Source organism: Coptis chinensis, chromosome 6 (assembly GCF_015680905.1).
Source record: "Coptis chinensis isolate HL-2020 chromosome 6, ASM1568090v1, whole genome shotgun sequence".
NCBI classification, from domain to species: Eukaryota; Viridiplantae; Streptophyta; class Magnoliopsida; order Ranunculales; family Ranunculaceae; genus Coptis; species Coptis chinensis.
Window position 1 is genome coordinate 20,125,827 of NC_141461.1, and position 72,089 is coordinate 20,197,915.

The 72,089-nt window shown below is 37.6% G+C and overlaps 1 protein-coding gene, 2 long non-coding RNA genes and 2 pseudogenes across 4 annotated transcripts in view; 1 reads left to right on the forward strand and 4 right to left on the reverse strand.

The window, feature by feature from the left end:
• Positions 1 to 22,652: 22,652 nt before the first annotated feature.
• On the reverse strand, positions 22,653 to 23,291 carry LOC147492007 (uncharacterized). Its single transcript, XM_086567376.1, has one exon. It carries the CDS (start codon positions 23,289 to 23,291, stop codon positions 22,653 to 22,655), a length of 639 nt encoding a protein of 212 aa, XP_086423502.1.
• Positions 23,292 to 27,036: 3,745 nt separating this feature from the next.
• LOC147492008 (uncharacterized) lies at positions 27,037 to 29,748 on the reverse strand. Its single transcript, XR_015198864.1, has 3 exons — positions 29,365 to 29,748; positions 28,304 to 28,361; positions 27,037 to 27,530 (listed from the first exon to the last, which is right to left on the reverse strand). It is a non-coding gene; the product is annotated as an uncharacterized LOC147492008 (long non-coding RNA).
• Positions 29,749 to 36,371: 6,623 nt separating this feature from the next.
• On the reverse strand, positions 36,372 to 60,431 carry LOC147492009 (20 kDa chaperonin, chloroplastic-like; annotated as a pseudogene).
• On the reverse strand, positions 51,989 to 52,665 carry LOC147492010 (uncharacterized). Its single transcript, XR_015199901.1, has 2 exons — positions 52,530 to 52,665; positions 51,989 to 52,301 (listed from the first exon to the last, which is right to left on the reverse strand). It is a non-coding gene; the product is annotated as an uncharacterized LOC147492010 (long non-coding RNA).
• Positions 60,432 to 70,772: 10,341 nt separating the features above from the next.
• LOC147492011 (cytochrome P450 71B10-like) overlaps positions 70,773 to 72,089 on the forward strand; it is a 2,219-nt pseudogene continuing 902 nt past the window's right edge. The window contains exon 1 of the transcript XR_015198576.1: positions 70,773 to 71,958. The product of XR_015198576.1 is annotated as a cytochrome P450 71B10-like (transcript). The remainder of the gene's footprint in view (positions 71,959 to 72,089) is intronic.

Sequence of the window (72,089 nt, forward strand, 5' to 3'; positions counted from 1 at the left end):
TCATATAATTTTAGTGTCTATGATAAAGCACCGATTTATTTCGAATATATCCTTAACACGGCCTCAAAACATAGTTAAAAACCATTATACAAAAAATAACATCACAAAATATATAATAGAAAATGAAAAAAAAAAAACGGCGAAGCAATAATGACGAATATTTTAAAAAAAAATATACTATACTGAATGAAACTAATGTCAAAAAACAATTAATGGGAACCGAAAACTAGATGCAAATGCATCGAACTAAAGTAGAGACCTCTAATGGAAGATTTTCTCTCCTATGTGCCATTCTAATATGAGAGTTAGTTTTTTCTCTCTCCTATGTGGCACTCTAATATGAAATATAGTCTTTTCTAATAGCCTACAATCCCACGTACATGGAATCTCTTTGGAGAATTTGAGTGTATTTCTAATTCTTATATTTGGAGAGTTTGAGTGTATAGTATTTCCAATTTTTATATATTTGATAAAATAAAAAAAATTACTAAAAAATAAGTGATTTGTAGAAACTAATTCCCTATTACAAATAATACAATTTTAGTGTCTATGATAAAGCACCGACTTATTTCGAATATATCCTTAACACGGCCTCAAAACATAGTTAAAAATAATTATACAAAAAATAATATCACAAAATATATAATAGAAAATGAAAAAAAAAAATAACGGCAAAGCAATAATGACAAATATTTTAAAAAATATATAATACTGAATGAAACTAACATCAAAAAATAATTAATGGGTAACCGAAAACTGGATGCAAATGCATCGAACTAATCTCAAATAATATTTAACAGGAAATCGGAAACTGGATGCAAATGCAAGCATTAAACTAATCTTAAAAAATAATTAATAGAAAATCGGAATATGGATTTAACTGCATTAAACTAACCTTAAAGAATAATTAACGGAAAATCAAAACTTGGATGAAAATACATCAAACTAACATAAAAAAAATAATTGTTGGAAAATCAAAACTGGATGCAAATGCATTGAGCTAACCTTCAAAGATTAAATTAATGGAAAATCGGAAACTGGATACAACTGCTGTAGTGGCAGTATTTATCTACGGAATAGGAGTAGTGAGTTGGGTGGGCAAGCAGAAACTCAAGTCCGCGATCCACCGATCGGGCCGACAAAGATGGGGTCGCTGGAAATAAACCCTACATGGAGCTAAGAGAACCGCGAGATGGGGGAACAGGTGTAGGGCCATGAGGAATGGAAAGAAAGATATAAAGGGGAATAGTGGGTGAGAGAAAAGGAGGAGGCGGACTCGTTAACCTAAAGAGGGAGAGAGAGACCTAAGAGAAGAAAGAGGGAGAAAGCTGACGGAGGGAATATTGGGTAAGGGTTAGAGAATAGTCTTTTAAGTGAATAGGTTGTAACATTTGGCGCCGTCTGTGGGGATAGTAGAAATGGCACCAAAGAAGGCAGCGGGTAGGCCACGAAAGATAAGGGTCCCAGAACAGATGCCAGAAGCGGAGGTAGAAGAAGGAGAAGGACGAGAGGAGGGAAGAGCAGAAGAGGAGACGCGGGCTTATGGGGAAGAGATTGAAAGGCTGAGGGAGGAAACGAGGAGCTGAGAAGAGAGAAGGAGAGGGTGGAGGAGGGGACTGAGGAAGAAACAGGGGAAGAAACAGAGAATGAAAAGGTGGAGGACGAAGGGGAACAAGGACCAACCTTGGTGGATAATCCGGTGACCGGGTTAACGGCTGAACAAGTACAACAAATGATCAATAGTGACCGGGTGGCGAATCTTCATCAGACAAGGGTCCAAACAGGCGCGGCCAGCCAAGTGGTGGCGGGGCTGAACCGCAACCCACTTGCAGATGCGATATGGACTTCAGAGGTACCAAAACGCTTTAACCAGTCGAGATTCGAGAGATATGATGGAACGGGGGACCCGGCGGATCACATCCATCATTTCAGACAGCAGATGCCTCTTTGGCAAGAGGCGAGGTATGATGGTCTGTGGTGCATGATGTTCCCGGCCAGTCTTAAGGGTGGAGCTTCCGATTGGTACTACCGGTTGCCTTCGAAGAGCATAACTAATTTCCAAGAGTTAGAGCAGGCGTTTGTTGACCACTTTATACATCAGAAAAGGAGGGTTGTGGATATCGCGGCCCTATTCAACGTCAGACAAAGATCCGCGGAATCGGTCAGAGAATACCTGTGTCGTTCAAAGCGCAGACCCCAAAAGGTAGAGAATCTGGATGAGAGGACGGCGGTAATAGCATTCGAAAGGGGGCTGCGACCTGGAACGGCAGTTCACCAATCCCTGGCAAAGAACGAGATAGCGACACTGCACGAGTTGTATCCTAGGGTAGAGAAGTATATAAGATATGAAGACACCATGCAGAAGGAGTCGAAGAAAGGAGCCAAGACCGTGTCGGCGGTAGAGAAAGGGGGTGAACGCAGAAAGGCCGAGGGAAATAACCGAGGCGGGGAGAGATACCGCGACGGATCCTTGAGGCCGAAAAGGAAGGAGGAGATAGCGGAAAGAAAGCAAAGGAGCGGAAGCCATACCATACCGAGAGGTGGAGCATGTCCCGTTTTGTGAAACCGTTGAGTGAGATAATCGCCGATTATTAAGAATATGCGAGGGATATGAAGGGCGCGAACTATTCCAAATGAAATGCCCAACAAGCCTTACGTGAATATCACCAAGTCGCGCAATCACGAAAACCAATGATTGTTATGCCTTGAAATGGTTAGTCCGAGGTTAATAGAGAAGGGATCTTTGAGGGAATTCGTGGGGAAAACCCAAACCGGAGCTCGGGCCTGCCACGCGGGGACGGATACTGGGGACCATAAATGTTATCTTTAGCGGGGAAGCGCTGAGTCACAATGCCCACCGAGATAAGGTTAGAAGGACGGCGAGTATCCAGCAGGTCAATGAGACCCACAACGGACAGAGATACAGAGCAGATTCAATGAGCGGGGAGGAGAAAATCACGTTCTCCAAGGCAGACCTCCGAGGCGTGGATACGCCACACGAGGATGCATTGGTCATTACAGTGGCGATGGGCAATTACGTGGTCAAAATGGTCCTGATAGACGGCGGTAGCGCCGTGGACCTGCTATTCAGAGGAGCTCTTGAGGAGATGGGGATCAACCCGGGGCAACTTAGGCCTCTGCGGACAAATTTATATGGATTCAATGGGAGTGTGACGGAGCTTATGGGAGAAATTCTGCTGCCGGTAACAATGGGGCCCATGACAGTATTCTCAAGGTTCATGGTGGTCGACTCCAATTCTCAATACAACGCAATCTTGGGAAGGAGATGGATACACGAGATGAGGGCGGTGCCATTGACTTACTATCAAGTTATCCGATTCCCCACCCCAACGGGAACATATGAGGTCCGCGGAGATCAGGTGGCATCCAAGAACAGTTATCAGAATACAATCAAGAGGATGGCCCGCAGACTAGAAGAGGAGTCGACGGGCTCTAGAAAGAGGCCAAAGATAGCAATTCTGATCTTGGGGGGGGAGGAGGGAGGGGAGGCCGAGGGGGACCCCAAGACTTTAGATGAGATAGAGATAGTAAACTTGGGAGAGGGCGAGGAGGAAAATTTCACATCGATAGGGTCGAGTCTTACAGGAGAATGGAAGGATAAGTTGGTTCAATGCTTGAGGAAGAACGAGACGCGTCTTTGCATGGGGAATAGAGGATATCACCGGGTTAGATCCGAGTTTGCGTGTCATTGCTTGCACATGAGGGAGGATCTTGGCCCATGAAGACGCGAAGATGAGAAGCATGAGGCCCAAATATGCGGAAGGAATCCGAGAAGAGGTGGTGAGGCTAAAGGGTGCGGGGATAATAAGGGAGGTAGAGTTTACAGACTGGTTGTCCAATGTGGTCGCGGTGCCGAAGAAAAATGGAAAGGTACGGATGTGTGTGGACTTTACGGACGTAAATTCAGAATGTCCGAAGGACAGTTATCCAATGCCACGAGTGGATGAGTTGGTAGACAGGACGGCGGGGTTTAGTTTCTTCTCCTTTATGGATGCATCCATGGGGTACAACCAGGTGGCGATGTATGGGCCTGATCAGGAAAAAACGGCCTTCGTAGTGGATGCATCCATGGGGCACATACTGTTATACCAGAATGCCATTTGGATTAAAAAATGCGGGGGCCACCTTCCAGCGCTTGGGGGAGAAGATGTTTGAGGGCAAGATCCGAAAGGGCATTGAGGTATACATTGATGATATGGTGGAGAAGAGTATGTCCGAACAGGAGCACTTGGAAGGGTTGGAGGAGACATTTCGATACTACTTAACGCATGAATTTGAAACTCAACCCCGAAGTGTACGTTTGGAGTCACCACAGGAAATTTCTGGGGTATATTGTGACACAAATGAGGTATAGAGGCCAACCCGAGGCGGATAAGATTGTTGGTGGAGATGCCATCACCCAAGACGATTAAGGAGGTCGCGGTTGGCTGGAAGGGTCGCTGCTCTCAATAGGTTCATATCAAAATCATCCGACAAATGTAGGCGGCATTGCATCGTTGAGAAAACACCACAGATTTCGGATGGGCGGACGGAGTGTGAGCGAGCATTTCAAGATCTTAAACGGTATTTAGAAGATATGCCGTTGTCGCGTCCAAGAGGGAGAAAAATTGTATTTATACTTGGGGGTCTCGTGATTATGCAATCAGCCGGGTCCTCGCTCGAGTAGTGGATGAGATAGAAAGGCCGATATATTTCCGTAGTAAGACGTTGTTGGGCGAAAACCGTGATACGTCGGGTGGAGAAGTATGCCATCGCCTTTGATATTTTCAGCTCGTTTGAAGCCTTACTTTGAAGCCCACGCGAGCGATCGTGGTCCGCGAACTTGCCTCCTCACGGGCTTTGAGAGCTTTGAGAAGTCGGGAGAATGCTGAAATGGGCCGTGGATGCTAAGTTAAGTATGACATCCAATATCGGTGAGAACAAATGAAAAGGCTCAGCGGTGGCGGAGTTCTTGGCGAGTTTCCATGAAGGATCCTACATGGGGAGGAGATGGTTTTGGAACCGAGAGGGAAGAGGGAGCCGATAGCTTTAACCCATGGGACGAACGAAAACGGTTGGAGAGTGTTTATGGATGGGTCCGCGACGGATCGCGAACAACGGAATTGGGGTAGTATTGGTCACGCTAGAGAACAACAGGCTAAAGCTGACAATGAAATTGGGTTTCAGCGACATCCAACAATGAAGCGGAGTATGAGGCGGTGATCGCCGCATGAGAAATGGCAGGGGCCTGGGGTGAAGGAACTTCATTTGTATAATTCCGACTCCAATTTGGTAGTATGCCAGCGGCCGATGGAGGGTTCATACCGAGGTGCCCTGTGATGGCGAGATATTTGGGAGTCTTGGGAAGGTTGGCGCCGAGGTTCACAAAAATCTGCTTTGCACATTTAAATCGAGGGAGAATCGCCATCTGCACGCCTTCGGCGCGTGACGTAACGCGGCGCCATGCCGGATCCGAGGAAAGGACCCTCCAAGTGAAGAGGTTGGACAGGCCGAGTGTCAAGGAGGCATGGGGAGTGATGAACACCGCGGAGTGTGACGATGGATGGATAATGCCAATCAAGCGGTTTTTGATAGGGGATGAGGGTATTTTCCCCAGAGAAAGACGAAAGCTGGAACAGACATCATGTAGATAATGCATGGTGGGAGGGGACTTATATCGGAGGAATTTCAATGGACCTTTGTTAAGATGCTTGGGGCCGGAACGGGCTCGAGGGTGCTCGATGAGTTTGCGAAGGGGCCTGGGGAGCCACTTTCGGCCCGAGCGGGACAACGGTACACGGTCGCTAACATTAAGGCTACTTCTGGCCTCATATGAAAAGAGACGCCGTAGAATTTGCCAAAAAATGTGAGAAATGCCAAAGGTTTTCTCAGTTGATATTGGCCCCAGCAGAGCCATTGCACAGCGTGTCTAGCCCGTGGCCGTTCGCGATGTGGGCCCTTGACATAGTGGGACCGCTGCCCATGGCTCGTGGTAAAAGGAGATTCTTGTTGGCCGCGACGGACTATTTTACGAAGTGGATCGAGGCGGTGCCATTGTAGCAGGTAAAAGAGGTGCAAGTGATCAAGTTCTTGTGGGAAAACATCATATGCCGTTTGCGCCCTACACTATCATTGCGGATAATGGAACTTCAGTTCACGGATCAAGGGTTAAGAATTTTCTGCAAACATATCACATCAAACAGGGGTTCTCGGCCCCCTACAACCCCGAGGGGAACGGGCAAGCGGAGTCCTCTAACAAAACCATACTCAACAATCTTAAGAGGAAACCGGAAGGCAAGAAGGGGGCCGGGCGGCGATTAAATCAGGTGCTTTGGGCGATCGACAACCCCGCGGACCTCGACCAAAGGAGACCCCTTTGCGTTGGCGTATGGAGTAGAGGCGTGATACCGACGGAAATGGTGGCAGCAACCACTAGGACCGCGGTAAAATGATGGATCAAACCGGGAATCCCGGCGAGACATGAATCTAGCGGAAGAGAGGAGAGACACTCGCCGTCAAACTGAAGAGTACCAGCGCCGTTTGCAAAGGCATTACAACAAGAAATTGAGAGTGAGAAAATTTGTGGTGGGAGACAAGGTGTGCTTAGTGGCGCTTGACACCAAGAAGGCCAGCGAAGGAAAATTGGGTCCGACCTGGGAAGGGCCATACGTGGTGGTCGAGGTGGGGGGAACAAGCACTTACAAGTTACAAACTGTGGAGGGCACATATGTGGATAGGCCGTGGAATGTAAGGTTGCTGAAAAAATTTCACGAGTAGATGTAATGGGGGAAAGGGGGAATGGTTTGAGCTATCTGTATATATATAAAACCGTAGCACTTTTGAGTTAAATATTATTGCTTGAGTTTTCTTTGCCCCTCAGAGTGAAGGGAAGGGAGGGGTAGAGCCCTCCAAGGACTAGAGGTCCAAACTTTAGTGAGGCACAATTAGGTGCCTCGCGAAGATGAGTTCCCCGCAATGCTGGGGTGAGAGGAGTTGCCCCGGACCTATATGGGATAAAGGCGAACGGAAGCAAAGAGGCTTCCACACGCCGTAGGCAGAGTGCCTGCCAGAGTTAGAGAGAGTGGCGGAGGCCCAATCTGGGCGTGGGGCAAGCAAATCAAACATTCCCTACCAATGGGGGCGAATACACTAATAGGGTCTTGCTATTGTTCATACATGAGTAAGAGTATCAGCAGAAACACGCCAGACAATCAAACATAACATAATATAAACATCCCAACAAGAGGGGGTGGAAAGACAAAGAAAAATTGTAGCAAAAATAGTGTTACAAAGTAGCGTCAAGGGAAGCCTAGTCAGGGCAAAAAACAAGCTAATTTCCATCTGCAGTGCTTTCACGGACCACGGACTCGGCGGCCTCGACTATGATTCCATCCGCCGCCTCATTTATCGCCGCAGAGACCAGCTCAGCGGCATCTTGTATGGCAGGAGGGGAGTCCGGGATGGGCACGGAGACCTCGGGTAGTGTAGCCGCGGCAGGGGCTTCAGGAAGGAGACGACCCTCTTTAGTTAGCCGGTCAAATTCCTCCTTGACCTTCTTGGCCACCCTCTTTTCGGCCTGGGCCCGAAAGCTATCCCGGAGCTCATTCATATCAGTTTCGTGTTGATTCAGAAGAGCCGACACCTCCTCTTGATGCTTCTGGGAGAGGGCATCCATCGAGCAGCGGCGTCGCGCGCCGCTTGGAGGGTCTCGCTGATTACTCAGCGGTCATTAACCTTGTCCATGTAAGCAAGGTGGGCGGTTTCGCAACTTTTTAGCTCATCCCGGGCCCTCGGTTTGTCCATTTCAGGCGGACTTATCCCTTTCCAGTTGGCGACCTCCTTGTCAGTTTCATCGATCCAGCGCCCGGCAATCAAGAGGCCGCGGATCATGAAGGAGATATCCAAACTCATCCGTGGAAGAGAATAGAAGTTAGGATACTCAGAGAAAGGGAAGGGAGATACTAGAATGAAAAGAGAGGGTTACCTTCTCCCAGCCAGTGTAGAACGAAGTCCGGTGAGACTCGAAGTTGCCACCCTCAGCATATGCCATGTCTTTGGGGAGATGAGACCCAAAGAATAGGGAGGAAGCCGCAGCTGGATTTTCCAAGGCAGAGTCATTGACGGTTAGATGGCGGTTATGAAGTTTGAAAGTGGGGCAGAAGGGAGGAACGGGCGCCGCGCCCCTTTCAACCGGGCACTGCATCATTGAGGAAGCGCCAGTGAGCGGAGAGGCGTTGGTAGCGGGGGGACCCTCTTCAGGAGCCGAGGGCCGTGAACGTTTGAAGGTGGTGGAAGGAGAGGAGGGAGCAGCAGCAAGGGGGGCAGTAATGGGGACGACATCATCATCCGAGTCGCTGTCAAAGAGTTTGCGTTTGTGGGCACCCATGGGTGAGTCTTGAGAGGCGGTGGAAGGAGAATGGGAGGATGAGTATTGATCCTCCCAGGTGGTCAGGGATCGATAAGGAGTAGGGTGGCGGTGGGAGAGGGGTTCTTATGAGCAGACTTAGGGCGGAGTGGCGGTTTCGTGGTACGGCGTTTTCCCTTGGTGGGTGGATGGTTACGGGGTTTTCTTTCTTTGGGAGGAGGAGGACGGAAAAAGGGGGCGCAGTATTTCCCTATGGATCGCAGTTCAGGATCGGCCAATAGTGGGGTGGCGGTGGCAGGGTCAATCCCCAGTATCACGGCCTGAGCAGGTCCCAGGTCGCGGAGCTTCTGAAAGGTGGTGGAGGAAACGTTGTCGTAAGGTCGCGACTTTGAGTCGGGGCGCCAACCTGAAAAAGAGAGCCGTCAAGTCAGTTGAGAAAACAAAAGATATGCATCTAGGGGGTGAAGATAAAGAGAGAGACTCACCACTAGGAAGAAAAGCCAAGTGTTTAAGGTTCAGTTCAGATGGAAGATCGGCGGAGAGGAAGTTGCCTGAGATATAAAGGGGGTAGTGGTGCCACAGTTTGTCGGAGGAAGTGATACGAAGAATAAAGTGGCGCTTCCTAGGACGGACACAGAAAGAGTGATAGCCGACACCGACCTCCTTGGTGCTCTTTTTGATGAAGAAGTGAGCGGTCATGTCGCGAACCGTTATCTTGGGTACTTCAGAACGGTTGTAGTGGTTCGCGGCATACATGACCCTCCAGAAGTTGCCGATGCCTTGGCAAGGGGGGATGTTAAAGTGATTGCACACCTCGACATCGAGACGGGTGAGGGGCAATCGCAGGCCGGCAACGATTTGTCCTACCGTGGCCACAAGGCACCCCGGCCTGTAGGGAACTAGGTAGGGGAAGTGAGTTAGGTCGGGCACATGCTCTAGGATGACGTCAGCGGGTATTCCATAAGCCGCTTTAACAACTTCAAGGTTAGGTCTACGGCCGCGCGGTGGAGGCGGCGGGAGGGCAAAAGCTTGTCCAGAGGTAGAAGGGGCCTCGGTCTGGTCGGGGAGAGGGGGGGAAGCACGGTTACAGGACTGGGAAGAGGAAGAGGTGGCGGATCTCGCTGCCGCCATCGTGGTCGGAGTGGAAGACACTCAGTTACAACAAGGCAGAGAAGGAAGGGAAAATGAACAGACTCTAACGCCAAGAACCAAGGAGAAATGCGCAATATAACAAGTAAAGGGAGCTAGAGAGAAGAGAAAACGAACCTGAGGTAGGAGGAAAGCAACCGGAGTAAGAATTCCCATAGAGGAAACCGGCGAAACGACGACCACGAGAGCAACCGGTGTTGAAAAATAAGAAGAAAGGTAGAAGGGGAAGTTGAAAGAAACTGAAAGACAAGAGAAAGGCTAAGTGAGAAAAGAAAAATCGAGCGGGCTTTTTATAAGAGGAAGGGGTAAAAAGGTAATTTGAGGGGAGCTGAAATCGAGGGGACACCAAAAGGAACCAGCAAATGAAGGACGCGTGGATGCACAAGAATCGAGGGGGCATCAGCTGTAGTCACATGGGAACTCGTGAATCCAGCGGTGAAGGGAAGATGGAAGGTTACGGTGAAAAGATTAATGTAGAGGGCTCTCGACTCCCCGACCGACATACTATCGTGGACTCGAGAGGGGGCATCTGTAGTGGCAGTATTTATCAACGGAATAGGAGTAGTGAGTTGGGTCGAAGCAGCGTAACTTCGAAGTCCGCGATCTACCAGATCGGGCTGACAGCATGGGGTCGCGGTATGGAAACCCTACACATGGAGCTAAGAGAACCGCGAGATGGGGGGACAGGTGTAGGGCCATGAGGAATGGAAAGAAAGATATAAAGGGGAATAGTGGGTGAGAGAAAAGGACGAGGCAGACTCGTTAACCTAAAGAGGGAGAGAGAGACCTAAGAGAAGAAAGAGGGAGAAAGCTGACGGAGGGAATATTGGGTAAGGGTTAGAGAATAGTCTTTTAAGTGAATAGGTTGTAACAACTGCATTGAACTAACCTCAAAGAAAAATTAATTATAAATTGGAAACATGATGCAAATATGTGGAACTAATCTTAAAAAATAATTAACGGGAAATCGGAAACCAGATGCAACTGCACTGAACTAATCTAAAAAAATAAACTGGATGCAAATGCATTGAACTAACCTCAAGAAATAATTAACAGAAAATCGAAATTGATGCAAATTCATTGAACTAACCTCAAACAATAATTAGCGGAAAATTAGAAAGTAGATGCAAATGCAACTTTATCAAATAATAAATGAGAAATTGGTAACTAGATGCAAATGCATTAAACTAATCTCACAGAAAAATTAACTGGAAATCAGACACTGGATGCAAATGCATTGAACTGACCTCAAAGAATAATTAATTAACAGGAAATTGGAAATTGGATGCAAATATATTGAACTAATTGAAAAGAATAATTAACGAGAAATCAGAAACTGGATGCAACTGCATTGAACTTATCTCAAAAAATAAATAACAGGAATTGGAAATTGGATACAACTGCATTGAACTAACCTCAAAATATAAATACGAAAAATCATAAACTGGATGCAAATGTATTGAACTAACCTCAAAATATAGTTGGTTTATATGTTGTGGAAATGTCTCGATAAGTATAGTTTTGCATTTAAAATGGTGTTTATCTTATCTCTTTCCGTATGATTGGGAACTCCTTGCTATTCAAGTAGCTTCAATATATATGAACTTCACTTTATTAGGCAATCTCACAAAACTTCAATCAAACTTCTATTATTAAACAACAAAATAAAGTTGAAGGGTTTTATCTAAGGCGAGTTTTTTTTTGGAGGAGAGTGAGATTTTCACGTTATAAGAAATTTGGTTGAATTATCAATATAATATTAATATATAATAGTTTTGCATATTTGCAAATATATTTTAGAATAATTAATATAACAACACCCGTTCGTAGATAATCTTTGAAAAATCTACATAGTGAGTCATGCATAATTTAAAGAATAATTAATGGGAAATCGGGAATTAGATAATCTTCGATGATCCCACATAGTAAATCAAGCATAATTTATTTTTTATGTCATGTTTGCAAGGACACTACAGATGGATCAATATAAGTTGGTATTACACACCACATTGGATAATTAAAAGGAAATCGGAAACTGGATTCAAATACATAATTAAGCTCAAAGAGTAATTAACGGAAAATCGGAAACTTTATGCAAATGCAATAAACTAAACTCAAAAAGTAATTAACTAGAAATCGAAAACTGGGTGCAATTGCATTAAACTAACGTCAGATAATAACTAACGGGAAATTAGAAATTGGATGCAAATCCTTGAAAAATATTTAATGGGAAATCAGAAACTGTATGCAAATACATCAAACAAACCTCATATAATAATTAATGGGAAACCGTAAATGGGATACAAATGCATTTAACTAATCTCAAAAAATAATTAACATAAAATCAAAAACCGAATGCAACTGCATTGAACTAATCTCATAGAATAATTGGTGGGAAATCAGAAACTAAATGCAAATGCGTTGAAATAATCTCAAATAATAATTAACGGAAAATTAGAAACCGGATATAATTGCATTAAACTAACCTCAAAGCATAAATAATCAGAAACTAGATGTCGATGTATTGAACTAACCTCAAAGAGTTATTAATGGGAAATCAGAAACTTGATCCAAATATAATGAACTAATCTCAAAGACTAATTAACGAAACATTGAAAAATGGATGATACTGCACTGAACTAATCTAAATGAATAATTAACGGAAAATTATAAATTTGATGTAACTAAATTGAACTAACCTCAAAAAATAATTAACTGAAAATCAGAAACTTGATGCAAATGCATTGAACTAACCTCAAAGAACAATTAACATAAAATCGGAAATTGGATGCAACTGCATTGAACTAACCTCAAAGAATAATTAACGGAAAACCAAAAACTGGATGCAACTGCATTAAACTAAAATAAGTGATTAACTAACGGGAAATCAGAAATTGGATGCAAATGCATTAAAATAACCTCAAAAAATAGTTAACTGAAAATCGGAAGTCGGATGTAACTGCATCGGACTAACCTCAAAGCATAAATGTCCGCTTTTTTAGCCTTCTCACATGCGTAATTACGAGTAATTAGGAACCCAAAATGAAAGTGAGTTTATAAAAACAGACTCTTACATGTATGCAAACTGTATAGAAATTGTAAACTATCGAACTAACCTCAAATTGTATTGAACTAACCTCAAATTGTATTGAACTGGATGCAGATGTATTGAACTATCAGAAACTGGATGCAGATGTATTGAACTAACCTCAAATTGTAATTAATGGGAGATTGAAATCTAGATGCAAATGCAATGAACTAATCTCAAATACTAATTAACAAAACATCAAAAATTGGATGCAACTGTACTAAATTAACCTTAATGAATAAGTAACGGGAAATAATAAAGTGTATGCAATTGCACTGAACTAATCTCAATTAATAATTAAAAGGAAATCGGAAACTTGATGCAACTGCATTGAACTAACCTCAAAGAATAATTAATGAGAATTTGAAAACTGGATGCAACGCACTACATTAAACTAACCTCAAAGAATAATTAATGGAAAATCAGAAACTTGATACAAATGCATTGAACTAATAACTCTAAAACATATTTGTATTATATGTAGGGGGAATAAATGTCTCGACAAATATAGTTTTGCATTTTAAGTAGTATTTATCATAATTCTTTTATTGTGATTGGGAATGCCTCGCAATTCAAGTAGCTTCAATATTATCTTCGCCACATTGGGCATTCTCCCAAAATTTCAATCAAACTTCTATTGTTAAACCTAACAATAAAAAGAAGTCGATGAGTTTTATCAAGGTTTAATGCTTCCTTTTTATAGAGAGTGGTTCAAGAAATTTAAATGAGTAATTAATATAATTTTCATATCTTATAGCTATGTATAGTTGCTAATATTTTTTAGAATAATTTAATATAATGACACCGATTCGTAGGACACGTTCATGTGATAAATCTTTTCAAGTGGGAGTAGTGTATTCTTTGAGGATATGGAAACAATCAATCTGTTTTAGTAATTTGTACACAATAGTATGTAAGCTGAGTGGTGATGATCATGTTTTACCACCGCTAAATCACCATAAATCTAATAAAACTATTATACAAGCTAGATCGAGTTTAAGATAATTTTATTTGAAAATTACGAATTAATATCTTAAATCACAAAGTAAAGAGACTATCTCAATTTGATCCCTTAGTTTCCAAGTACTTATGTACCATAATCCCGCTGCTCATTAACGTATTTCAGTTTATTTTCAATAAAAATATATTCTGATTCGAAAATTTGCCGCTAAATTACCATAAATCTAAGAAAACTATTATACAAGCTAGATCGAGTTTAAAATAATTCTATTTAAAAATTATAAATTAATATCCTAAACCAGAAAGTGAAGAGGCTATGTACCATAATCGCTGCTCATTAACGTATTTCGGTTGATTTTCAATAAAAATATATTCTGATTCAAAAATTTGTGTGAGACATTTTGTAAAGTCTTTTCATCACACAAAATATTTAATAGATCCCGGGCGTATGCCCGAGTCCAAAATCTAGTAATAGTCTATTTTCCAGTAATTGGCAAAGTGTTTCATTGTTTTGAGAGACTATTTTTAGCAATTTAGATTGTGTTTCCTATTTTTCCGTAATTAAACTATAGTGTTTTGGAAAAATTGGAGTCTAGCAAAAAATAAATTGGTGAGGGTATAATTATCAATCTAACATAATAGAAAAGACTAATCTCGGGAAATTTAAGTGTTAAGTGGCGGTCCGGATTTTATAAGAGGAAGTTTAATTTATGGCTTAGATATAATAAAGTGCCTCGAGTTTTGTGTTATCCGGATGGGCCAAATTTAGAAATAATTTAGGATCCATATCAAAAGAAGTTGTCGTAGCTCGAACTTCTACCGTAAAAAAAACTTCTTCTTCTTTCTCTCTCTCATCTCTCTCATCAATTGAGATTCGATACTTGCAATTTCCTGTAATGCTTGATACTAATCTTTACTATTTTTTATGTGTAGAAACCTTTTTAAATACCCATGCCAATATGCTAATAATTTTTCTTATTATATTTTTTATTATAATGAACCAAACAGTTTGGATTTGAATCCGAGAACACGAATTTTGATTAACTTCATTGTTTTTCTATGTTCCTATGCTAAACTTGAGTTTACACGAATTTTGTGTTGTACATTTTTATTATGCCAATGATGTATAAAAAGTTTTTTTTCCTTCCGATAATAAACTTTTCATTTATCTCTAAACTTACAGAGTCATAAATCCAATTTGGTGAGGGGCTAATCCCTGCATATCTGTTTGCCCACTTGGCAATTTTGTGTGCCTCACCATTACAATTTCCTAGAATCCAAAAAAACTTTACATTAAATGTATCTTTTTCCTCCTGACATATTCAAAAAGCCTATTTTGTTCTGCTGAAGTGTTCTTCTGAAATCCACGCCAAACTAGAATCTTAAATTAGTGCTTTCATGAGGACTTGATTGTCTCCCAGTATCACTATATGCTAGAAACTTCTAGTTTCCTTGCTAGCTAATAACATTATTGTTGACATAGTTGCTCCTACACATTCTGCTTGTAATGCATCTTGGCACTTGAATTTGGTATATACTGCCCTTTGTATTCTTCCTCTCTGACACTTACATTTCGCAGCTGCAACTCCTCTGTTTGTTCCTCTGTCATATGCTCCATCAAAATATATTGTATACATATCCTTATATAGCTCCTTCTCTCTGTTACCAAATTCTATAGTATGTGCAAGAGGCTTAGGGATCCTATTGGCCATAAAGAGTTCTTCATTGGGTTTGTAGGCTTCAAGAACTTGACTGGTGTGGAAAGAAGCTTGTCTATATAATTCTGAGTAAGATAGGGGTTTCTTCTCAAATTTGATGCTATTTCTTCCTACCAAATCTCCATCAGTAGTTTCAAGCTGTATAGTTTGGCAAACTCTCCTTCAGTGTCATTCTTCTTGATTCCCCAGTTCAACATAGTATTGATCAGTTCCCAAATATGCGTTTTATTACCCGTATATTGATGCATTACAGTTCGTCTTACACTTAATGAAAATACAACTCGTATTTTTTACTGCCTTTTTTAGGTTAAAGAGTATTTCAGACCACTTATCATAAAAGCTGCGTCTTAACACCAAAATGATCCTTAATCATGCTTATTATGAAGAACATTAGCTGCTATGAAAAAGTGCTGAAAAAGTCAAAGTCAACCAGTCAAAGTCAACGGTCAAATGACTCAAATCAGAAGACCAAATATGGATGCCCTTATTTCAAATTATGAAGACTTATCCCTAAACCTATCTTGGTCAAGATGGCACCCATAAAGCAAAAGCAAAAGCAAAAGTGAAAGGGTGAGGTGTCTTGTTTAGAATGGATGAGGGCAAATCTGTAAATGGCAAAAGTAGGGGTATATAATCAAAAAGCAAAGGAAAGAGAACTCATCTATTGTATTAGGATCCAAACCATTTGGTTTGCTTTACTTTTCTAGTCTTGTTTTTCAATTTAAGTTTTACTTTATTGTTCTTTATTTTCTTGTATTTCAATCTTGTTATTTTATCTAGCCTGTTTATTTTAATCAATCAATATTTCCTTGTTCTTCTTGTTTTAATCTTTCATTCAATCATTTGCTTTCAATGTTTTGAGTCATTTCAATCTTCAACAACTTGCTTTTCAATATTTTCATTCACAACTAAACTAGCAAAGTCCTAAAATAAGAGTTTACCTTCTTACCTAAACTCCCAATCTCTTCAACTCTAAACAATCTAGGATGAACCTCAACTTCTTATAAATCTTTGAAGTATACACACCACAATCAACAGCTTCAAGTATCTAGTATTATTCTGACATCTTTTTGTGCATTCTGTATCCCTCTTAACCCAAGTTTTGATCCCATCCATGCTGCTCTAATCCATTCACAGCCAAAGAAGCAGTGATAATCTGTTTCCAGTTCTCTGCCACAGAAAGCATAACTTGCATCTCATTTGAATTTTCTTTTCAACAAGACATCCCCAGTTGGAAGCCCTCCAACATACAATTTCCATATGAATTGCTGAGTTCCTTCATCTATGTTTAATTCCTATGTTTTTCATATAGTTTTGAGATTTGTCTTTGAGCATTCTCCTTTCTCAGTTGCTTTAGAAACATGTTTATAAGCTGATTTTACTGTAAAAGCACCTTTTGTATCTCTCCACCATATGATCTTATCCTGAGAGTCTTGTCTTACTCCCTTGAGTCTGATGCTTTCTGATATTGGTTTGGGAAACAATTCTCCCAACCTTTCTTGATTCCAATCAATATGATTTGATTGCAGTAGATCACTAACTTTTTTACTACCATACACTGTTGAGAAAGAGAATTATTCCTTCATGTATTCTGAGAAAAGGATAGGTTTACTGTTAAGGGTGATCCATGGTTCATTAAAGGTTTTTATACTTGCTCCATTTCCCAATCTCCACATGTAACTGCCTGTTTACTATTCATGATTCCTCTCCAAAAATAAGACCTTGGTATTTTCTTTGCCTGTGTCTCTTGAGAAAATGAATCCCACTTATAAATGCTTCTAAATGTTTGGGTCCAAATTGAATCATTGTCGTTTATCAACTTCTAGCTATGCTTTGCAAGCATAGCAGTATTCATATCCTTTGCTCTTCTAAATCCAAGTCCTCCATGTGTCTTAGGTCTCCATAAGGTTTCCCACTTCAAAGTATGCCAAGCCTTGACATCTTTTTTCCCACACCACTAGAAATATTTATTTATTTGATCTAACTTCTTGTGGATTCTTCCTGGTAGTTGATACACCCCCATAGCATATATAGGGACTACTTGCCCTACTGCTTTAACCATTGTTGTCTTGCTGGCTTGAGAAAGTACTTTGGCCTTCCAACCTGTTATCTAGGGGTGCCAACGGGTCGGTTTTGGGTCGGGTCTTAGCGGTTTCAGTTTGGATTTTACTATTTGCGGTTTTATCAGTTTCGGTTCTCAACGGATTTGTTCTCAACCCAAAACCATAAAAACCCATGGGTTTTTATCGGTTTCAGTTCTAATTCGGGTCTTTATTATTTATTATGATTATTAAATAATTTCAATCATTTAAACACTAAAACTTTTTTTTTTCTTATTTTCCTACATGATAATACTTTATATATAATTAGTGATGTATCAACAATCATATTTACATCAATTTATGAAAACGTATCAATTATACACGTTAAAACATTTACAATTCATGTGATAATTTAAACCTTTGATATATAAATTAAAATAATCAAATATCTAACCTTATAATTTTGATTTTTTTACGTGCATACACATATATTTGTTTCCTTGTATTAACTCGATCATGTACATGTGCAATCACATATATTTGTTATCTTGATATATTTTACGTGCATACACATATATTTGTACATGTGTATTAACTCGCATTTTAAATTGAACATGCGAGTACATGCGTCTTACAATTACATCTCATCACTAATTTTTAATATGAACACTATATATTGGTTTATAATAAGTGCGTGTACCACAATATATCAAGCATGTATATCCTATTTAAATATACACGTCCATAAGTTAATAAATATAAAATGTATTAGTTAATTCATTATATACACGTTGACATTATTATTAACATCTATGATACACTTGTTTAACATATAGTTATAAAATATACATTTAGCAATACACATTCACTATTATGCTATATATATTTAATAGACTTTTACACGTAAAAAATATATTTTATATTTTAATGTATGAGTTTGATTATCTTAAATGTAATATAATACTAAATTTTAAATATCGAAATCATAATAATCGGTTCCAGTTTCGGTTCGGGTACCCACGGGTTTTTTACTATTCGATTCAACGATTTCGGTTCTTTATCGGTTCAGTTTTTAATGACCCATTTTAAATGAATCTAATTTTTTAAGACCCAGAACCGGAGCATTCAATTTTGGTTTCGGTTCGGTTTCGGATAATCGGGTACCCATTGGCACCCCTACTATTACCTTTTTCTGCAAGTTATATATTAAGTACTCAAAATCCTCTTGTTGTGACCTATCTTTCTCTCCCCCTCTCCTATTCTATTTATAATCCCTCATCTCTCTCTTAGGCCCTCCACCTGTCCCTCCATCTCTCGGTCCATTGATTGCTGTGTGGAGGGTTCCCGTACGACCCTAGGGTTTTCCTCATGCTCCTGCTGGGCATGTGTCCCGATGGTACAACTCCATGTCAGCTATCCCTTCATGTCGCGGCTCTCCACTTTCAGTCCTTGGTTCTCAGCCTCCATACTTGACTCCTATGTCCATGGCCCTTATAGAATGCTTCTCACCCCACTGTATGTCCTCTTTCTGGATCCATCATCCGCCGGACCGCCGGCCATCATAAATTGGGTCGCTACAATGCCCCCTCTCGAGTCCACGAACCTCCTGAATGTTCGTGGGCTCGAGAACTCATTTTTGCCCGCCTTTTCTCTTGGCTTCTGTTTCACGCTTCCTTATCATTGGCACACGTGTCCCACGCGTGCTTGGTTTGGATCGCCTCGTTTCCCGCTTCTCCACGTGTCACGCATCTTCTGTTTCAACTGACGTCTCCTTGGTTTCCGCTCCCCTTCTTTTACCCTTTTACCCCCTTCACACTTCAACTTCCACTCGCTCCCTCTCTCCTCCTCATTTATTCCTCACTTTTCTTCTTCTTTCTCACCAGACGCCATTTTTCAACTTCCTACTTTCTTCCTACACTACTCTCTCCTCCTTGCATTCAACCTTTTCCCCTTTCTAGGTTTCTTCTCACCCTTCCTTTCTCTATACCTTGCTTGCTCAGGTGCTTGCTCTTACTGTTGGGTTGACGCATCATGTTAGTAATCTTTCCTCTTCTCTTTTGCATTTCTTTTCGTGAACTGTTCATCTTCCTTAACTCTCTCCCCATGTCGGATTCCCAATCAGAGGGTCCGACTTCCTCCCGGTCATATGCGGAGGCGTCCCTTCCTCCGTCAGATCCCACAGCGGCCCCTCCACCACTGGGCGGCCTTTCAAACTTTCACCGCCTCCCCCACGCTCCAGTCGACCTAACCTAGAAGCGATTAAGGTTGGCTATGGTATACCAAACGACATCCTCCTTGAGCACGTGCCTGATGTGACTCACTTCCCCCATTTAGTTCCCCCCAGACCTGGATGTCTCTTGGCCACGGTTGGTCAAATTGTCTCTGGCTTGCGGCTACCGCCGTCTCTACTAGATGTCAAAGTATGTAACCACTTCAACATTCCCCCTTGCCAGGGTATAGGCAATTTTTGGCGTACCATGTATGCCGCGAACCATTACAACCTCCACCAGGAGCCCCGAATAGTCCTCCGCGACATAATTTCTCATTACTATATACGCAAAAGCACCAAAGACGTGAGCGTTGGATATCACTCCTTCTGTGTCCGTCCCCGGTACCGCGATCTTTCGTCCTCAAACTCACCACCTCGGACAAAACTTGGCACCACTACCCCCTGTATGTCTCCGGTAATTTCTTGTCTGCAGATATTCTATCTGAAGTGACTCTCAATCATCTCACCTTCCTACCTCGCGGTGAGTTCAATTTACTACATCTCTTTCTTATATCGATTTTACGGTGGACTCACTCTTTATCTTTATTTCTCTATTACACAGGTTGGAGGACCGACTCGAAATCTCGCTTTTACACCGGTGTGAAGTCTGCGGTCTTTGAACAAATTCGCAACCTGGGCTCTTCTCAAGCTGAAGTTCTCGGCATAGATCCCTCCCACGGAACCCCCTTATTGACAGACCCCGCTCTGCATACTTTGGGTAAATACTCTACTCCATTCTATCGTCCACCGCCCCCCAAAGAACGAAAGCCTCGACCTTCACCTCCTCCACCATCTGCGTCCCATCCTCCCAAGAGTAAGCCTCGCAGTCGCAGCTTTACTCGTAAAACAACCAAGTCTCAGGCCAAGGCTCGTGCTCTAGCAGAGATAGTTAGAAAATCCACTGCCCACCTTCCTTCTCAGTCCTGCCGATATACCCCTTCTTCCTTCCGCTCCCTTGCTGACTGGGAAGATCAATATATTCCTCCAACTTCCCCTCCTGCCGACTCGCTTTCCCCATGGATGTCTCCAAGATTAAGTTATTTGACAGTGACTCTGATGATGAAGTAACTAAAGTCCTCATCTCTAAAACTGTCCCGGCCTCATCTGAAGAGTCCCCACATAAGCGCAGCAGATCCTCTCCTCCCGCAAGACCTTCCGTGGTGTCTCACCCTTCTTCCTAGATGCAGCGCCCTAGCAAGGAAACCGCTCAATCTCTCCCAGGGTCCGCGGCTCCAGAAATTTTCCGCCCCACTTTCAAGGTGCGCGGCCGTTCTGTCAATGTGGAGGACTCTGCTCTGGAAAATCCTAGCTGTGGCCTCAGCCATGTTTTATGGTTCCCATCTCCCCCGCGACCTGGCTTATGCAGATACTGGGACCTTTGGACAGCATCGCACCTCCCTCTATGCCGGCTTGGAGAAGGTATGTCCCTCTTTCCACACCTTCCACTCTATGCTTTATCCATTGTTCTGACTGCTTCTTCCTTGCTAGGTGAGCTTGGACATGTCCTATAGGATCCACGACCTTTTCTCTTCCCTGGGTATTGTGGAATCTTTAGAGAAGGAGGTCGGCGGTCCCAATGGACTGAGGGCCACCTGTGCACACCTTCAAGCTGATTTGGCAGCCGCGAACATGGCCAAACTTCGAGCTGAAGATGAATTAAGGACTGCCAAAGCTTCACACCAGGACTTTATGGACGGAGTGAATGACCGCTTGAGCAAGAAGCGGGAAGCCCTTGTCCTCCAACATACCGAGAATACTGCCGCTCTCCTTCTGCAACACACTCAAGACATGGAGCAGCTGCGGATAAGCTTCAAAGCTCAAGCCGACAAGTGTGTGGCCAAGAAGCTCGCTGACGAACATGCACGTTTAATCAAAGAAGGCCGACTCCTCCCAGAAAAACCTCCCTTTCCCATGTCAGAAGATCCGGTTGTCACGGTCCCAGTTGTCGCGGAACAGACTGTTTCTGACTCAGTCGATGTTGCCACTCTCAATCCGCTGCCCGAAGACCCTGTTTGTGAGGCCACCTCCCCGGGCCAAGCCTCGAGTGTTCTCGACCATGCACCCCTCGCTGAAGTCTTGTTGTCGAACTTAGATTAGCCCCCATGTTGGTTATCTATCATTTTGCTAGTTGTCTTGTAACTAACTTACCCGACTAAGTGTGCCATTGTTATTTTTTACTTGTGTGTTTGTTTGGTTTGGAACTGTTTTACTCCCCCGCATTATATGTATGGTCTCTTAGCTTTAATTATTGTTTTGCCTAAAATGTTGCTATTCATCCCTTTCCATCTCTACTCTCTCTCCACTTGTCTGTATCTACACTGGGGCCTTCTCTCTTCTTGCCCCCATGTGCGACCCAAGCCTCTCACTCGTGAATATCTCATTTCACTTCGCAGTCACTCATAGACTACGAGGTCTGTTGGGGCAGCTCAACCTGCCGTGGACATGATTTGACAAAACAATCAACATGATTTATGTCGGTACCCTTCCTCCAAATCTGGATTTGTATCGGGCAGCCATTAACAAGCATAAACAACACCCGCTACAACTAAACCAATCATCCGTCACTCCAAACAATGACAACCATAACAGTATTCAAGTTAATCTAATCTACCCTTTGTTGTGCCGCCGTTACCAAGCATAAAGCTTCAACAGTTCATCACAGAGTTTCAACAGTTCAATAAAACTAAAATATATCAACAGAAATAACTAAGTAGAAAAACTGATCGGAAACACTCGACATTAAAAGTTTTTATTCGTAGACGTAAACCTCTAGTTTCGATAAAAAGAAAAAACATAACTACTCACCTTAATTAACATCTCGATGAATTCTTCCTAGCCAGAGTCGTCGCGCTCCAACGCTTGAGCAAACAAGCTGCCTCCATTTTTATTATTTTATTATCTAAGAATCCTATTCTCCAGAACAATACGAATATATACTTGGCTTTGAAACCCAAGCCCAATACAGACTTGGGCCCAAAAATCAGACCCACATATCCCAAATCCAATCCAGCGAATTTTAAATAAATAATTAAATTAATTAATTAATAAATAAATATGTATTTTAAATACGGGCGTTACAGTCTTCGTACCTGATGTACTTCTCCACCCTTGGGTACAGATCCTGTAATGTTGCAATTTCATTCTTGGCTACCGACTCATGTACCCTCGTTCCCGGGCGCAATCCTATCTCGAAAGTTATCACAGCCGTCTTTTCATCCAGATTCTCCACTTTTAAGGTCTCCACTTTGAATCTACACAAGAAGTCCCTTACCGATTCAGCGGACCTCTGCCTTATGTTGAACAAGGTCGCGATGTCCACAACACGCTTCTTCTGGTGTATAAAATGGTCAATGAACGCCTGCTCCAAATCTTGAAAGCTATTAATACTCTTAGAAGGTAATATGTAATACCAGTTAGATGCTCCCCCTTTTAAGCTTGCCGGAAACATCATACATCTCAGCCTGCCATACCGCGGCTCCTGCGACAACAGCATCTGCTGCCGGAAGTGATGAATGTGGTCAGCGGGGTCTCCAGTCCCATCGTACCTCTCAAACCTTGGCTGGTTGAACCTCTTCAGCACCTCCGACTTCCAGATCGCGTTCGCTAATGGGTTGCGGTTCAACCCTGCCACCACCTGACTTGCCGCACCTCCCATGCCCTTGGCCTGTTCCATACTAGCTTTCAGATCGCTGTCGATCATTTCTCTGACTTGCTCCTTAGTGTGCCCCACCACCGTCTGTTCTTCCACATCTGTTCCCCCTTCCTCCTCTCTCTCTGCTCTCGACACCTCCCTTTTCCGACTCCTCTATTGTCTCTTTCTCTCTCCTTAACCCCTCATTTTCTTCTCTCAACCTCTCTATCTCCTCATGCAACAACCTTGTTTCCTCCGCCTCTGACATTACTGTTTCTTCCCTACCTTGCTCATCCTCTTCACTCCTTACTGATTCCACATCCATCTCGGCGACCGTCGTCTTTTTCGATCGACCCACTCTTCTTTTTGTTGCCATCTCACTTTTTTCACTCTTGATCCCCACAGACGGCGCCAAATGTTGTGACCTATCTTTCTCTCCCCCTCTCATGTTCTATTTATAATCCCTCATCTCTCTCTTAGGCCCTCCACCTGTCCCTCCATCTCTCGGTCCATTGATTGCCGCGTGGTGGGTTCCCGTACGACCCTAGGGTTTTCCTCGTGCTCCTGTTGGGCATGTGTCCTGATGGTACAACTCCATGTCAGCTATCCCTTCAAGTCGCGACTCTCCACTATCAGTCCTCGGTTCTCAGCCTTCATACTTGACTCCTATGTCCACGGCCCTTATAGAATGCTTCTCACCCCACTGTATGTCCTCTTTCTGGATCCATCATTCGCCGGACCGCCGACCATCATAAATTGGGTCGCTACACCTCTTTTTTCTTTTTACTCAAAAGTATTGGGACTCCTAAGTATTTTTCTTTCTCTTTAAAGCTTCTGACTTTCCATCTTCTCATCAATATTTTCTGATGCTTGTGATGCAAATTGCTGCTGAAGAAGACACTAGATTTCTCCCAATTGACCTTCTGTCCTGTAGTTGTGCAATCATTACTGAGAACATCCTTCATATTGCGCGCTAAAAGTGATCAAATCATCTGCATACAGTAGATGACTTATTGGAGATGAGTTTCTCCTAACCTTGATCCCATTCAGCTTCTTGTCTTCTTCTGCTCTCTTCAAAAGTCTTGATAATGCTTCACTAACAAGTATAAATAGATAAGGGGACAGAGGGTCAATATAATTACACTAAATTACGGAATTGGTAAATTTTGTACCTATACATTTTCGTTTTTGTCAAGAAGTATCCATTAAAAATGCTCACGGATTTTTTACCCTGCGCTTATTCAATTTTTTCAAGGGTGTTAATATTCTCACCCTCTCAAATTGATAACCTCCCCGCCCCCAAAATGAAATACCCAATATACCCCTTAATTTGATATCAATTCACCCATCTTCTCCAACATCATCTTCTGAATTTGACATTCAGTTAACTGGTGATTTTACCCATTAACATAGAAAAGGATTATCATTTCTGCTAATCAGTTTATGACACATGATGAAAGCAGATACTGATGAAGCCATGATTTCTACATTTGTTTTACTTGTTTAGGAAAGAATCCCCGACCCCTAGCTAGAAGCTAAAAACATGGTAACTGGTTGTGCTAGTGATAGAAGATCAAATACATGAATTCAGAGTTGAATAAAACAAAGATACTGAGTAAGTCCACAGTAGTTTTATCGGAAGAATGATCAAGTAGCAGTTGTTCTTGATGAGAGATCTTTTGACAAATTTTTCATATTTACGTCAAATGGATTCAATACCAACAAAAAAGAAATTTCACGAATGAGTATACTGTGTTGCATTAATAAAGATAAAGAGTTAAAAGCTGTAAAGAGAGGAAGAAAGAGAAGTTGGTTGTTGCAGTCTTTTGATAAAGGGGTATATGAGGCATTTTGGCTTTGAAGCCGGGGAGGCTATCAGGTTGAGTGGCTGAGAATATTAGCGCCATTTTTCAATTTGGAATTTTTTCAATTTGGTCCTTCCTTTACCTTTCCTTCCAAAATTCCTTCAATTTATTTATTTTTTCGATGATGACTCACCATAATTCCCAATTTTACATAAAAATCTTCTCAAATATCCAAATCTTGATTCTTGATATGTTAATTTCTTCATCTCTTTTCAACTTCTCAAGGTTTGTACCTCAAAATTGACTCCAGTAAGATCCAAATATATTTCTATTTTACATTCTTTAAAAAAAAAAAAAATTATAGGTAAGCAAGGTTGTTTTAGGGGGATTCCCTACCCTTTTTCATAAAAGAAAAATAGAAAAGTTATTTACAAACGCTCAGTCTCACATATTCTTTGCCCGAGGCATCCTCTTCTATAATTATCTTATATTCCTCAGTAAAGGTAACCAGATCAATATCAGTACATGCATAGAACATTAGGTATGGTTGAAGCCAACACATCAACCAACCTGTTGGCTTCTCTGAAAATGTGACCTATAGTGAACAATTCCATCTGGAGTTTCATAATGTTAATACTCCTCATCAGTCCATTTGCTTCCCATGGATAGTTGTCTTCACTGATGAAGGATACTACGTTGGTGGAGTCAATTTGTGCAATCAATCTCCTGACATTATGTCTCTTAGCAAGTCTAAGTCCTTGTTCAACAATCACCTCAGTAGAGTTAAGGAATCAGAGTTGCCACAGCAATCACCTCTCCTTGTTTGTTACTGATAACTACAGTGCAACCACGTACTCTCATTCCCTTGCAATGTACCACCAATGTTTATAATTGCAACATCTGCTTCATCACACTACACCATAAAAGACGTTTACTAACGGTTATATCTGTTACTTATATTTTTACTAACGGTTATATCCGTTAGTTCTGGATTAGTTATGGGGCGTCACTGTCACTTAGGCCAAATTTTGTAATAGATACATCCGTTACTAAAATTAATTTTACTAACATTTATATCTGTTCCTATAAATATTTGTAACAAATAAATAACTGTTGATTATTTTCTAAATTTGCTTGTTTGTAATGGATATAAGCATTACTAAAGTTTGGTGTGCTTCTTCTCATCATAACATTTTTAGTAACGGATATATCCGTTACTAAATTATAGTCAAGTGGAAAAAAAAATCAAAAAGAAAGGTCACCGTTCACATATAGCTCGATCCAGCAAACATCTCATTATTCCATTTTACAAAGATATCCCATTCCACATCAACTCAATCAAAAAGTGAAAATCGAGAAACTCCACCCGATTAAACATTTTATAGAAATAACCCACCAATCAAATTCCAAATTTACAAATCGAACATATAAGAAAATTTACAAATCGAACATATAAGATGTACATGATACATAGCAACGGAGAAAATGGTGGAAGCAAATCCACTTAAGAACTTCCTCCAACCATTGAGTGAGGACATGGAACAAATCCCTACAGTCTGTCCTTGTGGGACGTTTAGAGTCATTGAAAGTCCCTCAACCAGAAGCAAAATATGTGAGCTAATATAGAAAGCTCCAATCCTCATCCAATCTGACAAGTGAAAATGGTACCAAAAGTCAAACATTAACAATCATGACTCAATTCAAAACTATGTATCATCCTAGACCACCAACATTACTTGAAAGAGTGCAACTATTACACTAATTATATCTACGCTTAAGAAATAAAGTGCAACTACACAAATTACTACTCCAAAACTTTTTGAGTAAGGAGATAAATCACATTGGTACAGTTATCCAAAAAAGAGATAAGTTAGGTTCATCATTATAGAATTAAACAATGAAACTTGTATAAACGAATAGCACCAAGTAAAGAACCGAATTACTAAGCCAATACAAAATACTCAGATAACCAAGTCAGCTACTCAAGGAAACTTGAAACTAAACCTTGCAACCAAATTAAGTAATGGTAGCAATACCTTGCTAAGAATGGTAGCAATATCATAAAGCTGACTACTCACTTAAAGTTATCTTCCCATTATATTTGTAATCTCACCATACAAGATACATGCCCACCTCTAAACAACATGCTACATCTAAACACTACTACAAAACCATGTTGTTAAGCACAAAAATTTCAAGAAAATGGTTAGAATGCTAAGAATTACACACTAGTCCAACTAAAGGTGACAAAACATCGATGTAAAAAAAAAAAAAAAAGAGAGGATCCCTAATGGTTCTATCATGGACTTTACATTAGGTAAAGCTCACATTCTAATATCTATAAATTATGAAATACAAACACAATTGGTTATTAATATAGACAAACGAAAAAATGAAGGGAAGAAATTTACCTTAACAGAACATAAGATATAAATCTCTATCATTTGACAAAGATGGGCAGAAACTATTTTCTTGTCACTACTTTCTCAAATTTCTTCAAAACCTATCCAAAAGAGAGAACATTCAAACACGGTCAATGTAAAAATGCAACTAAGTCGAAAAAAAATGGAACACATGAAACCAAAAACTAACAATATATAGTAAGGCCAACGAGAAGTGTGGTAAGATCTGCTGGTAAAAGGAAAAGAGCAACATGTATTAGATATAAGTACTAAAAGCCTTTTATATAAAAGGACTAAACGTATCCAATTGCCCCTTCCCTATAATTTATCCTTAATTAATGAAAGGGGAACCAACTATCATATCAGTGACATCTGAAATTGGTAAAAGATGCTAACAAGACCTATTCTTGTGTCCAACTCTAACAACCAGTTGTTTAGATTCATCCAGAAGCTCACAAACATATAAGATAGTTGCTTTAGAAAATATTATTCATTATTTATTTAAGTTTACTCCATGGTGAACTTAAATATAGCAAGCACGACACAAATGAAGGAATAAACAGCATATATCCACAATGATAAACCTAAATATAACAGTAATAACTTAAGTCAAAACTAAGTTGCAAGAGAGGCAAACTTAGAACAGGTCATTTCACTTTGTTAAGGTTAGCCTTTTTCAAATATATAAGTGAGGAGAATGCTTTCGATTGACTTAGATTAAAGATCTCCACTTACTGTATATAAGATTTATCCATATGTATCCCATCCCCTGGTAATATAAGTTTCCGAAGAAGTAAGAACTTTTCTTAATTTGCCAACCATATAAAAAAAAGGGCAACAACCCTAACAAATCCATATAGAAATAGACACACACCTGGCAGCCGAGAACCCCAAAAAACTTGGATAGTCTTCTCATGATATTTTTACAATACCTGCAGGATCACAATGATTCTCTCACAATTGGTTCATAAATTGTGTATTTGAACAAAGACAACAATATATAAGAAACTGTAAAATGACTACGAACAATTAAATATACTTCTCCTTCAATCAGAAATCGGAAGACACCTTAACTAGCTAATTGAATTTTAATCTACCAATATAAATGTCCCCATCAGGCCATCACAACTAATTGGGTTTCCAATAAAACTACAAGAAAAACAAAATGAAGGAAAACTAGAATTGATACACAGGCACACAACGGTTTACTGACAATAGAAGCAACTCTTTAAATGCACTCTTAACCTCCACAATTTAACAAATTAGACAACGATTATCCCTAGAAGAATCAAATAAATAGTCCTCATTTATACTACAACCTCAATCAGTAAAACATGAAGAAACATTCTTTTAGAACACAATAACAACTCCTGTTGTAAACAACTCACTATTTCCTCCATTCATCTAAGGCACAAGGAAATTAAGGAGGGAAAAAAGTAGAAGATAAATCTACAATGGGTGAAATTAAATTATCAATACAGGCTATAACCAAAGTACTGGTTAATCAGAATGGCAACTCTGAGAGAAATAGCTAAAAGCGAAGCAACCCAAGTCAGTATCTCAGTTATCCCATGTACCCTTTCTTTAAATGGGTGACTACAAGAACCCATAATTAAAACTATATAAGTTCCCATGGAAAACACGGAGTAAGAACATACCTAGAAAGACAACTCTAGCCAATCGAGAAAGCAAAGCAAGGGCAGGAATTTTCCATCAACCATTATCTTTTAAATCACTAAATTCCAAGCATAAAATGCATATAGTTCCTTAAACCAGAGTAAACACAGGTACAAGCAAACATAAATTTTTCAAACACAGATATCCTTGATTTACAATTTTGAATAGCTATAACCATAATGGACGGCATACAAAAGGATGAAAGATACAAACAGAGACAGCTAGGTACTGAACGGTTAAACGACATGAACATTGTACCTTTGGAGGTTGCATCTCAAGGGATAAAGCACCACCACAATATTGCAGTACAGGTGAGTTACTAGAATTAATTCGTTCAGCTTGCTTTGCAGCTCTATGATCCATCCACACAATGATATTTCTCCGTGCATCACCACTCCAAGAAACTGTAACAGGAGAGCCATCAGCATCCACAGCGATTGCAACCAAACGAAGTTGAACAATTTGAAGTGAAAAGAAACCGTAGATATTACGAAAAATAAATTTGTATTGAGTTGAGTTGAGAGAGAGACAGAGAGAGAGAAAGGAGCGAGAACAGATCGGGCTTACCAGGTTTGTCTCCATCTTTTGAGTTCTCCCAGAACCCTAACAGGCAGGAGAAGGAGAAAGAGAGCGCTGGAACTTTTTTTTTTAGACTGAAAAAGTCTGAAACACGATATTCCATTATCTTTTATATTTCGATATTTCATTGTTAGTGTTAGTTACGGAAGTAATTGTCACTTAGGGCATCTCCAATGGAGAGTGTAAATCTCCACCTCCACATAGGTTCCATGTAGGCGCCACTAGGATTTTACACTCTTATTTTTAAAGTAATAAAAATACACCTCATGGCTCTTCCAATGGTGGTGTGGAAATAAGAGTAAAACGACAGACGTTAACCGTTGCAAGTTTGCAAAAGTAAAATTTAAATAGAGAATCGCACGTCACTTCAACTATCGTCCGTATTTCAAAAATCTGAAAACAAACGTGGCGGCGGTCATGGCCCGTCGCCAAATGAAATATTTTAACTTCCCACGTCCATTTGAAGTGACGTCCGGACTTAAAACCCACAAACGACATTTAAAGCTCCGTGTTTCTTATTAGCTAATAACATGAGAGGGGAATTTCCACCAAATTTTAACAACTAATAGCTATTGTATACGGTTTACCCCCTCCATTGGAAGGAGTTTTTTCAAAATAGGAGTGTAAATTTCACACATTATACGCTTTACACTCTCCATTGGAGATGCCCTTAAGGCCCTAAACAATTGTTAGCAAATAATTTAAGTTTTTTGTCCGATATTTAGTAACAAATATAGTAATAGGCTACAGATACAACCGTTAGTAAGCTTGTAACATAAATATCCGTCACTGTTGTAAAATTCTTGATGTTACAAAATGCCTGTTATGGTGTAGTGTCAGTTTCCCATCTACATTTTCTGGCATCTTTTCTCTTATCCTGTATTCTTTTCAATTGATTATGTGTTCTTAAGAATAAAATTGAGGTCAATTTCAAGCCCTCTAATTTGAGATATAAATCTTGAGAAGATGATTAGAGATGAGGAAACCTATTAAGATTTATGATTTTGAGAATATATATACCTTAAAATAAGTATCAAACTAAGTACCAAATATAAAACAAGCCACAACTTCACCTACAAAATGATTTAAAACTTTTTTTTATATGATCTACCGATCATGAAGATCATCTCTACAAAAATTTAACTCATTTGATATCCTCTAACCTAGCTAAAAATTGTTGTCCACTTTTGAAAAAATATCTAACAGTTCAGAAATGTCGAGTTTTTCCAACCATCTTTTGCCAATGTTAAAAATTGTCAAATAAGTTGAATTTTTGTAGAAATGATATTTATGGTCAGTAGATCATATATACAAAAAATTAGGTTTTAATTCATTTTGTAGGTGAAATTGTGGGCTGTTTTAGATTTGGTACTTATTTTAAGGTCATTTTAGGAGTCGGGCTATATATATCTATAGGAGCAGGTTTCGTTTACCATAGTTTATACCACAACCCCTTACAAGATGAGTTAAGTGCTAATAATTTGTGGATATGATCTACTAACCATTGATAACATCTCTACAAAAATTTGTCTTATTTAGAAATCTCTAGCCTAGTTAAAAATCGTTCTCAATTTTAATTTTTTTTAAACGGCTCAGATTTTTTGATTTTGCAATCATCTTTTGACATATTTAAACATTATCAAATGAGCTCAAATTTCGTAGAGGTGATCTTCATGGTTAGTTGAACACATCTACAAAAAACTAGATTACAATTCAAGTTGTAGGTAAAACTGTAGGGCATGGTATAAAGTATGGTATAAAAAGTATGGTAAATGGAACCAGCTCGTATATTGGAGAAATTTGAAAATCTGTTAGGCGACATTAGCATTCCATTTGGCCCATGGTGGTGGCAGGCAACATTAGCATTTCGTTTGGCCCATGATGGTGACATCTTATTGATGTCTAAATTTGTGATTCGTTTGACATTTTGCATCCCTCCATACCACTTCCTTATTCAAAGACCCTGGATTTGCTTATTTGATTAGAACATATATCCATGGTGTGCCTTAATAGGGCGCGTGCTATTTTTTATGTAACTACAGTTGCAACACCAAATTTGAGAGTTTAGACTTCTATAGAAAACCTAGAATGAAAAACAAATAAAATAATATGAAAAGTCAAGCACATTACATTTCCAATACATTATTCATGGAACTATAAAAGAAATGTTGAACAACCACTTTATCGAGTGATAGACACTATAACGATTTGCCCCATCCTAACACGCCAATATTGTCCCCATTTAACCACTGACGGACCTCGACAGTGTGGTTTTATCATAACTCCCAAGAGATCACTCACCCTAAAAACTACTCCAACCCAAGCACACTTAATTATAGTGTTTTCACCAACGCCTCAGCCAATTGTGCTTGAAAAGGTCTTGACATGAGAATTTCGCACATCATTACTTATAGCCATGATCTTTGGACAACTGCCTAATTGAAGTGGGATCACACCATGACGCAACCGTCACCTATACCCGGGCTAGGTGCATTTCCATCATACCCCTCCTCAGACCACACCCAGAGGTATCACGTACTGCAGACACATAAGTACTCCATGTACTTCTACATATTTTGCAAACATTTCATGACAATATTCTCATCAGCAAAATAGATTTTATTTAATAAGAAAAAGTAGTGCGAAGACGAATGGGGAGTTGGTATAGAGAAATGTTGAATAACCCCTTTATTGAGTGATATAAACATAAGTAGTCCACTTTTACATATTTTGCAAACATTTCATGAAAATATTCTCATCAGCAAAATAACATTATATTTAACTAGCAAGATGCACGCGATGTTAAACAAAACTTGCCAAAAAGTGTAAACATAATTTGGGTGAGCACACTCTTTATTATGATGTATCTGATATAAGACAGAAAGGAGGAGAGTATTTAATTTGATATAAAATCACAAAACATTTGTACCAATGAAGAACTCATCGTTGAAAGGGGAAGAACTTGCCACAACATATAGTGAATTAGTGACTGTGACAATATTAGGAATCTTGTCGGGAATTAGAGATAAGGAATTGAAAATAGGGATTGGGGTTTTGCAGGAGGGAAGAGAAGAGAAGAAGGAAGAGAAGAAAATCACAAAATCTGATTTGCGAGATGATGAGAGTGAAACAAATTGAGGGAGGGAAAGGAAAATGAAGGTAAAAAAAGAAAACAGACAATGAGATGACACCAAACATGACAATGTTGTTGTTCATCCCTAGCTCAAGGACACTCCTCGTTCGAATGAAAATCCTAATTACAAATAAGCTCTTGAATGAAGTGATGCAACTGATGACAGCCATTTCAATCCATGAAAAGAACTTGAAGAAGTACCATAATTATGAGCAATAAAATACCTCATCATAGACAGTTTACTATTTCAGGCTATATTGCAATGGTTGTATGGTGTTAAAAAGTGAAACGGCTTTTTCCAAAACTTGGTCTCAGACCTCTAAAGTTTTATAAGTTTCTATTTCTTGATTACTAAGCATACAACACATTGAAGTTCAGTTAGATGGGAGAGTAATCACATTACATTTTCATATTACATCATTTGTTATATAGCTAGGAAAAGAGGCAGGCAACTCTAATGTACTGCATACTAGAAACCAAAAGTTGTTGCTGATAAAGTCATTACGGTGTACACAAATGGCCGAGCGATTGAATCAGCAAGCCTTTGTATCGGTGCTTCATGACCTTGAGCATCTTCAACTTGAAAGCAAAGGAATGGAAGCTCACTGTCAAGTGTGCTCAAGCTTAAATACAAATTAAACCAAATGCATAAAACCAATCTTGTTATGCGCATGAAAGTTCAAATTGAATGCTATTGTCCTAAAATTCCCTCTACACCTCTTATGTTCATAATTCACAAAGTCTAAGATCTAGCATGATGTTCTCAAAACCCTTAATTTAATAATTTTACTGCAGGGGAGAGACTCACTATCATCTGCCCCCACCCCCTGCTTCCCCTCTGGAGGTTTCCATTTTGTAGATAAATATTTAATAATCATCCCATGCATCTTTAAGTCGGGAAAGTGCTGAAACAAAGTATAGCATATCATGTGGTTTACCATGATATTATAAATCTGGATACGCAAACATCTAAGCATTCTGAACTTGACGAATCCATAACCATGAGTTAACAGGAATAGCCTGCTCTAGTACTTAGTAAACAGGTAGTCCAAACTTCAGACATCAACAATTAAGAAGCGTACTTACCATGCGTACAATTTTCGAAATTGTTGACATTGAACCAGTTGTGGTGGCTTCAATCCATAGAGGACCATCCTGACAAAAGAAACAATTGCATTTCTTTCAAACAACGTCAAAATCCATCCTCTAGAAAGCAAGTTTAATAACAGACTACCAGAAAAGGTCTATAAAAGTAATTTCTCGGTACGTTAATACTTAAAAAGCACACTAGGTCTCTGATTCAACATTACTACATGAAAATGCATTAAACTTCAAAAAGGTAAAAGAATAACACTGTTATAAAGAGAAAATTCTTCATTTTGTAAACATCTAATTAAATTGCTAATGAATTAAATGGCATTTATGGCTCGTACCATTCAAAAAATGATGCGTGGATTTGGAATTTTAATTTACTGCCACATGAAATGACGGATTACCCCCACAAAGAGACTTGCAACTTAAAACATAAAACAACGCATCTTTGATTTCAAAACGAATAGTCAAAGGAACAACAACTTACAAATAAGCCAATACTCTATAAGCCTTAGGTCTAAAGTCACAATGAACCAATATTTAAAGGACGCTTACAAACCAGCTTCTTAACAGATAAATGTGCACCGGGAATAAAGAGCAAGGACAATATATACCTTAATCCAATGGAAAGAAGCAAGTATAAGAGGGACCAACAATGGCAACCACTTGTCTCGTCAATGCTGCCTCAATTGTTATTAGTGCCAACTGCCAAGTGGCATTGCACTATCTTATCGATTTGAAAAATACACCAGCAAATAGAACTTGCACCGGGAATAAAGAGCAAGGACAATATATACCTGAATCCAATGAAAAAAAGCAAGTATAAGGGGGACTGACAATGGCAGCTACTTGTCTCATCAATGCTGCCTTAATTGTTATTGGTGCCAACGGCCAAGCGACATTGCACTACCTCATCGATCTGAAAAATACACCAGCAAATAAAACCCACATTAACCAATTGTGCTAATATATCAAACCAAAGCAAAAACCTCAAAAGAAAAACCATGGAGAGCTAGTTTTCTCTTGGAGAGGTTCAAATCGATTCATTTTGTTTTATCATGCAATGAAGATTTTAGGCAATGACAATCAAATATATAAAAAAGTTTTAAAAGAGACAAAACAATAAATCTATTCCAACACAGTTATTCATTAGTAATGTACTCTGAAACTAAAACCAAACCAACCATGAAGTAAAGAAACACCCACAGAGTTGCCGACACATGAACTGCATAAACCCACCCATCTAGTACCGAATTTTTTTAGGAAAAAACTTTAGTCCCCCCCTTTTCAACACACACATACTTGAATTGTCTGCCATAATTCAAATTTTTTTATTTCACTGTCTTAAGTTCCATGACCATTACTTTACTGAAGCTCGACATTTAAACCCAGCCATAAAACAACATCAAGCTATTAAATTTGTATTATTTGTTTGACAGGAACAACGACATATCTCTTCAAACTCGACTAGCCCATACGGAAACCTCATGGATATTTCATGACAAAACTCTTCACCGTAAGAACAAATTCATATAGAAATCAATGGAATCTCAAATTCATGAAGGAAAATAAATTAAAGATCACTATCCACAAAAGTATAAACCACAAAGAAAAATTCACAAAAAATAAATTTATTTCTCTAAACCCATCATATATTTAGAAAAGGATCATCTATTATTGCAATCGGGGGCAGTAAACTCAAAGTTGACAAAAGATAAACCCATTTTTGCAAGAAAATATTAACTTGGGACTACGTAACTATAGTTTGTCCAATTTATAAAAACAAGTACCTAGAATACGATTTTGAAATTGTCAATGAGAAAAAGGCATTAAAGGCCTCCACTACATTTATAGACTATTCAGGAAAAACTTTTGAAAAGGAGAAGGTTACCGAAGTAGGCTTCTTTTAAAACCAAATTGATTTTTGGAGAATATATAATAGATGTCCATAAAGTCCAAGAGGTTTTAGAATAGAAAAAGATCATAGGATGTCATGGGCAACATAAGCTTTTATTAAAAAGATACGCAAAAGATACAAGAATACATGCTTGCAGATACACACTTTTCTCCTATAGACACTAACCAATACAAATTAAAATTGAAACACAGAAGAAGCTTCCAGTTACAATCTCATTTATACTTTTCACAAGGTCCAATTTTTTTAACATGAATCAATACCTACCAAGTAGTCTAGGACACCTACCTATCTGGAGTGAGATACAACTGTCGTGAAAATCTATAATGCAAGCATAAATATTTGCCATACATATACCAAAACACTAAGCTACTAAAATGGTGAAAGCACTTAAACATCAAGAATAGGTTGGAAAGTACAGAGGTTGGCTATCCTTTTTCATACCTAATTACAATTAATTCACATCAACTTGCACTTGTAGGTGCGTTCATGCACATATGTACATAAAGAGATATTCACATAATCTAATAAGAGCAGAATCATTTATCAAGACAGATGCAGGCAAGAGCTAATTATGCTTCTGAGTACTCTCCAGTATGGCACATCACATTGGTACCAATCAGAGTACTTCAGCTAAATACATGTATATTATACACCATCAGGCAAAAGATAATGGGACTCACAATAAATAAACCATTTGAACTGGGAGTTTATAAACTAACCTGATTTATAACTTCCTTAATCATCTCTCTTGCGACTTCAATCTGCCTTTTATCGCCAATAACTCTAACAGTTCTTTCCAGGGAACGATCACCATCATGAAGATGTTGGGGTATAAGCTAAACAGAAAAAGGAAGTCAGCATCTGTGAAGTTCAACCACACAAATATGCAAAATCCATGTACCTCCTTCAATCTGTTCTACATACATCTACAACAAAGTCTTACGATATCAACTACCTGGATGCGTTCCCCTGATCTCGTTTGCAAATTTTTGATGGTCTCTCCTCCCCTGCCAATAATCAAACCTACCGGAAACAAATAATATACAACCAAAGGTGATGGACCGAGAGAGAGAGAGATAAATGAAATTCCAGCGCTCCATGGGGATGTGTTCTTTGGGCTTGATTGTTTGTTTTCAAATTGCTTCTATTAATAAGTTAGAAAGAAAAGGCTCGAGATCAACTTTCACAACAATCTCATGGATCATCAAAATGGGAATTAACAAAAAGATCAATATCAAGTTTTTTTTTTCAATAATCGGCAACGGAGAGATTAGGGAGTTGGAAGAGTGGGTAGATTTTGGGTTAGCAAGAAGAAAATAATAGATGGTTTACTTCCTTTGCACTCTCTCTCGTCTTTTCATTTTCTAAACGTCTCATTAATTTTCTTATTTAATAACATAATTAAATTGCTAATTAATTGTATTTATGGTGGCGTACAATTTGATTTGATGGCATGGATTTGGTTTTTTAATTTACCACCACATGAAATGACTGATTACTCTTAATTAAAGTACTAACCAATAGTTTCATTTAAGGACAATATGGGCAATATAAATTTACTATAGGCGAAAAAGACCAAGTTATCCTTATAAATGGTATTTGGGTGTTTTCATTCAATTATTTATTTAGGGGCATTATGCGTAAGAAAAAGACCTGAATGAATTTAGGAAGCCATGATCATTATAGGATATGCTACTAGTAGAGATAAGAAAAAGTAGTGTGAAGACGAATAAAAAGTTGGTATTAACAAAGATGGTTAAGTAGTTACAACTCACCGTTGAGATTTTATCCTAAAGTTATCTAAGTGGTGGCTAGAATTGACTCTAATTAGGGTCCCCTGGGCCTATATAGTCTAATCCCGATCCCTTGCACATGCCACCAGAGAAAAACCAAGATCAAAGGCCCCATTCAGCCTTAAAAAGCCCAACCACTACATTGTTCAAAAACTAAAAACAAAAAAGGTGGAGTTTGCATTAGGCCTTTTAAAATTCAGAGCCGGCACTATCTCTAATGCCTCGATAGTTGTGTTGGAGTTAAATGGTAATTAAAACTTTCCAACAATGATGATGATTAAAATTTTAAAATAATTTATAATAGCAATTAATATTTCTATCGATAAAACCTTTGGGTGATGAAACCAGAAGTCTTGGGCAATTAGGCTCGAACCCCGTCAGCATCAAAGAGTTACTGATCTCATTTAAAACAAGCTTGCCAATCAAAAAATATATTTCTATCGATATTTCATGAATTTAAGTAAAGAATCTCATTGCAATCAAACATCCTAATCAAAACTTTTCTAAATTCAATTGAAGTCTTTTATGCTAATTCATTTTCCAAAAATTAAGCAAATCAATTAAGGTTTCTACCAATTTTCCTAAAAGCAATCTTAACTCTTTTTTTTCTTGAATTACATTGCAATTCAAAACATAAGTAAATGACAAATCTCTATTATTAAAGTACACCATAATTAACATGGCCTCTTAAATTAGACCAGCATTTTTTCTACCACTAAATATCCTTGATCAAATATTAAAACAAATCATTCAATGCCTTTAAAATGGTCTACTTCATCATTTCATTTTTTAGTTCCATTTATACCCTTAAGTTAAAACACATTTAGAAAACATATTTGTGTAAATTCAAGTGAAAACCAAATACACGCATCATTTAAATAGTAAGGGAGTTATTAATTTGCAACTAATGAGACTCACGGTTTTAAGAAAGAAATTAAAAGAATAAAGAAAGAGTAATGAAGAAAACCAAAAGTCTTCCCACTCTTTCGACTTCCTAATCTCTATATTTCCCAATTTGATTATTGAAAAAAAAAAAAAAAAAAAAAAAAAAAAAAAAAAAAAAAAATCTCTGTTACCATTTGATTTTTCTGAAAGGTAAAATTTTCCTCCTTTTAAGTATGTAACCATTGTTTAAGAATTTGGAGTTGTCTCTTTCTCAAGTTTTGACAAAACATGGATGCATGTGTTTCTCAAGACGGCTTTGAGAGTTTCTGATGGCTTTGCCTTCATCTCAGAACCTGTTGAAGTTAAGGCGAGTTCTTAATTGAGCATTCCACTAATTTTTTTTTTATTTAGAACGCAAATAAACCATTGGAAGCTCATCCAATTATTATAGTAAAAATGATTTCAATACTGCAAATCGATACTTGAATGGCCTGTTATAAAACCACAACTTTTCAGTCACCAACGAAAGATCACAAGAGGCATGTTCACATCTCAATCAATTTGTCTCAGTTTCAAACTCAAAATAAAAGGCTTTGAAGTATACTTTGTTAATAATGCCAATGTTTTAATGACCAATGTTACAACCCAAGTTGTAGGTGTCGACTAGCAAAGTCGGTAAAACCTTTGGGTAATGATACCAAAGGTCTATGGCTCGAACCCCGCCAGCATCAAAGAATTACTGATCTCATTTAAAACAAGCTTGCCAATAATAATAAAAAAATGTTATAGCCCAAGTGAACCTTTTCAGTTTAGGATCCATACTTTTTTTTAGCATATATCATTAATAAACTAATAATGTTTTTGTTTGTTTGTTCCAGGTGCCTTTGATTGGGAATCATTTCCAAGATAGAATGAACCATATATTGTCTTACCATTCCAATTTCAAAGGTGTCAACTAACGATAACGGCAAGCATCGGTTAGATGCACTTCTTCAACTCATAATTTCATTATATTGTTTGTCAGCAAAGAGGTAAAGGATTAATTGCTATGATTAAGTTGCAACTTTGGTATCATGTCGAGGATAAGGTGGAGAAGTACAGTTTACTAGAATTGTCCTAGCACGTATGGACTGTCGCGGGGGAATCTAGATTAGCCTATGTGTCTTTGCCTTTATCAATAATTCTATATTGACACATAGAATTTGACACAGTTGACCGACACAGTGTCGTGGCACTGCAACATCAATGTTGTATCGAGAAGTACCACTGTAACATCAATGTTGCACCATGAAAACCATAGTCACGTCAATGTTGCACATAGAAATATCACTGCAACATCAATGTTGCACCATGAAAACCACTACAACGTCAATGTTGCACCGAGAAATATCACTTCAACATCAATGTTGCACCATGAAAACCACTGCAACATCAATGTTGCACTATGAAAAATTAATAGAATGGATGGTTTGCTATGAAGAAAAGATGAGAATGGCAAAATAAGAATGGAAAGAGAAGAGGTGTTTTGAGTGAGAAAAATATATTTTTGGCTCTTATTTTCACCACTGCAACATTGATGTTGCAACATGCCACGTCACTATGTCTTGACTGTGTCATTTTTCCTGTGTCAGTGTAGTATTACTCGCCCGTTTTGCTAAATAGTTTACCCCAAAAGAACTTAAAGTATGCAACTTGACAACATTAGTGGGTATCCGTATATCTAGCTCAGCGGACATTAAGCTAGCAGTCTACATAAATAATTAGTTTAATGACAAGCAAATGGGTTGCAATATGGTATATTCATAATACAAAATATCATGAAATATCCTGATATTTATGAAGGAATTGAAATGGTAATTGTTGTGGTCGATCTATCCACAAATATCATGATATTGGAGATATATGGTGATACGATGATATCAACTGATTTTGGTTAACAATGATAAAATAAATGTCAATGATATATCACATTATATAAATCAAGAGATATATTTATTGATATATCCTCGATATCTATAGATATGCCAATGTAAAGTATTACCAATTCACCACAAAAGGGATATATCCATGATACATATTGAGATAATTTGAGGGTTGATGTATCCCCATATCATGATATTCTGTATTATGGTTCATCGTCTATTATGGTATATGGTATATCTATCTTTGTCTTATATATATGAGTACAAAATGCCACGTAGTTTTTCCAAAAATGTTGGAAAATCATCAAACTAGGACAGAAACTATTACGACATTACCCAGGCAGGAAAACTGCACTTATCGGTTGTTTACTTGTTTATTGCGACATATTCTGATATATTCATCATATTATCGACGATTATATTTCTAAAGCCGAGAAACTATCTGTGCCATTTCTTTTGTCCAAAGTATAGAAACTTCACCTAGAATTTCAAATCTGTCATGAAAAATAGAAGAAAGAAAGAAAAAGTAGAAGGAAAGAAGTGATTGAAGAAATAAAAATACTTTCTAAAAGCCAAAAAAGTTCAAAACCAAATCATATTACAAAGTACGTATATTTTTTTTTCTAATCTTAATCTCCTTTCTTTGACACCTTCAAAATTCAATTAAGAGTTGTTGTTTTTTTTTAAAAAAAAATTAAGGTAGGGTTAAGGCAGATTGACCCCCACCTGTTTTTTTGCCAAAGATAGAACCTTACACCCTTAGAGTTAGATCATTAAAGGGAGTAACACAATAAACTCACAAGTTCAATGGGCATCAAGCCATACACGAGCTAATCCCCACTTCAATTCAAGCTAAGCCTAACATAAAAGAGATGGCACACTAGACATATATATCATGCATCAATCCTAATTCATTTCTAACCAATGAAAGTAGTGATATCGGAATCCTACTTTCTCATCATGATTTCCTTCACTATATCTTAGGGTGATCCTTCCTAAGATGAGTCTGTGCTTTCTCATAGCTACAAAAGAAACCTTCACAAGCACAACACACATAATTCAATTCAGAGTTATATATGAAGCTCTATTAAGCAAAAAACATATAGAGAAAGAGAAAAATGGTTTTTGATTCAATATTCCAATTTATTAGAATGGTGGAGAAAGGAGCAATTGAAAGGTGGAGCACTAGACGCCTTATTTCCTTTTATGACTTAGTAATAAGATTGTACCACTGGTATACTCTAGAGTATTGGCAGATTTTCGGATAATACCGAAAATACCAACATACCAAACCTCACATAAGCTCAAATACTGATCGATCCAAAAATTGGATTTCATAAAATCCAGAATATTGGGTCGGCACATGTACATACAATGATAAATAGAAAGTTGGATCTTCATTGAATCTCACACCTGAATCCCCATCTTCTTTTTTTTTTTTTTTTTTTTTTTTTTTATTTTTTTTTATTTTTATTTTATTGGCAAGCCTGTTTTAAATGAGATCAGTAACTCTTTGATGCTGGCGGGGTTCGACCCCCAGACCTTTGGTGTCATCACCCAAAGGTTTTACCGACTTTGCTAGTCGGCACTTGCAAAAAAATGTGTGGGCAAGCATGTTTTTGAAGATATCAGTAACTCAATTGTGTGTAGCGGGGTTCGAACCCCATACCTCTAGTATCATCACCCAAAGGTTTTACCAACTAAGCTAGAAGGCACTTACTCGCCCTATCTATCATCCTGAGGAGAAGATTAGTCTGTTTGTAGAGGTCGATGCATATATTTCTAATCTTAGCTTTAAATGGGTAGTGAAATCTTATCTTGGTATTGGAGTTTAGCTTCGAAGAAAGGCAAGAAGATTGGGTTTTACTGTACCACCACTACTAAAAAATGGGCTTTTTATGACAACTATTTTTTTTTTCTACCTTGACAACTTCCACACAAGCCGTCATTATTTCTATCTCACCATTAATTTTATGACGCTTGATGTCAAATGTTGACGGTTATAGGCTAGTCGTCATAAATATCTTTAACGTTTTTTTTATCAATGTGTCAAGTTTGTGACTAACAATTGTATACTTACCTTTCACTTTATGACGATGTTGACTGTTATAGACTAGCCGTCATAAATATCTATGACATTTTTTTTTATCAATGTGTTAAGTTTCGTGTCTAATTTATGAGTTCTTTTTCACAAACGCCAAGTCAAAAATTGTCTAACTTTTTCCTTCTAGCAAAACATGTGTTAATTAATTTTCTAACCATTTAGGAGCAATTAAAAATGAAGAACGGGACTGGTTGAAATAAGTAGCTATTATGACCTATTACGATGCCTACTTTTTTTCTATCTTGACGACTTTCTTGAAAACTGTCAAAATAAATAGCTTAAACATTTTTTTTTTATGATGGCTTGCCTAATTTATGACAATAGTAATACTGGCATCAAGAAATATTATGATGGTTCTACCATAGCCGATAACTCGTAGAGTGTCTAAAACCGTCAAGAAGTCAAGCGGTCAATAGAAATACACAGTAAGCTAGTAACAACTAACAATAGTAATACAGGCATCAAGAAATATTATGATGGTTCTAACACAGCTGATAAGTCACAATGTCAGTTTATTCTTTGCCTTGAGCTCTTTATGTTCTCAATCATGTGTCCTTCAAACTATAGTCTCCTCTCAAGGAAACAAACCACACCATTTTTTCTTCTCGTCACACAATATCCACTATTTCCTCCATATGCATGACAATGTCTGGTAGATGTCTCCTAGCATGATGGGGGATACTCCATGCACCATTCTAGACCATTGAACTCATTGTACAGGTCATTCTATAAGTGGAGTCATGTATGAGTGCTTGAGGAAAGTAACGCTTCAATATACCTGCAGGGTGCCATGGATCGAGCCAAAAACTCGTTCTCTCACCATTGCCAAATTGGTGCATGACAATGTTTGAAGCTTCTTTCTTTGTGTTCAGTAAGTTCCTCCACTTCCAGGAACAGTCATTTGGTACTTTCAGTTGCTAAAAGTTGCCTTTTTTTTTTAATCAAGTTCTTGTGCACCCATTCTGCCCGTAATGTATCTTTCTTTGTCAGCAGCTTCCATATTTGCCTCACGATAGCAGCTTTATTGACTTTCTCCAGTTCTCTCAAGCCCAGACCTCCTTCATTATATGAAGAGGAAACTGCATCCTAGCTGATAAGTGCATGGGATTGATCACAGTCAGGCCCTCCCCAAAGAAAATTCCTACAAATTATGTTAATCTCCTTTACGGTACTTTTAGGGATCATGAACACTGCAAACCAGTACATGCTTAGCTAATTGAGAACATATTTAACTAATTGTAGTCTCCCACCATATGTGAGCAACCTTCCTTTCCAGCTCTGCACTCGATTTGAATGTTATTTAGTTGTCAATGGAGCATAATGCAAGTAATGAACAGAGAACAGGCCCATAGGACAATATTGAGTTTTAATTTTGGTTTTAGTTAGGGTCGGCATATAATTATGGCTCAAGGACAATTTTTATTCAATGGCATTTCTGCTTTCCACTTGATATTTTGGGTAAAAACATGTCTCCACTTTGTTTGACCGCTTTTCTCTTTTTTTTTCTTTATTCATCTCCCTCCACTAAATTTTGGGAATCAAATTTAATTACAAAGCATGGGTGATTTAGATTTTAGCAACGAATTTACATGCAAAGAGGTGTATGCATGTTTTAATACACATGCATACTACTGTTTGTATGTGTGTTATGCACATGCATAATGGTGTGTGCATATGTGATATAGTTTGCATGCGTGTTATACACATACATAATGATGTTTGCATGTCTGTTATAGAAATGCATAATGGTGTGTGCATGTTGGTATACGCATGCATAGTGGTGTTTGCATGTGTATCGGATTACTACTCTCAAGTCTCAACTTAAAAATATCTTCGACGACAACAATATTGAAATCGAGATAAATCACGTGATTGATTACCATAAGATTTGAACATTTGAAGAGGAAATTCAATTGTTGTTCAATTTCTTGTTGAACCAATGTCGAAATTGACCCAATTATTCTTCAATCAACAATAACCTAGAATTGAAATGTGAAAAAGTATATTGCAAAGTGAGGAGTGTTTGTCATGAGAGAATAAGATGTTTTCTCACATCTTAAATCATTAATCACAACACACAAATCAACTAGCTCAAACATGGAAACAACTAGATCGATCTCAAAAGGTTTTTTTTTTTTTTTTAGATGGAGAAGAAGGTATATGTTTGTCATGAGAGAATAAGGAATTGATCGTGGAATAGAGATTTGGGGAATAAGAGTTTGCTCACATGAAAATTAGGTTGAGTCCAATTTTTTTTAATTTGTGTTATACTAGGAGGAGAAGGTTATTATTGGAAAAAAAAATAAGACAAAAATAGAAAATTTTGTCCTGAAATCATAATTACTAACACTGGCCTGTTGATTTGTCCCGGAACCATAAATAAAAGTAACCCGGTACTACAACCACAATTATTCTTCAATTTGTGGGATTGGGCCTAATATGTAAGAGAGGAGATATGGTCACTGATGTAGCAAGCCCTGCCCGTGCCTAATTGGTTAGTAGTAACATGCCTATTGGCATATTAAGCGAATCATGGGTGATTGTTACTAATAAACAATGAATTTAAAGTAGATTGGAACTAGCATAGTCTAACAGTAAATTTAAGTAGTGTTTAGAGCAACTCTAGTGCTTATGTTATTGATAAGACATCAATCAATATTGGTCTACAAATAATGAGTGCTTATATTATGCATTATTGACAACTTGTTGTCTGTAATGTATAGCCTATTTATATGCTATGATCCTTGGTAGCATGATAGCTGGTGCAGCTGACGAGTTTTCTGCTTTGATGGGATTCCAAGTTATTAAACCACCTGTCAAATATTTAAGACTTCCTTTGGTGGCTGCTAGACTAAGTATCAGTGATTTCCTTCCTCTTATCGAGAAGGTCTCATGCAGGATTACCAATTGGAAGTGTATGAATCTGAGTCATGCGGGAAGGCTCCAACTCATTCAATTGATTCTCTTGTCTTTTCACTCTTACTGGGCTCGAACCTTTCTCCTCCCTAAAGGTGTGCTCCTCAAGGTTTCAAAACTCTGTATCAAATTTCTATGGAGTGGGCCACTTATGGAACCTAAAATGCATTAAACTTCTAGAAAAAATTTGTTGTACAGTAAGATGGAAAGTGGGTTAGGTATCATATCATATGGAACATAAGTGCTCTGTGTGGATTGCTTTTCAAAATTGCAAGGAAGGAAAATAATATATGGGCTAACTGGATGTGGAGCGAGCAAATAAAGGCAAAGTTCTTCTAGACTATGAAAATCCTACAAGACTGCTCATGGTCATGGCAATCTATCCTCAAGAATCTTGTGTCACTTTTGAAATTAATTCTGAAGTGACCTAACAGCCCCCGACACATAAAGTTCAACCAAAAGTGACAAAAAAGCCTTACTAAATGTGTCACTTTTTGTTAATAAAATGACACTTAAGAATAGCCTCTTGTGACATGGCTTGTCAAAAGTGACACTAGTTGTATCCCTTTTGGACCAGAATGGGACATAATTTCGTCAAAAGTGGCATATTAAGTATATTAATTGTGTCACTTTTGGACCAGAGTGAGACATAAGTACGTCTAAAGCGACATATTAAGTATACTAATTGTGTCACTTTTTGACCAGAGCAAGACATATGTACGTCAAAAGCAACACATTAAATATACTAGTTATGTCACTTTTGGACCAGAGCGTGACATAAATTCGTCAAAAGTGACACAAAAGCCCCCCACTTCTTGTGTCGTTTTTGGGAATCAACTCAATGTAACTCGTATGAAAAAGAAAACGACACATAATAGTGGTCAGTTGTGTCACTTTTAATAGATATTATGTCACTTTTTCCAAAAGCGAGACAAATGAAAATAATTTTTTTTAAACCTTTTCTCATTTTTGTATTCGATCGTATTCATTTCTCAACTTGCATCCTATACATCATAACCAAAATCTCATTAACCTGTTTTATGATAGAAACAACATCCATATTTATTTATCAAAACATTACAACCAAAATCACTTTAACCTGTTTTATGATATGGAAACAACATCCACTCGAAATAGAAAAAAGAAACAGCATTCAAAACAATTAACTTCTATTGATTTCAAAGATCAAACCTAGTATTTATCATCCAGTTTAACTCCCAACAAAATAAGTCATTCCAATACCAAAAGAATCACAATAAATTAAAGCAAACAAAAAGAAAACTACATGATGCCAACGCTATCCCAGCCATATCTTAGCTTGTTGTGCGCACTTCCAACACCAAAAAACCTAGCTACCATCTATTAATTTGTTAATCGATCCATGCACCTGCATCATATCATGAAGTCGTCATTTCACTATGACTAGTATATAAAATTAAAAAGCAAGTGAATCAAGAAGGATATATTGCACAAAAAGAAAAAAAAAATCGATAAGAAAAGTATATGTACATAAAGAAAAGGAAAATATGGAAGCCCACTTACCTAAATTAACTACTCAGATAAATTGTTGGATAAAGTCGATGAATTCAAGACGAAGTTCATCTATTTCAGTGGTGTAACTCTTCTTGCCAGAGAACTCCAATACCTAATACATGTTCGACGAAAAATATATTATAAATATTATGAAAATGAATAATGCAGGCAATGCATTGCCTACCATATTTACACATACACTAACTTATAAGCTAGCTAAGACTATATGAAAAATAATGCTACTTTACAGTCACCTTCTTTTTGAGTGGTGGACTAAGATCCTCCACTAAATCTCACATAAAACACAATACATAATATCCGCATACAATCCCCCCTTGTTATTGTGGGCACTACACATAATTAATACTTGCATTAACACATATACACAAATTGGAAGATACATTGTATTGTATTCCAAAGAAACTAAGTTTATTGTCACATAGTTTCAATTTGGATTTGGATTCATCTTTCTCTTTCCTTTGGACATATTTGATGTCTTGATCGCACTGAAAATGCATTTGTTTAATTCTCATTAATTTCAAGATAGAATCAAATATAAAATGAAAAATACAATAAATAAAGACTAAACTCACGTGTTCACTAATAATTTAAAAGCTGGATCCGGCGGCACTCAAAAATCTTTTAAAGAGTCCAACCAGTATACATCCATTGATGGTATGTCAAGAACCATTAAGACCCAATGCCTCCTACATGACTAGTTATGTGGATACAAATCCAATTAAGTACTTTTAATTATATAACCAATCGGAAAAATAAATAAATAAATAAAAATAAAAATAAAATAATTTTAATTATATGAAAATAATGTATATGTACTACAAATGTATAAGCACAATTACCTTGTGTTGAAAGGAATTCAAAACACATGATCACCGTGTTCTTCAGCCAACTTCTGAATATATCGAGCCTTCTCATCATCCTTTGTATAAATAGTAAAACTTTATGGATTACCAAATGCGTATTTTGCTCGAGCAATTCCAAAAGTCTAATATTAATATCTACAATATATATATATATATATATATATTCTGTTAAGTCGTTGCATACGAAAAGTTAAATTATAACTAACACAAATAAGTTCACCAAATTATTCATACCTCATGTAGGAGATAATGCAACTACCATTTAACATTCTCTTCTCACACACTATGCTCGAATCCAATGGGGACCTTGCAAATTCCGATATTGTGATCAGTATTCCAATTTTTTAACTTTTTGGAAATTTGTGGATTTTGAAATCCCAAACTTTACTCGAGGCTCACTGCCTCTACGAGGTTTAAGGCAAGGCTCAGAGGCTCTTGAGGCTTAAGCCTCAATAAATATAAAAATAATAAAGGAGAACAAGGAAAAATTAGGAAGCTTGGGATTCCTAATTGAATGAGCTATTTTGATGCTCAAAACAAAACCTATTGTCTTTAATCTTTGGCTTAAATACAAAAATATGCAACGTACTTAGGTCCTATTAACACTTGTATTAACATAGAATTTTTTTTCATAAACGTATCAATGTACTATGCCCGATTTCACAAAAATAGCAATCTGTTAGCATCCGTCAGTTAAGTGATGATGTGTCCATTTTTTTTTCAATTTCGTTTTATTTGTATTTTCCACTCGACATACCACCTCAGCATTTCTACCACCTCAGCCGAAACTAACCCATATAACCAGTTTTCATCATCTCTTTCACCCATTTTCGAACCCATTTACATATAGACCCATTTTTCAAACCCACTATACTACTACTATATGTTATGAATTGTAACTAGTGAACTAGACTTATGAAACATAACCAAAAGCAAAATTCATGTGGGATTTTTTTTAAATGCTCTACAAAATGGCGCCTGGAATGCTACCCAAAAAATGGTCAACTTATATAAAGATGTTGATAGATGACATAGTACATCAGAAAATACAAAGAAAAAAAAACAAACCTCAAAAATCAACTATTGATGTGACAATGAAGTACTGCCAATTTAGATTGTTTAATCATGTAAAAAATGAAGTATACAAATGAGGAGTTTCATGCAGGCTGATAGATTTAGAAAAGGTTCGACAAGATAACCAATATAATTGGAATGCTTGAGTTCAACAAGATATACTTTAACAGACATTATGCGCTGGAATTATTAGCAAATGGAACTGGAGAGAAATAAGCAACCTCAGAAATATTGGGCTATGGCGTAGATGATACATTCAAACAATAAAAATGTGAAAGCTAAGCCACTGCTTTGCGGTCCAGTTTGCGAATTGTGTCCGAATAAACTTCGTCGAAAAATTCACGGGGCTGGAAAAAGAAACCCAACATTATTAGGGAAGAAGTATTTGTTCTTATAGATACTTGGTAGCTCTCACTGAAAAGAGCTGACGAGATAAAAAAAACGCCAACCATGCGACAAGGACTTGCATCTAACAAGTGATTTTAAGGGTAGCCGAAGAAAGATCTCCTACATAATGTCTTTGGGGATACATACAGTGTTCACATAATACTCCTGATTCTTGTTAAACAACAGTATCTCCACCATGTTGGTATTGTCTCTTTTTGTTTCTTCTTCTTTTTGTTGATTATTAGAATTAGAACTATCTCCACCACCATGTTGATCTTGTCTCTTTTTGTTTCTTCGTCTTTTTCTACTCTTTTCTCCGACGACACCATTATGTTGTTTCAGTTCAAAAAGGTTTCTCCTAGAGAGTTAGAGAGAAGGATAGGAAAACCAATGCTCAACCCTCATAGATCTTATTTTCTGTATTACTTAGAAATAAGCGTTTACTACAGGCGGGTTTGGAAAATGGGTCTATATGTAAATGGGTTCGAAAATGGGTGAAAGAGATGATGAAAACGGGTTATATGGGTTAGTTTCGGTTGAGGTGGTAGAAATGCTCAGGTGGTATGCCGAGTGGAAAATACAAATAAAACGAAATTGAAAAAAAATGGACACATCATCACTTAACTGACGGATGCTAACAGATTGCTACTTTTGTGAAATCGAGCATAGTACATTGATACGTTTGTGAAAAAAAAATCTATGTTAATACAAGTGTTAATAGGACCTAAGTACGTTGCATATTTTTATATTTAAGTGTTAATAGGACCTAAGTACTTTTGTGAAATACAAGTGTTAAGTCATAATCTTTTGAAAAGTTAAGAGGGAGCTAAGTGTCAAAAAACAGGGAAAAAAATGAGAAGAGAATAGAAAGATGTGAGGCTTAAACCTCAAGGCACAACATCAGTCTTCAGCCTCAATACATTTTTTAAAACCTTTTATACAACAATGTCATAGATATGAAGAAACAGTGCATCATTTAGTAACAGACAAGTAATTGAAACCCTGGCCCATAGCCTCACAACGTTCATTATTAAGAACCAAATTTGGGCAGCTACAGACTAAAGATATGTCAAATACCACTTACAGTTCCAATGGAAGGTTTATCCTCGCTAGCCTCAGTTAAAAACAAGCCACCAGCAGTTTTCTGCTCTGCCTCAGCAACCTAAAAGAATGTAATCGAGTTAAAAGTGAATATTATTTTAATGCACGTGTTTAACTTTAATAAAATTGCTTGGGGAACCTTAAAAAACAGTACCTTTTTCTTAAGTCCCACTAGTTATGGACTCTTAGACCACTTGATTAATAACAATAGTTACAATATACATGGGATGAATTTATCTGACCTTGATTAAAACACGGTCATATAGAGGCTGGAGATCTTTGACTTCATCAGTCTCAAGAATACCCACAATATCATCTTCCTTCAATAAAAAATGAGTTGATCCATCAAACTTGAGTTCTGTCCCAGCATATTTGGAGTAGACATACAATTTGTGCTCCATTCTAGGCAACAAGGGGAAAAAAACAATATTAACAAGAATACTCAAACAAACAAACAAACAAACAGTTGAGAGCATTGGAAAGGGATATGAAATCACCTTGACACTAATTTCCATCTTGTTCTTCCCGAGAGTCTTACCCTCCCCAACAGCAACAACCTCACCACCTTGTGGTTTTGATTAAGTTGTTGAAGGAAGCAAAATACCTCCTACAGTTTTTTCCTCGGCAGACTTGATCTTAACAAGTACCCTATCACCCAAGGGTTTAAATCTAAAAAAATATAAAACTTCTTATGTGTTGCTTCAGTCATTTAGCTTACTGATGTTAGTAACTACATGTTACTTCAAAGAAACAGACTTTGCACAATATCCCTAAGAGAAACTTATGTTTCTGAATGGAATGTTGAAGAGTACCAGTACCCTCGAATTCTGGAAATAAATTTCATTGTGTTGGTGATAATAGATTAGTCCTTTACAAAAATGAACTCAATCATGGCCCACATAAGCTATTAATAAAACAATGTCCAAAATTGTTGGTACAAGAAACAAAATCCAACAAAAAGACATTTAAGTATATTCCACTGTTCTCTAGCATATCATGGCCAAAACTCATGGTTTATATACTTAATGTAATTCCAAAATAGTTTATGTTTGTAAATCTACAATAAGGGTACACTACCAAAAGAACAACTTTACCCGACTAATTATGGCTGTCGCGAAAGGTATTACCCGACAGACCAAAACTGCCGCAAGACCGTCGGAAAATGCTCGGTCGGCATAGGCTTCCGACGGTTTTTATTGGTCAAAACAGGCCGTCGAGGTTGAGGATCTTTGCTGACAGACATTCCTAATGTTAATAACCGTCGATATCGCCCGGTATCCAAAAACCGTCCGGATAGTTCTTCTTTATCCAAAACCGTCGGATATTCTTACTGCTAAAAACCGTTGGATAGTTCTGCTGTTATGAACCGTCGGTTAGACCAACTGTCACCAGCCGTCGGATATGCCAGCTGCTAGCCGTCAAGTAGTTTGCTACTAGACAGTTTTTATCCGTCAGATATTAGTTCTTTATTTAAAAATATATTTTTTTATAATAATTGTTTCAGGTATCCCAACATTACATTCTTGCAAGTTCCCACTCAAATGCTACAAACGCCAATGTATTCATAAAGAAACAATGTGTTCATAAAAAAAAAAGAATAAGACATGTTATTCACTAAGTATACATATTACTTCCTTCATAAACCAAAAATCAGCACCACGTACACCATCTGTCTAACAACCAGTCCTAGTAATCTCTAGTACCATTACTTACAACAAACATACTCAAAAAACCAAAATAGATGAAGTTTGCATATCCCACACAATAGATTACTCATACTGCAACCTTGATTCAACCATTCAACAAAATCACTAAGGTCCAAAGCGTCTCACCAAGTTGGTAATCCATTTGCCAAGATCTTGAAGTGAGTTTTGCTGACCAAAAAAAAAAGAAGAAGAAGATCATGAAGTACTCTCTTATGAACTAGAAATAATTCTAGCTGTTCTATTCTAGCTATAAGTACCTAAAAATACCCAAATAAAAAATCCCAGCCCATGAAAATACCCAAACAAAAACACGTGCTGGAAGAATGTAGGAAACTTGATAATCAAAACAGAATAAAAAACACGTGCCGGAAGAATGTTTGAAGTTTGTATACTAACCAAAACAGAATCAAAAGCCTTAAGTTCTATTTGTGCGCCCTCTCTGCGTCCTTGGACAACTGCATGCCTATCTTGGATTTCAAGAGCCATCTGTGTTATAATAGCTTGTAGCTTTGTTCCCACTCCTAAGATTGCCTGCCAAGCAGTTCATAGGTGAGATTGAACTTCAGCACTAGTTAGGAAAGCTACTACCATAATACATAAAATTGCTTACAAGTAGAGGAAACACGCCACGCTATCCATCAAACAACGCCATCCATCCCGGAAATAACAATATGATCCAATGAAAAGACTGCATCTTAAATTGAATTTGAATTGAGAATATAAATAACCAGAAAAAATGTTTGATTAAAGGCGTGAGCTCACCAAAGAACATTTCGGAAGCAAAAATACCACAACTGAAGGCCATAGGAAAGGACTGTTGACATCATGGAGCATTTACGAAATTAAAATGCATAATTTGAAATCCATTATCAAAAACCAACACAACTAGAAAAGTTTCTGATAGAACCACAACCAGTAATGTCATACCTAATTCCAACAACTATTTTCAAATCATCTTCTAATGACCTTCTGATATATTTTTGAAAGTTGAATTTACTTCCAGGGGATAAATGAACCTATAAGAATAAAAAGTTAGCACAATACAAAACAAAATGAAGGAATCTGACGATTTGTTGTAGACAAAAACTCACTAATGAATCCATGATGCATAGCCAGGTAGTTGGACTTGCGTACAGATCTGAAAAACAAAACTGCCGAAAGAAAGCACCTTGGAAAAAGTCACAGGAAAAAGTCAGCCAATTTCATAGCTAAAACTAGTAGTAGTCTAAAACTTGGTCAAAACATAAGTAATGAGAATCAAACTTAGCATTTCTTTGAAGCCACCAAAACAGTTCACTTTAGTTGATGCCAATTGCAAAACTCATCAAATCAAGTAAAACCAAAGGATTCTAATACACGAAAAGTTCAATTGGTTCAGTTTCAAGTTTTTAATTGACTAAAAGTCTACAAGAAATAAATGGCCAGTGGAAAGAAAAAAATAAAAAAAATAAATTGTCGTGTGAAAAAGAAAGCATGGAACTAAAAGGACGACAATGTGGCCGTCGTTGTAAAATATAGGCAGTAAAGTTTACCATTAGTATGCCAGCTTGAAGAGAAAGCTCACCACATTTCTAAAGCCGTCGAGTATGTAAGTTCGAGGGGCTTGATAACTACTGTACAACCACAAGCTAGAGCAGGAGTGACCTGAAACAACATAAATAGAGAGCTTATGATCTTCAAAAAGGCATAAAGGCATCAAGCAAAAACAAAAAAGGTATCCATATTCAAAATCTCAAACTATATGCAAAATGGGTTAAACTAGAGAGTATACCTTGCAAGTGAACATTGCTAAAGGGAAGTTCCATGGTGTAATCGCTCCAACGATACCAATAGGCTATAGAAGAAGAATGATGCAAGACCTTTAATAAAGTAATAATAGATCCATATAGATAAGCTTCGAATTCAGTTAGAAAGCTTAAAAAATCCAGTTTAAAGGATGCAGGTGTACTGCATTCTTGCCTCCCTCTCTACAGAATTCAAAATATGAGTGAAAATTAAGATTGTCACCAACAGTTTTTTGCATCTTCAGATCCTTGATTGAATGTCAAATAAGAGAATATTTAGTAAAAGGTATTTGAATGCTACTACCTTACTACTACTAGCCATATCAGAATACACAATCGAGGTTTATGTAACCAAGTTAGTCCTTTTGGTGGTACTTGATAAGCACCCAACGTGAAAAGATTAATTAGATATGTAAAATCAATCTTTGGGTAGCTAACAAAGTAACTAAGACCAAAACTACTTTATGCAACCAAGTTTGTCCTTTTGGTGGTACTTGATAGTGCACGACATTTGGGAGTTGTGGAACCAACTAGAAGTAGCTGAGGTAAAAGAAAACACCCTACACATATCCCCTTTTTTTTCTAGTACTTAATTAAATGAAAGTCCATAAATCTTCATCACTACTATAAGGCAAAAGAAAATGTATGCACAACATGGTTTTGTTAATTTGTGCTAAGCCAATTATGCGATATTGCTTGGAATAATTCAACGTTGAATTATCCAAGAAAATATTAAAAAAGATCTAGTAATTATTAAAAAAACATACCTCGAAAAATCCAGCACAGATCGCATAATGACTAATGACGGTTTAGTGAACCAAAGATGGAGCCTAGAATAATTCAACGTTGTCAAAAATCAATTTCTCAGCACCAGCTCAACCATGTTTTTGAACTCTAACCCACAAACAAACAAAAAGAAAAAAAAAACAAATTAAATTAAATGCAATAAACTAGTACATAGAACGAACATCCATCCATATCCCATATTTAAATACAAGAACAAAATCAAGTTTTAATGCAAGAATGACTACCTTGGTCGAGGGCTGCGACTTCTTGACCTGCCTCTTGGGTTTGGAGAGGTTTCTATCACTCTTCCTTTCTTACTATTGAAAGAAAAAACACAAAAAGTAAAATTTAGAGTGCTACTTATGACATAAAAGTAAAGATTATAGATATCTATGCAGTCCATCCGCAATGACACTTGGCACCGAGTGGTTAAGCCTTAGGGGCATGGCATGAGCCTAGGCGTGCCCTGGTGTGCAGACACACCATACACAAGTACACTATTCACGGGATGAATCAACTTAATAATTTAGCTTTGGATTGGTTATCATGAATTTAAATTCAATTACGAAAATAATCAAGCACAAATCAGTAACTTACATTGGTTCGGCATTTGGACCATACTTAGCAAATTGAACCGGCCATGATATCTCTACCATCAACATTCCTTCCTGAAACAATAACACCAAAAAAAAAAAATAAGTACAAGAAATATATTTGTACATAAATGCTCACTAAAACAACACTAACAAATTAAACTCCCAGAAGCCCTCGCTACTTTACAAAGTGAGCAAGGCAAGTGTTTTTATCCGTCTCCCTATAAACAATAAATGAGACCTTAGTTGTTCCTCACCATTGTGGTTAAATAAGAAGCGATCCTAACATGTAATTTAAACCTGCTTTGCCCTAACTAAGGTACATTGCACAATATAATATTTCTAAATAGGTGGAATGATCAAGTAATATGATCCTACATATATATAGGCATGCTGTGAACATTTGGGGGTATAAATAGGTGGTAAACACCAAGAAAATGCACATATCTAAAAGCATGCTCTACATATGAAATACAGGATAACATAGAGATATAGACTTAACAAGAACTACAGTGAAAACTAAAAAAGGCATAAAGTGAGAGGAGTTTAAAGATTAAGCAAATTATGCTAGTGATACATATTCATAGTTACTAAGGAGAGACTTCTCTTGCTCCAATGCTCGGCTCATTTCACTGAATAACACCACTACATTAGCTACCAGCCCAAGCCCCCCAAGGGAACGTATACAACAACTTTTAAGAATTGACACTAGTTTCAGCATCAGAAGGCCTTGATTTGAAAAATCCACCACCACCTACATAGCAATTCATCTCTCTTAACTTCAAAACCAAAAACAGTAAAATCCCACATCCGAAACCCAAAGCCGTACTAGACCCAGTTAAAGACACTGCAGCACAAACTGACATTACAAAAGACTTTTCTTTACTGTTCATATCTCTTGCAGCCATAGCTAATTCAATCCCAGAAAATAATAACAAAGCACTCCCAAAATCCCAATAGGAAACTGACTCAATATCCTCACAAATGAATTCCCAAAAACCAGTCCCAAAACCAACTTCATGACCCCTAAAAAAAGTACTGAAGCCCCACTCCTTCCACCAATATAAAACAATCAGAAATTCATGATTCCTATTCGCCTTTACTTCACGCCTCAATTCACTATTGATGTCTCCTTAGCCTCATCGACATAATAATTGTGATGAACTTAACTACATGAAATCTATATGCAAATACAAGTGAATTCAAAGGAAAATTACATTCAAGTATACAAGACAGAGGGAGAAATCAGCTTCTTACACATCAATTAAGCCAGGCATGACGGCAGCATCTCCATAATTAACCACATGTAGGCACCAACTCCGAGATTGTGTCTACTCTAAACGCTTCAGAAACTCCAAGAATTGGATCTGGAGGGGCCATTGATACACCCTTAAAGCAAGAAACATTTACTTGCTTTCTGATCCATAGTTATCCCCGCCGAGGAAGATCACCAGAGCCAACAATAACCAGGTGTAGCACAAGCATCAATTAAAATTTAAGAAAGGTCACGAAATTATATACCTTCTTAGCATTGAGAAACCCATTATTTCCTCTCTCCTTTGAAAACACGTGTCTTACATTCGACACGCCAACAACCTTCATCTTTGTCAAATTTACCCATTCAAAAAAAAAAGGAATAATAATTAAGTCATCACTGTCTAGTTTAAATGAACAAAAAATGGAAACAGAGAGTAAAAAAGAGAATTACTAGTGACGCAGATCGACATAGACAGAGTTGATACAAGGCATTGATAAAGCCATTTGGAAATGAAATTGAATTTTTTTTAGTAATGAAGAATTTGATCAGTTCAAAGAAAGAAACAATTACAGCTGGTTTAGTTAAGATCTCTAATTAAGTAATGAAGAATTTGATCAGTTCAAAGAAAGAAACAATTACAGCTGGTTTAGTTAAGATCTCTAATTAATCTTTCTTATTAATAAAGGAATGGAGATTACGAAGATGAAATGCAGAAAAGGTGAGACGGGGGAATCGATAAAATCGAAACTGATTCTCTTTTGATCCAAATCAGCGGGTTTTATCGTTGAGAATCCAGTAAAAGTATCTAAGCAGACAAAAAAAAATGAGAAACAAAAAATGAAAGCGAAAACACTACAAAAGGTGTGGGAATGAGGAAATGGAAATTCAATATTACTTACTCTGTGGGTACAAATTAACAATCAAACTTATCTTATGTTGGTCTACCTTTATATTTCCTTCTAGAAGTAACCTCATTGTTTCCGAAGCCTCTTCACTCGACTGAAAACAAAAAAAAAACAATTAACAACCAAAGTAAGACAGTACACATACAAATAGAGAAACTAAAACATACAAGAAATCGCAAACCACCTGATTCACAACATCATGAAACACTATGCACATTAATCGATTCACAACATAGAACTGTGAGCACTATTCCACGACTCCGGATAGTTATAGCTGAAGGATATAAGAATTATCACTAGTTCCAATAACAAATTACTTGATTTATGTTCATATGGTTGAACCTCATTAATTCATATTTGTCATAACAATACTCAAAAGTCAATCAACACACACAAGTAACTCTTTCACAAAGTAAAATCTACAAATTGACAAAACAAAGAATATTGATTCTCACAACCAAAACCCATATTGATCACTGCCAACACTACAGTTCTATGAAATCATGTCATCCAATTTAGCATGTTGGTAACTTGGGATGGGGGAAAAACAAATGAGAACAAAAAATAGCAAATAAAAGAAAATTAAATAAATAAAGTGGGTGTAGATCTCAATTTATGAGCACTTTAGTCTAAAATTTTAAAAGTGGGTTTAGTTAGAAAATATAGTGGGTCTATATATCACCACCCTATAAGAAGGCTGTTATAAACATAAATATCAATATCCAAAAGGAAAAGGTCAATTGTAATTTAGATTGGAAAACAACATGATTATCCTTTCTACCACTGCAAATTTCAACAGAGAAGGAATTAAGAAAAAAATTCAATAGAGAAATTAATGCACGTGTACTGTTATTACCTGCAAATATGTCATAGAATATGGACTCTTCCCCAAAGAAATCATTACAGAACACATACCTACAGAATGAGAAAAAAATCACAAGGCACTATTCAGAAACTATTGCATTTGATATAAGACGCTAAGAGATTTAAAAATATTTTTTCGTACTTTGAAGTAGTCAGTATCCATCGAAGAGTTTGTGCAAGCTCTGAAAAAGAACTTCGTAAGGATATTTGAGAGAGCTAGCTTCAGCTATATCTTGAATCAAAGCAGTGATTGATTTCAAAACAAGTATAAGACCGAAAGATTAATTGATTCCATCTTCCATAGGGCAATGTTCCTTTCAAATTCTAATACTTCCATAAATAGAAATGGAAGAGTTGACATATAACTTTTATTTGATAGGTTGTAGCCTAATATATTTTTAATTTCTCAAATCATGTTAAGCGTGCTTTCAAAGACTTCTCTTTTGAAGAAACACTGAAAACATTTAAAGAGAAGCAATTAAAATAAAACATAATTCTGAAAAAAAGAGAAACATGGTTTCTTCTTCACATAAAGACTTCTCCTTCAAATACAAGGGCACGTTACCTTTTGGAGTGGGAGAGAGTGTGAGAATGAGAGAGAGAGAAAGAGAGAGTGCACGTTACCTTTTGGAGTGGGAAGGAGAGTTGAAGCGGCAACAACTGTGAGGGAGAAAGGAAAAATAGATTTTAGGTTTTTTTTTTATTATTATTTTATTTTTCCAAATAAATTTAGTGGGAACGAAATTAACGAAATTAGTTTGGCGCCTGATAATTGGGAAAGGTATGCCGACAGTTGAAATTGGTTGGAAGATACCCCACAACTACAAAATATTAAACAATAGTTGGGAAATTTATTAAATCCGTCGGAACTCACCAACTAGTGAAAACCGTCGCCTCTATCCGAGGGTTAGTAACTCTCGTAATACCGTCGACCACATCTAAAACCCATAGAATACTCAGAGAGTTTACCCGACAGACCTTCAGATTTTACCCCTACAGACCCATCTAAATCGTGGGTAACTTCCCCTGCGCATTTAAACCGGCCGGGCTATTCTTTATAGCATCTGTCGGGTAAACTCATTTTTATAGTAGTGGTATTAGGGTCTACATAATCTCTCCTTAATTAGTTAAACAATATAGGGTTAGCTAATAGATATTAAAATGTTCCATGAGCACTCAGGTGACACATAATGATTAGTTAAACAACATAGGTCAGCTAAAAGATTTCTCAATAGTGTAACTCCATAACCAAAAATAACAAGCCATCATGACAAATCCAGCTTGCTTGTTGTCTTTTTGCAAAACTGAAACCATGCATCTAGTGGTAACTAAAAGAATAATATATATAAAGTATTTGTCGGAGTATGTGCTACCATTGGCACGAAGTCATGCGTGAGTAGTATGTTGCTTGGCCTCAAATCCCTATGAATTATTGGACATCCACGACACTCTTCATGTAGAAAACGCAATCCTTTCATTGTTCGATAGCTTGCGGGCGCGTTTATGCCACTCAAGAACTGTGGTAGATTTATCTACAAATACCAGAAAGAAGGTAAGTCAAAGAAAACTAGGAATTAGGAACATTGGCTATTTGAATTTACAAAAAACCACTTACCAAATAAATTGAAATAGAGAGACTTGTTACAGATGTCCTCGTATACCAAAATATTGTTGTTCTTATTCTTGCAATACCCCAATAGCATCACAATATTCTTATGACACGCAAAACTTAAGACATGTACTTCATAACGAAACTCGATATCTCATGCACAACAGTTGAAAAGCCAGTGAATTATACTAGGACAATAAACCCATGGATTCACATCTTATCAAAATAACAAAAACTTGCATATTTCATATTAACTCATTAATCCAATATATTATACAATAGAAATGAAGTAATTTAATCTTTATAACTAAAACAAGAAAAAAGATGATACTTTTGGAGCCACAAAAGTAGAAACTTTAACAACAAGTCGTTTAAATGACCTCTTATTATTACAAGTAGCAACTGACGAAGAAGAAGAAGAAAACTTCACATTCGAAAAACGAAGTCCTTCAACACGGCTAATTGATGAACCAATTACTTGTACTATTGTTGATGCCATTAAAATCTTAGTGAGAGATTTAATGAAGATTGGGTTTGGAGAAATGAGGAAATGGCTGGAAAACCCTAGAGAGAGAGACAATTGGAAAGGGAAGAGAACACTGGAACGGAGAACGAGGGATGGACAGAGCGAGAGACCGCTGGGTGGGAGAGCGCGCGCAGTGAGGTCTGTTAGACTTAAGTGTTTTTGGGAGACATTTTTTCTTTTTTAATCCTAATCCAACAGACGAACTTCAGTTGATTACCTTTTTATTTCCTTTTCTTTTCTTTTTAGGTTTATTTTGTTGATTCTTTCGGAGGGAACCTAAAAATATAGTCACACGCTCAAATCAGCCAATTTGAGTTTCAGTAGCATAGAATTACTTGTGTCGCTTATTTATTTCGATAGTATATTAATTTTGTTTTTCGTTTTTTGTTACACCCAGAAGTGACACAACAAGGCAAACCACTAGTGTCACTTTCAAATAATGTGACACAAAAATTAAAATTACTTGTGTCACTTTTCCTAGAAGCAACACATCAGCCCTCGTTCCATAAAAAAGTGACACATCAAAACTCTGTGTGTCACTTTTTTCTAGTAAGTGGCACGAGACATAAAAAAAAAGTGACACAAAAAGCCCCTTTTTTAGTAGATCTATATCAAATATATCATTGATAAAGGTAATGATACCTTGCTCTGGCATGATATTTGGTGTCTTAAGGAGCCTCTTCTATGTAACAGTGAAGCAAAACATATCCTTCATCTACCTGAAAATGCTATGGTCAGTGAACTCATTGAGGATGGTATATGGAACTCTCTGGTTCATGACTTGCAGGACACATCAAAAATAGCATTCTAAAGGTAGATATCTTTTCTGAACTTGCTAAGGATCAAGTGGTGGGATGTGGACAGATACCCCTTCAGGTGATTTCTCTATCAAATCTGCCTACAATTCTTTAAGAAGGAAAAGGAATAAAAGGATCTGGTCTAATCTTGTTTGGGGAAGATTGGTGATGCCCAAATACTCATTCAATGCCTAGCAACTTTTCTCGGGAAGTTTTCCAACACAAGATAGATTAGTGTATAAGAAAGTTTTGCAGGCTTCTTCATGTTGTTTCTGTGACAACAACAGTGAAAACTCTAAACACTTATTCTTTAACTGCAACTATACCAAAGAGGTCTGGTCAAAGGTAAAAGATGTTATTGGATTGGGGCGGCAAGTTGAACATTCAAACAAGGAGTGGTGCAATCTCATCAATATGGTTCGAGGCAAAACACCATGGGCAGAAGTAATCAAGCTATATATTTGTGCTACTATTGGGTACTTATGGACTGAACACAATAATAGAAGATTTAATGGAGTGTTCTTGAGTCCAACAGTCATCAGTTCAATGTTGCTCAGAGATATGAAGCAATACTTAGAAGTACAAGTGGAGGAGATGCAAGATTCTGTCAAACTTAGAGTTCTGGCTAACAGGATAGGTATGAATTTTAAGTATAAGAAGACTACAATCCAGTAGGTTAGATGGCTTTTTCCACCTTCTGATTATGTCAAACTTAACTGTGATGGTTCAATGAGAGCATGTTAGCTATGGTGGAATGGCTCGAGATGAGCATGGACATGTCGTGTTTGCTTTCACTAGAGGAGGAAATGTCCAGTCTGTTTTGTTTCAAGAATTGAAAGCTGTCGAGATTGGGATTAGCTTGTGCATTACTCAAGATTACACAAAGGTGGTAGTAGCTTCAGATTCTTTGAGAGCAATATGGATTCTAAAGGAAATAGAGCAACCTCCATGGACATGCTGGAACCTCGTAACTTCAATTAAAAGTCTCTTACTAAGGCTTCATGAAGTGAATTTAATTCATATTTATAGAGAGGAAAACCGATCAGCAGATCATCTGGCAAAACTTTCATTAGGAAAACCTTTGCAACCTTTTGTATTTACACCCCCTTTATGTAATAGATTAAGTTCTATAGTAGAGGAAGATGTAACTGAAATTTATGAGAGGTTATAATACAGATGGGGATCTACAAAATCCCAGCATCATTTCTAAAAAAACAAAAATGTATAGCCTATTTAACATAACAGTTCCATCCATGCAAATCACAACAAAAGTCGAAAACCAATTAAAATGAATGGATACATACACTTATCTCACTATCTTTTCACTACTTCCCATTATAATATTGCTTTTCATTATTGTAAAGATTATATTTGGTTTTACCTTACAGATTCAAGAAAGTGAGGGAGATGATGTGTAAATATGGTATTGACCGAGTTCGTATGGACGAACTGCCTACGTATCAAGTTCTCTCTCTGGGGGGGAGGACTTGAATCAGGTCAGACGTAGTTCCTCATCCTCTTTATATAGGCAAGGGGTTTGTGCCTCCAGCTCTCGCACATCAAGTCAGATCCAGGTCTTCAGGTCACTTGCGCGCCATGATGACGAGTTAATGACATTTATGGTGAAGCATGCCTGAAGCTCCGGTCTTGATGATGATCTTTAAGACTTACGTTACCGCCTGTTGGTGTGAGCGAGAATCTTGGAGATCGCTGTTTGATCGAGGTCGTTCGTGCGTAGCGAGTTATTATAGAGCGAGCTCGTGTGACGAAGACTTCAAGTCGGTTTACTACTGTTTAGTCAGATTGATTGCCATAGTTGAGTCGCTATGAAGCGAGCTACGAGGTCGATCTGCATTCACGTCTGTGCTGGACACGTGCTTGATATTCATTGAATGTGAATATTACTCCCTCACAATTATAAAAAAAGAACAAGAGAGGTAAGAAACCCAACATTCCTCCTGGCCCTCCTAAGCTCCTAATCATAGGAAACGTGCTCCTACTTGGGGAGTTTCCTCATCGTTCTTTAGCGAAACTCTCCAAGGAATATGAACCAATCATGCTTATGCATTTTGGTAGTAAATCAACATTAATAGTCTCCTTGGCAGAAATCGCAAGAGAGGTCATGAAAACACATGACATTGACTTCTGCAGTTGACCTTCCTTTGTTAGCGCAAAATGTCTTTCATACAATTTTAAGGACATCGGCTTTAGTCCCTATAGTGATTACTGGAGAGAGATGAGGAAGATTTGCATCCTTGAGCTGTTTAACATGAAGAGGGTGCACTCTTTTGGGTCGGCTAGGGTAGAAGAAGTTGCAAATTAGATACAGTCTATCTCCGAAGGTGCAAGTTTAGAAGTTAGAGACAAGATGTTCTCAATCACCAATCGTGTAACATGTGGAGTTCGTTTTGGTAAAAATGATCATGGATGTGATATTGATAGTGATAAATTTCATGAAATTTCCGATGAAGCCTCCGATATGCTTAATAGTTTTGTTGAAGCGATTTTATTCCATATATTGGATGGATTTGGGATGTGTTCACTGGTTATAGTTCAAGGCTGCAAAAATGTTGTAATGCATTTGATGCTTTCTACCAAAAAATCATTGGCGAGCACCTTGATCCTGAGAAGCCAAAGCCAGAGTAGAAGGACCTTATATATATTTTGCTTGCATTACAGAGGGATCAATCTGCGGGTGCAACTCATCTCACTAATAGTCATATCAAAGGCATTCTGATGGTAAGCTAGCTGCATTCATTCACCTAATAATCTTAGGCCAAATTTGATTCATCAGTCACACTAATTTGTACATAATTGACTTGTCCTTATTAATTCATTGAATTGGCTTCTATTATCTTTATCTTCTGTAATTACACACAAAAATATACATTTCCCATCTAGTGGGGGGTAATACTAGTTAACCCACGTAATTATCAGAATATATTCTTGGCGGCGTAGACACTGGTACTATTATCATGACCAACAACTCTATTAAATCCACGAGAAAGTAGAAACCACTGTAAAATCAGTGGCTACGACACTACGACATATATCCCAAAACAATTGTCCTAGTGAATGTGTGGGCAATTGGGAGAAGTAGTGAATATTAGGAAGACCCTGAAGACTTCTTTCCAGAGAGATTTTTGAATAGCTCCATTGATTTTAGAGGACATGATTTTGAGTTCTTACCCTTCAGTGCAGGCAGAAGTGGTTATCCTGGAATCAGTTTGGGGGGCTACAACAATAGAATTGGCATTGGCAAATTCCCTTTATTCTTTTAACTGGGAATTGCCCAGTGGAGTTAATGTTGGAGTAACAATATATTACAGTATATAGTATACTTAGAAAGTATATTGTAATCTTAGCAAGTGTATCGTAATCTTTCTCCAGATATATAAATCTCCTATAATCATTCCTATAATAATGGGAGATCTTATGTATTCATAAAATCCTTCTTGTATATATACCCCCTTGATATATCAATAAAGAACATTAGAAATATTCATTCAAACATCTTTGACATGGTATCAGAGCCAACTCCAATTTCCTTTCCACTACTCCATTAATATAGGAATCGGAGCCTTTTTTTTTGTGTTTGGTTTTTTTTTTCTAATCATATAATATAATTTGTTATATTATATCAGATTGTATTTATTACCCTTCTTACTTATCATTGTTTTCAATCTATTATTCTAGTTCATTGTTTGTGTTATATATCATAATGACCAAATTAAATTCCAATAATGATTCTGCTGTTGTACCTGCTCTTTATATGAAAGAAATGTCCTCACTAATTACTCCAGAATGACTTGATGGTACTAATTACATCGAGTGGTCATTGAATGCACATAACAAGATCAGGGGTAGAAAATGTTGGGGTTTTATTTCTGGTACTAAGGTTGCTCCAACGGACATAAATTTTGAGGAATATGAAGCTTGGGAGGATGAGAACTGTTTGGTCAAGTCTTGGCTCCTTGATGCAATGACCAGGGACATCAGGTCAATTTTCCTTCGCTTGTTTACGACCAAGGAAATCTGGGAAACTACCAAACAAACTTACTCAGTCAGCCAAGATGCATCAAAAGGGTTATCAATTATATTGTGAGGTAATTTATGTCCACCAAAATGGAGGTTCTGTTATTCCTTATTTTGGAAAACTACAAAAATTATGGCAGGAATTTGATGCTATTGAAGATTGCACTATGGAGTGTGCCAATGACATTAAGAAATATACCACAAAGGTTAATTCTCGGCGTGTGTATGTTTTCTTGGCCAGTCTTGATTCTCATTTAGATGGGGTTCGTGGTCGTGTTCTTGCTATTAAGCCACTTCCAGACATACAGTCCGTTTATGCCATGGTTTGTGCTGAGGTGAATTATTAGGATGCCATGCTTGGTAGGACATCTAATGAAAGGACTGCTATGGCGGCTCAAAACCATTTGCTCATCCTGAGTCAAAGAAAGGTGCTCATAAGTGTACTCATTGTAATGGTAATAACCATGTAGTTGATACCTGCTTTAAGCTCCATGGTTATCCAGATTGGCATCCAAAGGGTAAGACGGCATCTCCCATGTTTTCTAACTATAAGGCGGAGGGTTCAAGTTCGAAGTGTCACTTAGTCACAGCTACCGAATTTGTTGCCCAGTCAAGTATGTCTAACTCTATTTTTAGTCTTACTGCTTTTAATATAAATAATGATTGGATAATTGACACGGGTGCTACTGATCATATGACTTGTGATCGCAATAAGTTTAGCCATATCTCCTCTAGTTGTTCAAAATCAGTCATTACTAATGCTAATGGTGTGTCATCTCTAGTTGTTGGTGTTGGTGTTGTACCTCTGTCCCCTACTTTATCTATCCATGATGTTTTATTTATCTCATCACTAAATTGTAAGCTTCTCTCTATTAGCCAGTTAACCAAGTCTAATAATTGTGTTGCCTTGTTTTTTCCTACTCACTGTATTTTTCAGAACATCCATACCAAGGAGAGGATTGGCAGTGGTAAACAAAGTGGAGGATTGTACTATCTGGAGGATGGTTTTCAACGGTTCAATGGAGGAGTACTAGCTCATGTTATGAGTGACGACAAGGTTAAAAATAATAAAAGAGAGATTTGGCTATGGCATAGACGACTAGGACATCCCTCATTTGGTTATCTTAGGAGATTATTTCCATCATTATTTAATGGTTGTAGTCTTTCTGATTTCGCTTGTGAAACTTGTGTAATAGCGAAAAGCCATCGTACTATTTTCTATTCGACTGATAATAAAGCTGATGCTCCTTTTTCTTTAGTTCATTCAGATGTTTAGGGTCTTGCCCCACGTCCTACACATAATGGAATGAAATGGTTCATTACATTTGTCAATGATTGCACCCGGATGACCTGGGTATACTTTCTGAGACATAAAAGTGATGTACAGTTTTTCCCCTTTTCCATAAGATGGTGCTCACACAATTTGGCATCTCTATAAAGGTTGTTCACTCTGATAATGGGGATGAGTATTTCAAGAAAGAATTGACTAGATTTATGCATTCGGCTGGTATTCTCCATCAAACATCTTGTTCTTATTCACCTCAACAGAATGGGGTTGCAGAACGAAAAAACAAACGCCTTTTGGAGGTCACTCAGTCTTTATTAATTGGTGGTCATGTCCCATCCACTTATGGGGCAAAGCTTTGAACTCTGCTATTTACTTGATTAGTCGTACACCTTCTAGTGTTGTAAAATTTCAGAGACCCTTAGATGTACTTTCTGACCACTGTACACTTCCTCACATTGTTCATTTAGCACCTCATATCTTCGGGTGTGTAGTGTATGTTCACTTACATGCACAACAACACACCAAACTTGACTCACGTGCATTGAAGTGTGTATTTGTTGGGTATGGCTCAACTCATAAAAGTTATAAGTGTTATCATCCATCTTCTAAGAAATTATATGTCTCCATGGATGTCATTTTCCATGAACACGAATTTTTTTTTATACCACAGAGATCACTGATTCTTCACTTTAGGGGGAGAATAGAAATGAAATTCATAATCATGATAATATAATGGTCTTTGATTTATCGAGACCACGATCACCGAATGATAAAATTTCAATAGAAGAAGTCGATGCAGCCTCTCCTGAATGCTTAGGTGAAGGATGTGAAGATCAAGCCCATGTAGTACATTACCTCCTACAACGGATCCACTAATCCAATCTTCTCCAGAGGACATATTAGAGGTATCGCCTAACTCTATTATTGATGATTCCAATATTCATAATGTTGTTGATTCTAATATTCATGATATTGTTAATATACCTAGTCTTGATTATGAACTAGTTCAATATTATCTTCCACCTAGATCTAACCGTGGCCAACCACTAATTAAATATGAACCTAATCCTAAAGCTAAAGTGAAATATCCCATTTCCAACCATGTGCCATCTCACAAGTTGTCCAAGTCATATTCATCTTATGTATTCCAGTTATCATCTGTCTCTATTCCTAGTAAAATGTAGGAAGCTTTAGCAGATTCTAGATAGACCAAAGCTATGGCAGCACTGAAAAAGAATGCTACTTGGGAACTTGTAATCTTACCAAAGGGAAAGAAGATCGTGGGGTGCAAATGGGTATTTACAGTCAAGCTCAAAGGAGATGGGAGTATTGAGAGATACAAAGCTCGGCTAGTTGCAAAAGGGTATACACAATCTTATGGTGTAGATTATCAAGAAACTTTTGCACCGGTTGCCAAACTCAATACTGTGAGAGTACTTTTGTCATTAGCAGCTAATAAAGATTGGTCTCTTCTTCAGTTTGATGTGAAAAATGATTTCTTGCATGGAGATCTTACTGAAGAAGTATATATGGATCCTCCCCCAGGTATACCAAAATACTTAGATACAACAATGGTTTGTAAACTAATGAAGGCATTGTATGGGTTGAAACAGCCCCCAAGAGCTTGGTTTGGCAGGTTCACCAAGTCTATGAAGAAGTTCAGCTACAAACAAAGCAACTCAGATCACACTTTATTTTTAAAACACAGAAGGGGTAAAATCACTGCTTTGATTATCTATGTTAATGATATGGTGGTGACAGGTGATGATCATGAGGAGATTTCTAGTTTACAACAATATTTGGCTTTTGAGTTTGAAATGAAATAGCTTGGAGACCTTAAATATTTCCTTGGGATTGAGGTAGCCCAATCAAAACATAGTATTTTTTTATTCCAGCGGAAATATATTCTTGATTTATTATCTAAGACAGGAATGCTCGGATGTAAGCCAGTTGATCGATACTCCCATTGAGCAGAACCACAAGTTGTTTCGGTGTTTGAATGCAACTCCAACTGATAAGGGGAGATACCAAAGGCTTGTAGGAAAACTAATCTATTTATCTCATACTAGGCCAGATATTGCGTATGCAGTTAGTGTCGTGAGTCAATTCATGCATGACCACGTAAACCTCACATGGATACTGTAGAGCGCATATTGATATATTTGAAATCTGCTCCAGGTAAAGGCTTATTGTTCTCGAATCATGATCACCTAAAGGTAGAAGGCTACACTGACGCTGATTGGGCAGGCTCAGCCGACAACAGAAGGTCTACCTCATGATACTTCACCTTTGTAGGTGGAAACCTTGTGACTTGGAGGAGTAAAAACAGCCCGATGAGTATCAAGATCAAGTCTTTGAAAATTTGAATATAGAGGTATGGCATATGGGGTATGTGAGTTGCTGTGGTTGAGAAAATTGTTGAAGGACTTGGGTTTTAAACCAAAAGTGGAAATGAATCTATATTGTGATAATACGTTAGTTATAGAGATAGCTTATAATCCTATCCAACATGATCGGACGAAGCATGTGGAGATTGATAGACATTTTATCAAAGAAAAACTTGATGCTGGAATTATTACTTTTCTATTTGTAAAGTCTGAAGACCAACTAGCAGATGTACTTACTAAAGCAGTGGCTAGCAAGGTGTTTATTGACTCTTTTGTGTGATATCCACGCACCAACTTGAGGGAGGGTGTTGGAGTAACAATATATTACAGTATGTAGTATATGTAGAAAGTATATTTTAATCTTAGCAAGTGTATCATAATCTTTCTCTAGATATATAGATCTCCTATAATTATTCTTATAATAATGGGAGATCTTATGTATTCATAGAATCCTTCTTGTATATATACCCCCTTGATATATCAATAAAGAACATCAAAAATATTCATTCAAACATCTTTGACAGTTAAGAATAAGGAAGACACAAATATGGAGGAGACATTTGCTTGAACGGTTCGTAAGAAATTTCCACTTCACCTTGTGCCTGTCAAACACAATTGGCAACCAAACTAGCACTTGGCTGGACTGAACAAATCCTTGTGCACAAAAAAAAAAAAGCACTTGGACTGAAGGGATTTGTCTGAATGAAATGCATGGTTAAAGTGTAACTTCTAAAGTTGCTTGAGCCTTGAAGAAGTTGGTTACATCGTCAATATTTGTCATGAAAAAACATGGCATACGCTCATCCGAAATCATAAGAATCAAGGCGAATTTTTTTTAGTTTCTTTGTACTATTGTATATATTTGTGTCTGCTGCGAAGCAGGGCCTATAGCTGCTCACTAATACTTGTAACTCTTTCATTTTATTTATTAATCAATTATACATGAGGCGGAAAAAAAAAGTTTTTGATAAAATACTGTTTGACTTGGTTTGCAAGTATAAATGCCACGGTATTGGATTTATTAGATCTATTAGATGCAAGTTTCAACCTATTTCCTACGCAAATTATGCAACATGTCTTCTCATACTGCATATGTTTGGGAATATGAATTGATATGCCACCAACAGCACAGCAAGGATTGCACAAATTAATGTGACAAACCAATAGATTGCTAGACTAATAGCCAAAGAAAAGAACTTACAAAACCAAAAGCACCAGTTTATATATAGCAAATGGGTCACCGTCCGTCATATAACCCATTAATTGTTATACGTGGATCAGGGACGGACCTAGCTAGGTAGGGTTGAGGGTAATCACTCTTTTTAGTTCAAGTTTGTCTTTTGATATGTACGTGGATTATTGGGTGAAATGTTGAATACTGGGTTCGCCACTGACGGGGATCGTCCACCAATACGATCCCCAATCACTTTTAAGGCATGAGATAAAATTTGAGCCAATATAATTGAACACAAATCCAAAGCGTTATAATCATTCTGACAACAAAGAAGACTAATTGAGCAAGTTCCAAATCCCCCTCGATTTCGTGTACCCATAACACAAGAATCTATCCCTAAATAAGTTCACCTGCTATATATTATGCCTCATTTTATCTAGTTGAACAACAGAGACAACTTATAAACGAAATAATCAATACTCAATAGCAAAAAACAAATCTCAGAAATATGTTAAATTCTGGGACAAACCAAGCAAAAATCGAAGGCATGCATTTTCCAATTAAGAACTTTCTTTGGTTACTAGCCCATTATATCCTTACATTATGAAGGTTTCCTTGCTGTGATATCTATAATTGTAACGTGGTAAAGAAGCATTTCTCACATTTGTAGAAGCCGTGTAACACATTTACAAAAGCACGGGTATTGTGCTGAATGAGTTGGTACCGCATTGCAGTCAAAGAAAACTCAAAAAATCACTCAGTGGTTCTACCGTTAAATTTTTTCAACCTTTGTTTTTCAGAACCTCCCTTTTCCAATGTAAGGATTACGGAACTAAGCCTTATATGAAAATTCAGATCTCAACTCTATCCTGTACAGACTATAAATATGTTACCCTGGGCATGCATTGAAGCAAAACCAAATACAGTCAAATGGATGCTTACACTTATTTGCATCTCTGTATCTCTCTCTTTTTCCCTCTTCTTCTCCTTGTAATATTGCTTTTCATCAAAAGGTACAAGAGAAGCAATAAACTCAATCATTCTCCTAGCCCTCCTAAGCTTCCAATCATAGGACACTTGCACCTACTAAGGAACTTGCCTCATCATTCTTTATGAGATCTCTCCAAACAATATGGACCAATCATGCTACTGCAATTTGGTCGTCTGCCAACAATAGTAGTCTCCTCGGCCGAAACTGCAAGAGAGGTAATGAAAACACATGACACCGACTTATGCAGTAGACCTTCCCTTGTCGGCACAAAGCGTCTTTCATACGACTTTCGAGATATGGCTTTTGGTCCCTATAGTGAATACTGGAGGGAGATGAGGAGGATTAGTTATCTTGAACTTTTTAGCTTGAAAAGAGTGCACTCTTTTAGGTATGTCAGGGAAGAAGAAGTTGCGAAGTGGATAAATTCTATATCCGAATCCACACCTGTAAATCTTACTGAGAAGCTGTTTTCAATCACTGGCCACATAACATGTAGAATTGCTTTTGGTCTGAATGATCAAGGAATCTGATATTGCCATGTTTCACGAACTTGTTAACAAGGCAACAGATATGCTTAGTATGTTTGCTGCAACCGATTTCTTTCCATATTTTGGGTGGATAATAGATGTGTTCACCGGTCATGGTTCAAGGCTGGAAAAGTGCTTTACTGCACTCGACACCTTCTACCAAAAACTCATTGATGAGCACCTTGATTCCAAGAGGACAAAGCCAGAGCAAAGGGATATTATAGATGTCTTGACTGAACTACGAATGGATCAATCAGGTCTAACTCTTCTTCCTATTAGTCATATCAAAGGCGTCCTCATGGTAAGCTGCCTTTGCCTTTTAAATGGTTTGGTAAACACTACTTTGTTGTCGTCTTTTTCGTAGTTAGTTGATTTCATTGGTTTCTATATTACTTTATGTTTCCGAGTGAAATACAATTGAATTTGCTTTGC

Coding starts and splice junctions, on each gene's coding strand:
- LOC147492007 (XM_086567376.1), bottom strand. CDS start 23,291: ATGATCGACAGCGATCTGAAAGCTAGTATGGAACAGGCCAAGGGCATG.